Raw genomic sequence first — 72,089 nt, 5'->3', positions numbered from 1 at the left:
GATAATTCACCATATTCATTTTGTGAGTCAGAAGTTTCCTCAGCCTTGCACGTCCCCCACCCCCATCCCCTCCCTCTCCTATTTCTCTCACTATTCCTCTGTTTGCCTCCATCTCTCTCTCTCTCTCTCTCTCTCTCTCTCTGTCTCTCTCTCTCTCTTTCTCTCTTTCTTCTTCCCCTTCTCTGGTCCTGTGTCCAGCTGTCAGACGAGAAAGCACAGGACCCCCGTCTTTCATCACTCACGCTCTCAGAGAGACGGTGCCAGATCGCTGGATACGGTACGAGGAACTTGAGGGACTAGTGGCCCAGGAATGACACCAATTAGAGCAACACACACAACTCCATTTTTAGAGCACGCTCATTTGAAAAGCCCCCCCAAGCTGTGAAGTGAATGAATCACTATCTCGGCAGTCAAACGGATCCCTTGCAGTGCAGCTCAGAAGGCTTGTTTAGCACGGGCATGACCATGAATGGTTGTGTTGTGGAGGCTCAGAGATGCTCAGACTCAAGACTGAACGGAGGAGATGATTCAGTTAAAAAAAAAAAGACAAAAAGCTGCCTCACTTCCTGACCTTCGGGGGGGTAAGAGACGAGATCATCCGCCGGGGACGCATCCGCAGAAGATGCCTCCCGGCTAAGAAAAGCAGGAGAAGGGTTCCTTAAATGTGACTAATCCTCTTTAACTGCGCAACCCGCCAATTAGGCTAAATATATGTGGGATCATGTAATTACAACATAAACTCTAATTAATGGCAGACTGGTGACAGGCAGGGGCGCAGCTCTCATTTGGAATGTGGTCAGCCCCGGGGATGGCAAAATCCACACTGTGGTGGTGGGAGAGTTATTCAGGTGAATGCGCCGTCAAAGGGAAAACACGCACCCTCGCCTTTCACGTACGGGAAAACAGGGTTAGCTTGGGGCAGAATGTAATATTATATTACCCATCGTAAATCATGTTAATTTAAAAGCAAATCCCAGCTCTGTATTTCTGATGGTAATTATTAATGAATTTCACAGCCAATAAACACAAGACTGATCTATTAATACACCGATCTATTAACTGGTGGTAAGTAGAGAACAGACATGATACCATAACTCATACATGTCCAAGCACAACTGCCAGCATTCCTTGAGGAGGTGGTCAGGCCTGGCTGACCGCCACTGGATCATTCAGATCAGCTGACAACCCCTTCTGGGACACCAACAGTTGTTTTGTTTATTTGTGGGTCCTTACCCTCGCTTATCTAAAGTCAGTTCTCACCTTTCGTTCAACCTTTTCTCTAGGCAACTGTTTCCTGTAACATCAACTGCTTACTATCAGTTTTGTGGTCCCTCTAGTCATCACAGCTAAAACTGAGCTCAGCATATCTCCTGGCAGACTTTCTTGGTAGTGCTCGAACATCACTGAGTCAGAGCTGTGTTTGCCTTGGAAAGGCCCAGTGCCTCAGTGATATCAGCTACCATGCAGTGTTGGTGGTCTGAATGCAGCAGACACGTATTATTTCAGCACTCACCCCCATTCTGGGGGTTCTGGTGCGGCAGAGGTAGGTTGATAATAAGGAAACCCTGGAGTAAGGTATGGCTCATTCCTCAAGCAGTTGGAAACGCAGCAGCTGCCCCTATTAGATAAACACCAAAGCTGTCACGTTTTATTTACCTAATAAAGAAACGGGCAACTGTGCTATCACATTAAACAAGGCTAATGCATCTGACTTGATATGTTTATTTAAGCTGTTGTGGAACATTCTGCTCTGATCGCCACTCGGGGACATGAAAGACAGCAGAAAAAAATGGTCTTCTCAACACCACAGAGTTTAAGATCTCCTTGTTCAGCCCAAAGGGTAACATGGTACACAGATTTTAGAAGTCAAAACAGTGCAGGACCACAGGCCCCCTTTTTGCTAGTGATGTTCCAAAACAAGGTCGGGTGAGTATTGTCATGCAGATCATACAGCCATACAAAACCCCTCTTTTTCTTCCTCTCCCCAAGCCCCATTCCCATAACTGTCAACACTTTAGCTGAAACGTCTGATTACTCTCTAAAGTCAGGTATGAAATGGGCCATTTGCAGAGCAGTTGAAACATTAGCATTAGTGAGCAAACTGAAAAACAACAACATTCCAATGCACAAAAGCAGGAAGGGGAATTGTTTAGTCCGCTGTGCTTGCTAACACAATGGCCCAAAGCTACTTCGTCATGGCACTTTTTCTGTGTGATTATATGTACCTACGGTAAGATGTCATTAATTTCAAATGAGTGCCCGTCACAGATTAAAATCTTCACCGCCAAACTGATTAGGGTTTAACAGCATTTTAACCAAAGTGCCTTTTGAAGAATTTGCTAGCATAGGTTATCTTTGGGGAGGTGTTTGGGGCCTTACTTTGTTTTGATTATGAAAGCTACATACCTCTCTGTGTGTGTCTGTGGAGGTATGTGCTTTTGTATGCATGAACCTGTTGGCCCTTATAAAATGATAGTCTAACAAGAAAGAGTCCAGCAGGATATATTTCACCTACTTGAACAGACCTTTTGAATTAGCATTCTCACAACCAGCTGTATGTTCCAGCAAGCTGTGGCTGCTTTAGCATTCAGCAACCCAGAGATGCCCAAAGCTAAACCCCATGCTTTGAAAAGTGCTCTAAAGGTCTAAACCTGATTTCTTACGGGTCTTTTGCTTGACTCCTAAAAATGTAGTTTATCCTTCTGCTTATGATCATAGATTATGCATGACCTTCCATCGTTCACACGCATTTTAAAGAGCCCCTTTGAAAAAGCGTGTGAAGCACAAACCATCTTTTTGAGAAAGGCAGAGACATGCCCACACTGCCCACTCTCCAGTGTATGATAATGGAGGACAGTGAGAATCCCATGGATCTCACCAACAGGTGTCGATTCTGACTGAACCTCAGAGGGGAACAAAGTCCCCTACATTATTAGGGGGACGGATATATCCCATTACAAATGGGGCCATAACAGTGATCCTACCCCCGATCCTACCTCCACACCTCCGTTTTGCTTGTGAAAGCCTGTGAAAGGGCCAGGCATTTGGAAATCTCTCTCCCCCTCTATGGTCCGGTTGCTAAATGTATAAATATGACAAGAGCAATCTTCCCTTCCCTGGCTGTTTGAAAGACTTCTTGCGAGCCAGCATCATCTTCCAAAAAATTTCTGCGGAAGTGACTGATGTTAGTCTGACCTTCAAGCAACTGCCCATAAACCTCTCTGCTACCGTTAATGCCGTTATACCTCCATGGGTGACTATGCCATACTGTAATCTCAACCGGCGATGGCATCTATATAAGGTGCTCTGCCTCATGTCACTGTAAACGGTCTCAACGGCGTGAACGTCAACATGGTCTTATAAGGACGATGCTGTCATGATTGTGGGGATGAAATGAGTGCCTGGGGGCAGACTGGGGTTAGAGAGAGCCGTTTGAATGACTCAGCTATCGCCGAGCTGTGTTTCAGAGCGGGATCGGACACTATGGCGCTTTGGCAACGTTTGAGGAGTCCTGATATGAGCTGCAACGGTTTTCCCATCTAAACAGCCACTCAGCCAAGGCTAAACAAAGTCTGCACAGGACATGAAAGACAATGGCCAGGGATATGGAGCGATCGAGGCACGGCTGGGAGCTGGGGCGAAGCCAGAGGAGCCGTTCAGCATGTTTCAAATGTGTCAGTCCTGTCCTAAGGATCATTTGAATGATGTATGAGTTTGAACCAAAACTTTGCTTTATCGTCTCTACAGTTTTATTGATGTGGAATTTCCCTCCATAATAACGGCAGGGCATGTTCTCAATCTTGTTGAAATTACTTTGAAACGATATCAGTATAAATCCTTCTGGCCCATTTTTGAGAACTTCATGGGATTACAACACTTTGTAGAAATTATGTAGAAATGTTCTCAACACACAAAGTTCCGATTAGTGTTCTAACTTGAAAGGTCAAATACCTCAATGAGGGCGTGGTGGTACAGTGTTTAGCATGCTGGATTTGATGCCTGAATGCTGCAGTTTGTCTGTGTGTCGCTTTGGATAAAAGCATCTGCTAAACACCTGACCTTTACCTTTACTTGGACTGTTGCATTGGGCAAGCAGTAGAAGGCAGAGTTAATGACAGTGGTTAACATCACTGAGGCTCTCTGCACAGATCAGATTCATTGTTCAGTCAAAAACCATCTAAGTCTGTTGTGCTCATGGGTTTGATGAAAAGTTAATTTCCACCTAACTGAGCTGCCAAACAAATTGAGTAAACAGAAAAAATACAAATACGCTGAAAACACAGTGAAAACATGCTGTCACAGTTCCAGAACACTATTTACAACCCACTCATTTCCTTCTGTGAGAAAGAAATGGTCAGGGATTGTGATAAGTCTGTATACACGTGTGTCTGTGTATGAAGAAATGTGTGAATGTGAGTCATGTGTACTTGTGTGTGATAGGATGTGAGTGAGACTGTGTGTGTGTGTGTGTGTGTGTACTATATGTGAGAGAGTTAGTCCATGCTTATGTTCAGCCAGAGGCCAGTGCTTGAGTGGGTGTGGGAAAGCGCCGCCAGGGCTGGGGGTTGGTGGGTTGTTCGGTGAGACTGCGGCTCCGCCGGTCCCTTGTGGGTCTCTGTTGGTCCCTGATTCACTGCTTGCTCCATCTGCACCCTCCGAAGCCCCGCTTTTTTTTTTTACTGCCACATTCCTCCACTGCAGGGCCCCATGGCTGCCCCAAGGAGCGCCTGCACCAATAAGAAAACACAGGAGGGGGTCAAGGGTTGCACATTACTCTCGGAGACGAATAGACCATGCAAATAAAACATTACACGGTCAGTGGCAACTCCATGGAGGCCAATAGGGGAGGTTAGCCCAATAATGCCACTGCTGTGGTAGTTTTACATGCGGGCCGGGTCATCCGGCTGGCCTGCTTGGCTCACATGTGTGCTCTTCAGCGTAGCTATGTCTGACCTCATTCTTGCATTCATTGGTCGTTGTGAACAGTCTGATAGAGGGGTCACACAGGCGCCTTGGCTCTGTTTGTGTTTGTGTCTTTTAAATGAACTTCGGTGTCAGTCCCCTCCCCTGACCCTGTGGGTCTGTAGGTGGTGCAGAGGTCATTTACAAAGCACTTTTTACGCAGTCTGTCAGCGCGCTTTCCACGCCAGTGACACAACCATCCGACCCCTGCCAGACCTGTGAAAGCACGCCGTGCGTTTTTACACCCTCCTTAAACACACATGATGAGGCCAACAAGCCTGGAGCGAGGCCATGCTCTTCTACATGCCACACACACACACAGACACACACACATGCATAATGCTAATGTAAACAAAACCCACAGACACATGGTCATACACAAAGTATAAACACACACAACCTCAAGCACTCATCAGAATAAAACAACTCAAGCAATCACAAAAGGTTTTTTAAGTTGATTCAAGGTTTCTTCTTGTTAAAAGGTAGTTTTTCCATGCTACTGTTCCTACTTCCTATGTCTGTGAAGCGCCTATAGACAATGTTCACTGTAAATTGTGTTTTACTGATTGGTTATATAAATGAATAAGAATCAATTGATTGGAAAAGCTTGTTTTTCCTAGGCTAAGCTTACTTTAGACCAAAGATTCTACAGTGCTCTATAATCTTTTCTTGACAAAAAGCATTAGTAAAGACAATGCTAACGCAGAAACAACATTAAGAGTTCAGTTATAATGTCATTGTTTGTCTTCTCTTGTGCTTACCTGAAATACCCATAAAAGTAAACCACCTTGTAAACGAAAATGAAGCCGTGCTTGTTTCACTAAGGGTGAGAGTCATACAGTCTGGAACATGTAATTTACAGAGCACAAGCTTAATGACCTAAGTAAGTAGTAAAACTACAGCAGTGAGACACAAGCCGTTTACACCCATTTTAGCTCAGATTTCAGCACACAAGCACTGATCATGACCATCATCAAATACAGAACAAATGGGGGTAAACATTTAATATACTAAGATATATCTGTTCACTGACTCACACACGACTCACACACTGAAGGGAAATCCATGCACTGGTAGTTACAGTAGGTGCTTATTCCTGACTACGAGTATGACACCTGTCCATGGGTTGTAGTGGTGTGAGTGAGTTTTCCCAGCATTGCAGCTGCATCATGTGGAAATGACAAGCTGACAGAGATTAAAAATAGGCCACAGGCAGCTGTCAAGAAGTAGGTTACTTAGTCCTGATGCAGACTGTGGATAACACATCAAAATGCACAGTATTACATTCAATAACAAATAATTTGTTTATGGAACCGATATCATTTTTATCGGAGCTCTAAAAGTCACTAAAACAGGGCCACAGACTTCACAGGCTACACTCCTTCCTGAATGGTGTCTGCCTTTATGTGGATTACTGACTAACTTACCACATTTTCTCAGTATTACACTGATGCTCTGAAACAACAAAGTGACTCAGTGGCCTGCTCTGTGTCTGAAGGTCTGGTGAAACAATGGCGAGGAAAATCCCTTATAGGGACCCCCTCCATCCACCGGATCTGTTCAGTTCCATTCCTGATCGACAAACATGGAAGGTCTTTCTTTGTAATGTCACCAGCCCATCAAACTAATCAGTGAACACCCCCCCACCCTTCCTCTCTCCAAAGTGGGAAAGTAGGAAAGACGGAGAGAAGGAATGCGAGCATGTGGTGTGTTTTCGAGTATGTGTGAGAGTGAGAGAAAATCGGTAGTAGAAACAGGAAAGCACAGCCAGGTCTTTACATCTGAGGAATTTCCTGTCTGGTGAGATGCATATCGCTACAATGGAGGAAAGGGTGGGTTGAGTGTACTAGTGTGTTTTAAAGCTGATATGAAGGTTACCGAAGCTGAGGCCTGTAACAGTTAGTAGGACCCCCCCCACCCCCCCTTAATCAGACAAAAAAATCCTCTGTGCTTTTTTAATATCACACCGGAGCTCTGCATCTCACACATTATGATGTTAAGTTGTCTGTGCAGTTTATTAGAGGACAACACACACAGGCCAGATTACTCATTTCCAAACAACAGGCAATTTGACATATTTATAAGACAGATCAAACGTGCATGTGATTGAACGAAGACATGTCAGCTTGGCAAGCCCCACCCAGAGTGAGGCCAGCGCTATCTTCCCACTGCTTATTCCAGACTGGTGCCCACAGTCAGTCTCACCTGTAACAGTGTCCTTTCAGGATATCATTTAACTCAAATAACAACACGTTCATTAACTCTGACAGCACAACTTGTCTATGGTGTGTGTCTGTTGCCCAGCCACAAACTTAAACTGACCTAGCGTGCCCGTATTAGTCATTTGTGAACATTGCCCTTCTGGGCTGGCGTAGTCGGCTACATTGTTGTCCCATAAGGCCTTACACATGTGTACGCCCCTATCTCCTCTCCCTTTGCAAATATAAACAAAAGGTTTGGGCAAGGTTAGGGAGGCTGAAGGCTAAATGAATACATTTATATGATTGAAATATGTCTAGGCTACTACTAGTGTCTCCATCAACATCAATTGATATTTATGTTACATTAACTCGGTCAAGGCAAACAGACCCCTGTAGGTCTTCATATAAGCACTCGAACCTTTGCGCTGTTAACCCATGGGTTTGATACCGTGCTACTTGTTGACACAGGATAGCCATACTTACTTGGGCCAGTTCGTAAATTCAATCCGTCACTCTGAAAATGGATTGAGGTGCTGTAGTTCAAAAATCAAGCATTAAGTTTCTACTATATTATACACTATTATATTATATTATACAATATTAACACTTTAACTGTCATTTTAGCCTTTGATAGAAAAGGATTTTGGTGATTAAAAACACAATTCCTAACAGTGTGGGCTAATGCCCATGACAGCATCCTTCCTTTGCTTTGCTTTTTTTGATACAGTGACTCTTGTGGTACAAAGTGGTATTACTGTACAGGGGATGGAGCAGCTCTAGCTGGTTAGCATGCAAACTTTAGCAGATATCTGGGCAACACAGTGCAGTGTTCATTTTTTCAATGTTTTAAACTAAAATTCTTAAATACAGCACCTTTAAAGAGTACGCTCAACCTCAGGACACTATTTGAAAGAAAATCTTTTCCTTTATTAAGCCAAATTGGCCCTACTACCAAACCCTACTTTGGTTTGAAAAGCTTTTTTTAAGATGACAAGACCATTGCTTACACCGTAACTGCCAACAACATCCTTCCTCACTAAACTCGCTAGAATCTAACAAAGCAACTGGTCAAACAGCCGGATGGCAGGACAAGAGAAGGAACAAATAGACAACAAAAGCACACTTATGGCTTGCTTGTGTACACCCTGTCCTGCTGTGCTGTGTTTGTGGTCTAATGCTGAAAAGACTGAGCAGTGTTTACTTTTAAACTTAAAAGGACTTGGATGGGACTTAGCCTCTTCTGCTGGGATATGTGTGTGTGTGTATGTGTGTTTGTGTGATACTATTAATAGTGTATGTGTGTAATTTAAGTATGTAAATGTGTTCGGTGCGGTACATGTCAGATGCTGTCATGTATTTTTGTGGGTGTGCATTACATGAATTAATATATATGCGGTTGTGCAAGTTTTCACATGCTTACAATATTTGTTGGAGGTAGATCTATGTAAACATCTATTCCAATGCGAAATTAGATATGTGCAGGAAAGGAAAACTTTGTGGACCAGCAAGCGTTCCTGATTTCGTAACTAGAGGAAGCAAACGCCACACTGCGTCCATCGACTATGTCTTCACAATGAGGTATTCTGCAGGCTGAATGAGTCTTTTGTCCATTCTTTTAATCATGGGGTTATTTGGTAAATATCTTGGGATTCATTTTGTGGACTTATCAGTCAACCCATGGTTGGTGAATGTAGACTTTTTCCGGACTTATAAGACAAAACTGGACCAAAGTTTTCAACATTGCCCCCTTTGTCAGAACAGTTTCAGAGTATTACTGAGGATGTCTGTAGTGCTCCAGAACGTTCTCAGGATAGATTTATATGTAAAGTCTGAAGAGAAAAATCACCCTCTTCTAAAGGCACTGTTTTTAAAGCATGATGTGTGACAATGTGTGTATATCCTTGTCTTGAAGGAGTTGCAAGTTACCATCAGTCTCTATGTGTGATATTTATACACTCCTAGTTTATAAGCCCTAGTTGAAACACTGGGTGAAGTGCTCTCCCTTTGTTTTGTTGAGCTCATGACTGGTTGCTATGACACACTGTTTTATGTTGTCACAAAGGAGTCGCAGGAAACTCAGGATGAAAATCACTTGTGAAGATTTACAGAAAAGCAAGAGATATACTATAATTTAATTAGAAAAAGTTTGGAACACTTTCAATGTTTATGTGTGACTCACAGCCAATTCTCAGTTTGTTTGACGTGGATTTCATTTCTCAATGTAGCAGGATAACTTATAAAAAATGACAAACCGCATTACTGGTAAAAACATTTACAAGAAAGAAAACATGCCTCGTTTAGTATACAGACAGTAAATCCTAGCTGATGAACTCATCTGAGAAAAGGCTTCGTATTCCGAAGAAGTTTAAGAAGCATGTAAGGCACAGAAATGTAATTCCACATCATAACCCACTAATGCTAATGGACTGTGTTTTGTCATATGTTTTAATAGGAAGACGTCTCATGTCTCCTGAGTGTGCTGCTTTGTGTAAACAGAAATGTTCTAGTACATCTGTGTGAGTCAACTCTCGTGCTTTGGGATTACTAATCACATCTACCCTCGTTTACCCACCACCTCCCAGACAAACAGTTTATGTCTCTCCGGGTCTGGTAAAAAAAAAGGCAGGAGATGTTACTATAGATGGAAAGGATTTGCAGCGAGTGTGTCCCTTGTAGGTGTTTGAGTAGCGACAGCACTCAGAATAATGCGCATATGTAAAACACACACAGACATACATACAGACAGTAGAGAGGGGTAACACCTGGGCCCCTGAGGCGTTTGTGAACTGTGAGATGGCATGTTTTACTATGCTCTGAAGGAAGAGAGTATGAGTAGATTTGCAGGCACTCAATCTCGTCTTTGATATGGGTCACACATTTGGAGGTTCATGGATATCCTGTGGGTTAAGTGAATGAGGCCAGGCCTCTAGAACAGACAGCCCTTGAGACCAGGGCCTCTTCAAAGTGCCTGCTAAAGGATCACTCTTTTGAGGTGATAAACTGTACAGAGACGGGAGAAGAAAAGGAGGGGTAGGTGTGCAGACCCTGCTGGTGCAGTTGCAATCACACCTCCTCAAGGGACATGTTCTTGCCAGTCTCTTAACATGTGTTAATAGACTGTAAAGGCCTATTCCCCTCACCCCCAGAAGAAATGACAGCATCCCAATAATAAACTACAGATTAGATAGAGCGAAGAGGAGGGGGGCGGTGACTTGACCGTAATCCAACCACATTACCTAATCTTTTCCTGTTATTTTAAGCGAACATATACAACCCTTGAATTGTTCACTCTCAATCGCTGTTGGGCTGGTCTTTCACTGGAGGGCCATTTTCTGCTGGTTGAAGCACTAAAGATCTTATGATTTGCAGTGTGGACGCAGAACTCTGAGACCTTTTGGATAGACTGACCCCCTCTGTGCACCAGACATACAAACGCACAGTCGTCAGCAACGTGTGTGTGCGTGTGTGAGAGAGAGAGAGAAAGACAGAGAGAGAGAGAGAGAGAGAGAGAGAGAGAGGGAGAGGGAGAGAGTGTGGGTTGGGTGACACCACATATTGGAGTTTTGCGTCTGTGGTGTGTGTGTGTGTGCTCTTAGAAGTGAATTTATCGTCAGTCAGGTAATGGCTATGCTCTGGAGGTGCTCTATAGGGGAGGCTTAGTCATTCCGCCTGACCCAGACAGGAATGACCAACCATGTGCTCATGTTCCTGCTCTCTTATCTTCAGCCTGAGCATGTATCCTTGGGAGTGAACTTTTAACCACCTGTAGGTCAGTGCACCTCTGGATGCACCACGCTTCAATAATTGGTTTCCTCATCGACCAGGATGCCACGTACACACGAGATTAAAAAGGTCATAGGGTTTTTACAACAAAGTTTCATGCAGAAATGTGATGTTATACAAAGAGGAGGCTTTCCAGTTGCAACCCTATGTTTTTTCTTCCACTGTTATTATTTAACTGACCATTGGCCTAATGTAATAAATGTGTATTAATAGGCACTGGTGCTAGCACACCCCACCTCAAACAGCATCTAGTATAAGAGCGAACAGTAAAATAAACAGAAGTATATAACTATAAAGGTACAGTATTGAAAACCTCAGCCAGCAACTTGGAGACCATGACAGCTAAAAACAGCGCATAAAAGAAGAGTAGCGCGCGGCGCTGTGAACTGACACACAGCCCTGAACAGCTGCGACCATGCTCAGCTCCACCTCCGACACCCCACGGCTCTCCTCCTCGCCACTTTCCCAAATAGAATTCCCTTCGCTTCCAACTCGCATGGTGGGAAATACTTGTCCTATTTGAGTCCCTTCGCTCGCACAACCTCGGGTCCTCGACTGTGCCCGCAGTCGCGCAGCCAAATTTGGCATCCCCGTCCGTTTCCAAGGCTGAGGGCCGACGGTGAATCAGCTAAACCAATACACAGTAATTCCAGCGGCGTGTGTCTCTAATTTAAAATAGGTAATAGACGCACAGAGATCCTAGAGAGCAACCACTTTCCATTTGCGTGGATTTGTGTGACTCAGGGCGCAAAAGTAGCAGGCTATCACACAGTTCCATTGCGCGCTTCCAAAGTCGTGTTCTCAGCGATGAAATGCAAGTTACGTTGAAAACGTCATATGAATATTTCCTATTGCTGATCAATGTAGCTCGAACATGATGAAACAACATAGTACAAAAAACGTTTATCGGCACTGAGGCTGGGTGTTATCAGTGGACTCGTAAAGACCGTCTGAAAAAAATTGCAACAAAACAATTCCACTATTAAGTGAATTAATTATACAATTACACTTCAGTGGCAACTAATTATTTCAGTGACCCTTGGAAACTCCATCTCATAGATGCGTAGGGAATCCAAAGAGTGGGGATGAAGGTCCAACATTTCCATTCACCTAAAAACATTTTTTGGTCAAAATCGCCAGCATTTAATTGTGTTATCCATCTAAGCAAGACTGACAGGGATTCCTCCCTCTTTTGTGAATCAGTAGGCTAGCCCCACCTCCCCAAAAGTTTGTCACGAGTCAAGGAACTCCCTCCTTTCAATATCCCCTCAATTAAGCTGCGAGAGGGAGAGAGAGAGGCTGACGATCTAGTAAGGCTGAGAGAAGCCGACGGTGAATCAGAGATACGGACACTTTGTGTGGATGAGTTGCGACAAGAGACTTGGCTAGGACAGGAGTGAAGACACTGTAGCCCGTCGTATCCTTTCGCTTGATCAGATACCAGTAAACACACCGGTTGATTGAAACCAAATAGAGCACGAAAAGGATTTATAAGTTAGTATGGGTTCCAGAGGACATCGGTCGAAGACGGCATCAAAACTAACCAATCAAGGCGCTCGCCTCTGTTCGTTTGGACTTTCAGTCATACTAATACAACTGTGTGCCGCATTCAACTTGGACGTCGAGAATCCCACTGTCTATAGTGGACCAGAGGGGAGCTACTTTGGATATGCGGTGGACTTTTACTTGACCAATACCTCAAGGTAAATTTTGATCTTGTGTTGCAGCTGTAATGGAGATCTTAAACCATGCTGCCAATGTTTTCATTGGTACGAGGTGAAAAAGCAAAAGTATTTAATAATAAAGTTTCCCCCTTTTTTAATTTCTTTCACCCCTAGTTGTCAAAACAGCAGAGGTCCTTTTGAAATAAACAACATGAAATAGCCAAGCAGACAGTTGTTGTGAAATTCCAAACAAGTAAGAAAAGGTGTTTGACAAGACAAAATGTGTTCAATACCAGTCACTAAGCGTGTTAGATTGCACTTTTATATTTTTAACTGCTAAGCCTCTTCATACCTATTGTATCCCACCACCCCTTCACAAACCCCCTATGGGTACCTCAACGAACAGTTTACCCATATCTAATAATTTGATTCAAGATAGTGATGGGAAATATCTTATTGGAAGAAAGAAGTATTTCATTCATTTGTGATGTTAGCCGCTGGTACGGATCGGGACCAGGTGACGTTGTCTGTGCCATTGTTTGGGCTTTGCCTTTTGCGATGCCTTACCATGAGTGTCAACAGTTAAACTCTACCAACAGCTTCACTATCATAGGCTGCTTTTTGCAACTTCACCCAAGGTGTTGGAACAATGCAAAGAGACAATAGTTTGTTTGGCAAATAAACACATCTTAAGGGATGAAGGAGGTTCTAGTGTCTGTGAAAGTGTGTGTTTGTCTTTCTATGTATATCGTGAGTGAGGGAGTTTATCAAAACTCCCAAGTTGTGTGTTTTGGCAGGCAGACCACCATTCATCCAAGAGCATAGCCGAAACTATCTAAAAAAAAAAGAGCCTCCTCTATTAACTCACTGATTTGGCAACAGACTCTGTGGGAAAAGGATGTCCCAGAGTAACTTTCAGTATCAACTGTTAGCAGCTCTTGGTCAACAGAGGAATGGCCATCATGAGTGGATGTTTGTAAAGAAGTGTGTCTGTGATGGGTTTGGGGGTAGACAGTGATAGACGCTTTTCGTGTTGATTGATTAAGGTGTGTGTGTGTGTGTGTGTGTGTGTGTGTGTGTGTGTGTGTGTGTGTGTGTGTGTGTGTGTGTGTGTGTGTGTGTGTGTGTGTGTGTGTGTGTGTGTGTGTGTGTGTGTGCGTGCGTGCATTACTCTTTGTTGTGTGTGAAATGGCCATACTGTCTCCTCCAGTTTCTCACCTTCCCAGGAGTCTTCTCTCTCCACATTAACTCATTGGCCCCTAATGTCGTGCCGTGCGTATCAGATAATACCAGCTGGTCACAGAGCCATATTAAGTGAGTGAGCTAAGCGAGGAGGGACATTACTGACAGGAAAGCCTGAGTGATTCGGCGTACATGGCGGGAGGGAGCGAACACTTGCCCTGTAATCGTCTGTAATTACAGGTGCTTATGTCTGCTCTGCACACAGGCACACCACGGCTCCAGGCAACACTCTCAACCACGCGTGTCTGAGCTGTGCCATCACGGCAGATAACCTTTTAGGAAAGAATGGGGCCCTGTGCTCTGAAGTGCCTTACTGAAATGAATGGGACCTTGTGCTGCCACTGTGAATCACGGTGTCTGAGCTATTATGTGACCACTCGTCAGAAACTGTTTGGGGGTCTGAGTTTATCGGGTTGGGGTTGGGAAGTGTGTCCGTCAGACGCCACAAGCTGATGAGTTGGCGGTTAACGACGGCAACCCCAGGTGAATGAGGCAATGGTCTTTCTGAGTCACAAACATGCTTCATGAATCACCTTCATCCCTGTCTATTTGTATGTGTGTCTGCTCTGAGCCAGTCAGGGCTGGTGGCCTCCACTGACTCTGTCCCTTCCTCTGCCAAGAGTTCTTTAATGAACTGGTGCGATCCCAGGCAGCCTTAAGAGGGACTTACTGGGCAGCCTCTAGCTGTGTGTGTGTGTCCATGTCTGGACTGACTAGACAGTGAAGGGGCTTTGCATTGAGTGGGCCGACCATGGCTCCAGTTCCCCCCTGTTCTTCCTCCCCTGCTGTAGACAGTTTATGATACTCACTTACTCATACTCTTTCTCTGTCTGTCTGTCTGTCTGTCTGTCTGTCTGTCTGTCTGTCTGTCTGTCTGTCTCTCTCTCTCTCTCTCTGCATGTACCCCTGCTCACTCCCCTGTCTTTCTCTTTAAGAGTGCTCCACACCCCACTGCTTTGTGGATGCCTGTCTGGCAAAGGGGTTTACAGGGAAAAGCTGGATGATTTAAAGTGTGACGCCACCAATTTCTGAGTCAGTGAAGTGTGCATGTGTGTGCGCTCCAGTACTAATATTCCTCTGTGTGTGTGTCCCCTACACCTCTCCCACCCTGCATCAGTCTGCTGATGCAATTCAACATTGGTATGTACATCCCCCACCCTTTTACCCCCATAGCCCTCAACGTTGACCCCCCCCCCCCCCCCCCCTTCTCAGTTTCCGTCTGCTCTGGCCTCTTCAGAGGGATGAAGTCATGGCCAGCACCGCAGCCCTGTTGGCAATGACTTCATCTGAACTTTTAGCAGCTGCAACGTCACACAGCGAGGGGGTAAAGCTACATCAGAGAACCCCTCTCCCCAAAAACTTCATAAAATGCCCGGCTCTGTGTTTTCCACTGCAACAGTATGATGCAACGGCACTGACGTGCTTGCTAGATGGAGCCAAGATACGAAGCCGTTTTTGGCTCGCGAGCGCCAGGTGCAAAAACTTTTTCCACGTCATCATCTTTCTGTCCAAGTCTCAGAGGAGCCTGGTTAGTCTGCAAGCAGAGTTGATATATATACACGTTGACAAACATCTGGATGTTTGGGAGAGTGACATAGGTTGCCAAATCATGACATCGTTTGAAGTGCGATTCTGGAGCCATGTCATTGACTCTGTCTATGATTCATTAAAGCTAGACACAAGATTCACTTCCCTTTCAAGACCCATATGGACATATTGGCCCCTCGCTAGAATGCTCCTCTATTGGAGATGTTCTTTCTTAGGGGTCTCGTAAAAAAGAAAAAAAAACACACATTGTCTCCACCCATCTCTCTCTCTCTCTCTCATATGGACACACTGTCTATCTGTCTATCCTTCATTTATTTTCTCGCACACTGTTTCCTGTGTCACCCTCTGAACAGCCCTCTATCTAGTCACACAGATACCCTGATGGCCCCAGCTCTGGGAGTACATGCGTGTCTAAGTTGTGTGTGCCATGAGGCAGCCCTGCACTAATAGAATTAAGACCTGCTGGATGGACCACCGTGGAAGACCGCCTGAGGACAGGGTTCGTGAACCCTGAGTGAGGGCTCTTGTCAGTAGCACAGACAGCAACCGTTATTTATGATCCCCTGGCAACAGCGGAAGACATGGTAAAAGAGTGGAGGACATAGAGAGGTAGAGAGAGAGCTAGAGAGTGTGAAGGGGACTAAATCAGTGACAGGAAAGGGGCATTAGAAGATGGGTTTGGAAAGATAAAGGGTCAGAAAGTGTCAGGAATAAATACAAAACAGAGGGAGGAAATGGAAACATTAGTAGTTTTTTTTCCTGTTTGGGGCCTCATAAGGACAGGCAGCACACGCCTGTAGCTTTAGCGTTATCAGAGATGAGAGGAAGAGAGATGAACAGAGAGAGGGAGAGGGAGGGAGAGAGAGGGAGAGAGAGAGAGGTGAAGAATTCTCCCCATGAATATTCCCCACAATCCTGCCTCTTCATCTCTGTCTCCTGGCAAGGATAAAGGGATGAGCCGCTGTGCAGGGGGAGGTCAGAGGTTGTGTGGCTGGAGAGGAGAGAGTGTGTGTGTGTGTGTGTGTGTGTGTGTGTTGATCTGCAGATAACATTGATGGATCTGTCCATATGCACACTCTCCCAATGCTCGGTTGCTAAAGTGGGTTGAGCGAAACGTGCAACGTTCGAAGAAAGCTCTTCTTTTTAATTTAATGGAATTATGTGTGCCACCAGATTACAAAGCAAGCTCTGTGCAGCAGAAAAAGTAGGCAGCCCCTGTCCAAAATATTTTGTTGAGACGGCAGCCAGGGATGTGTCTCTATACAGGACAGAGCATGTGTTTTCTCAAGACCACTCTTTTGTATTACATCACAGATGGTTGAGTTCTGACATACCAGGATGAAGTCATCCTCGTTTGCGTTCCACTACACCCCTGCAGTTTGTCCACTTATAGAGGGTTACTGCTAAAACAATATTTACCCCAGACCTTGAGCTCTTTTTTTTTTTTTGCCATGTCCAAAATCAGTCACGTTTTGTCCCTGTCTGTGTTTTTACTTCCTTTCTGTACTTGGAGGAGAAAGCATTTATTGTTTTTAGTCGTGTTGTATGAGGTTGTTTATAAACCGTAGTCAAGGGCCCATCTGGAGATTGAGGCCGTGTTTCTTTCTTCCTCCTTCTCTCTCTCTTTCCTCCCTGTATGTGTGCAGCGCCTGCCAAGCTATTCTTCACCCAGGTTCTCTGCGTAGTCAGCCATGTTCCTGCTGTATACTTGGTGAACAATGGTGCTCTTTGTAACAACAGCAGAAACGATTAGCTGTGTTTTGGGAGGAGAACCTTTCCATGTGACTGTGTTCTTTATTTATTTACTCTCCTCCACCTCCACTTTTTGGGTCTGTTGCCCTCCCCCCATGTCTGGCTATGGTGGCTCGGATAAAGAACCCTGTAGAGTGTTGTTCAAAAGGTTAATAGGTACAAGCTTGGCCTGGTCTATAAGGCTATGCTGTTGTCTGTCTGTAACATTTAAGGCCTGTCTGGATTTACTGTCTGGTCTAATAATAAGAGACATAGGTGTGTGTGTGTGTGTGTGTGTGTGTGTGTGTGTGTGTGTGTGTGTGTGTGTGTGTGTGTGTGTGTGTGTGTGTGTGTGTGTGTGTGTGTGTGTGTGTGTGTGTGTGTGTGTGTGTGTGTGTGTGTGTGTGTGTGTGTGTGATCACTACAGGCTGAAAGTTTGGGAATTGGCTTAACACACCAGGCCGCCCTACTCTGGGCTCTATGACTTTGCCTGAAGGCCATATCACACAGGAGTGCAGCGGCCCATTGTCTAGGGCCTTCCTCAGGTAGATTTTAATCTCAATAATGGTTAGTGTTTGCCTGTCTGGGTTAGATAGGGCACACACTGGGCAGACAACGATAACGGTAATCTCCTAACCTCATTAAATGCGAATTTTGTTGGCTAGTGTCCTGCCAGTAGGATTTGAAAGACAAAGAAAGACAGTGATTGGGCAGAAGTTGCCATTCAGGCTAATGGCTAAGCTAATGGCCAAAAGATGCACATCTGAGCCATAGTGTCACTCTGTGGGTGTAAATACTATGGCACTCTCTAAGCCAGTTGTTTTGTGGGTGTAAATGGCCCATAGCACTCAACACTTTGTGGACAATGTTCTTGGGGTCTGTAAGGGTGTGAGTTACGACTGCCCAGGGCAAAGGGGGCTACAATTTGGCACAGGGCAATTTAAAGGTTGGAAACCACAGCTCATGTTTATATAGTTGGAATTAGGCGCTTTCAAATTGTTGTCTTGCCACTTGTGAAGGCCTTGCTGAGGCAAAATTACATGGTTGGTGGCTTTATAGAGAGCTAAACTTTTCCTCCATTGCTTAGACCATAATTGTCAACCATAATTTCCGTCAAGTCTGGGTTGTTCTACTTCAGACTCGTATGAATAGAATGGTGTAGTGAATTATGCTGATGAATTATAAACATGTCTTGATTTTAAACTATGCACCATTGCTGCAGTACTTGAATAAGCATTCTTGTTTTATGTTACTGTCATTTGGCCCATGTAACATTGCAGTGTTTAGCTTCCTCTGGAAGGAGAAGAGGTCTGATTTGAAACACATGGACACACAACACAAGGAGAAATGCACTTAGATATTCTTCCACCTACATATATGGGGATGGCAAGATAGTTCTGTAACCTGGCAACCACAAACCAGGAGGGATTGTCTTTCTCCTGTGTCATTCATGTGATCATGTTGTAATCCAAACAAAGTATTTCCAGTAGGTTAGAGCGCATCTGACACGGACAATCTCATGTTGTTTGCTACATGTGTGAAAGAGCCATTCTGGCAAAGCCCTCAGCCCTCAGCACCTGGTGCAGCAATTCTGATGTGCAGGCCTCCTACCCCAGAGGACGTATCCTCTGAGAGGAAATGTTTCTGTGGTGACATTAAAATCCGGTCATATGTGTGAACAAGGAAGGAGGTTGGGCAGCGGTGTTTATCATACCAACACATCAGGCTGTGCTTTTCTCAAAATGAAGTTGCCAAAGAAAAACAACACACCCTGATCTTTTGATTTATCCTCGTACTGAGCAGCAAACACCATTTTGACACCTAATTTCACAATGTTGGTTGTCCTCTTTCTTTCTCACGTGGTTACTCTCTACAGGAGAAATTAAGTTTTAACGTAAATCATCTTTGCAAACTTAAAAGCCCCTAAAGTGAAGGCACTCTGTGGTTTCACAGAAGAGGACCCCTCTTACCATGTGTTTTCAGAGACTGGCCCCTGGTCAGCTGTTTCCTTCAAGAGTCCTGTGCAGTCATTTACATTTACATTTACATTTAGTCATTTAGCAGATGCTTTTATCCAAAGCGACGTACAAGAGAGAGAACAATAAAGCTACGAGCAATAGAGACCTAGTGTAACAATTAATACTATTTTACATAAGAAATAGAAAGTGCAGGAATTTAACTGTGAGTGCAAGTTAAGTACTAGTAGAAGTGCAAGTTGGGAAGGGAGGTGCTCTGAAGAGTTGGGTCTTCAAGAGCTTCTTAAAGGTAGAAGAGCTTCTTAAAGGTAGAAGGTAGTCATCCCACAACAGTCCACTGCTTCAATCATCATCAGCCTACTCCCTGGGGAGTGATGAGCTGTAGCACAGCAGTACTATGCACGTGCAGAAGTACGCCGCAGACAGGGAACACCTGTGCATCAGCATCAGATAGCATTTCAGACCCAGTCAGTCAAGACTGCAGTAGCTCTGGTTAAGCCCATCAATGCAATATTGCTGCTGATTTAGATACATGCCAATCAGATGCTTTGTTCCTGGTGTCTGGTTTTTAAACAACTGGACAGCCCACCCAGAAACATTTGACAAGATTTTTCATTATGGGTGATGTGGATGATGTGGATATTGTTCTTTGATAAAGAGAAGATAAACAGCCAGAGCCACAGCAATAGCAATGATCCAGATGTTCCACTTGATTGTAGATGGCACTGCACCAACCTCCAACAAGGCAGGAGCTGTTACCTGATGTTTACCATCAGACAAACAATCACACACACACTGACCTTGAGCCAATTCCAACATGACCGTTGAGGAAGAAACTACTTCCTACTTTTGGATCCGTGACCAATCTGCTCTAGATTATCAGAGGTCAAGTTGTTTCCAGGTTCTGTTTAAATCACAGGGTCAACATTTAGGCTAATTCAATTTCTCTCTCACATACACTTTGGATGAGTGTGTCCTCAGTCTATGTATAGCCATTGTAATTATCTGTGGATAAACTGAATTATGGTCTATATGATTTAGTGTGTGATTTCTCTGGCCTGAATGCTGAAGGAGTTACAGTGAGGTCTGACCTACAGTACGTCATTTTAAACTTGAAGTGCCTCACTCTTTTCAATTGGACTGGATTTTGTGGCCATTGTGAATTAATCACAAGCGATGAACGACGAGAGCCGAAGTCACGCTATAATGAAATGCTGTTGGCTCACGTATCACCCGCTGCACTCACCGGGTGCTGATGGATGGTGTTGTTCGGGGACACTGAGGCTGAGTGAGTGGATCATGAGGTAATTGTGTTTCTATGAGGTCAATCGGAGTATTCAATCTTCATAGCTAAACTATTCCCACCAGCCCCCAAAACCCCCCAGTGTCCTTCAAATGACAGTGTCTTGGCTGTTTGGCCTGTTTTTTCTCTCCCCCTATTACAGATGAAAGCAGCAGTCGTCTGCTGGCGCATTGTGATGAAAATGTGATTGTAAAATTGTTCTTGCCATTTAGAGGCAAACCACAGTGGTTTATCGGCAGGCTTTTAGCAATTATAATAGTGTTCGAATGACATAAGCTTAGCAGCTGGGAGGAAGACAATTAAGTGTGGAACGACTGAAGGAATGTGTCTGGTCAGGGGTGGGGTGTGTGTGTGCGACGGGGGTGAACAAAGGCATTTGGCATTTCATTACCTCCTGCGTTAACCTCCATCACACACTCCACATGGATGGGCTGGTTCAGACCGTGCCACATCAGCACTTTTTTTTTTTTTAACCCCCACCACACATTTTGTCTCCAGGCTTGTTGTAAATAAGCAACGTTGTGGCCTACTCAGTCACTTTTATTGACGTAATTTCCCCTTCATTATCTAGCCCTCAAATGAGGGTGTTTTTTTGCTGAGCCCAAGCTCAATCTACCACTTGACTGCTCAGTGAGGAGTTAGCACAGGCTAAATTAATTAACTTAATCAACACCCCTATCGTGACAGTGGTCAGGAGGCTGTTAGTGGTGGGTGTTTGGCACGCTCTTCGGGGAAGCGGCAGTAGTCATTTTCTTGGGAGGCCATGTGAATTGGGTTTTCCACCACCAAACCCCTCCAGGAGAATTGCTCAAGTTCCCCCATTTGACACACAAACACCTCTCGCCAGCAAATGCCTTCAGAGATATTTGATTTAGGCCAGGCAGGGACAGTATTTCATCATGTAGAGTGCTGCTTGTCCTTGTGGCGGGAGGCTCTGTAATCTGCTGAGTATAACATGCTGTGGCTTTGAGGTCAGGTGACCCCATCCCTTTTGCAGCACCACGAGAATGTCGTTGCTCTCTCCTAGACCTCGGTCCCAGACAACAACCAAAACCCACTTCATCTACTTGCAGAGGTGTGCATCCAGTGAGGGAGAGAACCTCTTGGGTGGAGGCAGTCACCTCCAACCCTGCTGACTGAGGGAAAGACAACTGTGGCCCCAAAATCTGAGGAACATCTTTGGCTTCATAGTAGAGGAGTTGACAAACCAAATGTGTGATCAAAGTATTCTCGGAGATAAAGAAGCACAAACCAAGTGTTCCTAAATCGGACATTTCAGTTGCATTGCTATACTCGTCTTGCTTTAAAGCCCCCACTGCATGTCTTATGAGTGCTGATTGTACCTCATTGTGTTCAGCAGAGATAATGATCCAGCGGATGATGCACATTTCCTCATGATTCACCCACCTTTGGTAGTTGTCACCGTGGATTACCCTAAAAGGCTTTAGCCAGGCCTGGGAAACCTCCCACTGTCTTTCCTGTGTAGGAGAACAGAGAAAAACCTCCCTATCCAAAGCTGATGCAAAACTGAGCATTTGGGCCAACAACAATCAGACCCTTATCAAATGCTAATACTGGTCCCCTCATTTAGGCTCTTAGTGGGCAGAGGAGGCAGTTAAGAGTAGACTGATCCCTGCCTAGATAAAGACCCATTACATGCTAATTGTTCCTTATTTACAATTCCTGCAGATCCCTATCAAGGTGTGATGGCTGAGTGTATGCGAGTGTCTGCGTGAGGCAGGAGCCTCTGCACAGGCCTCATTATGCTGATGAAAGCAGTCCCCTTTGTGTTGTTGTTTCCTGTCTTCTCTTTCTTGTTTGCCTTTGGATGAAGCACCACTTTCCTCAAACATATGAGTTCCATTCCAAGTTTATCCATGAATGAATATCATAAAGGCCATAAAATACTATTTATAACTATTTACTGTTTAATCACTCAGTGCATACAAAGATTCTTCACTCACCAGTAGGTTTAGTAATGGACGCTTAGCTCAATTTGTTCTTCGGATGGCTTCTGCTAACTGTCTTTGCTTTCATAAGTAGGAAAACATGCTCAAAGGTAGGATTACCCTTGCTTGCATCCAGCCAGAGTAGAATTGTGTGTGTGTGTGTGTGTGTGTGTGTGTGTGTGTGAGTTTGTGAGTGAGAGTGTGTGTGTGTCTGTGTGTGTGAGATTGTGTGAGTGTGTGTGTGTGTAAGCGGGTGAAGCTTTCCAACAGTGTCAGTGGAGGGGTAGAGTGGAAGTGTGCTGAGTTTGGCTCTGGCTGCCCCACAGCTGCCTGACGCGTTCCCAGCTTCAGGTTAAACACTTAAGGTGTGAGCAGTCTCTGTCCAGCAGAAACGGCAGCGCTGATGTTGCAGATTTTTTTCCACACTGAAAGAAGCTGTGGTTCATGCAAAACAAATTTCACAACTTGGAACCTGAGTGTGTGAGATCGAGTGTGTTGTTAGGCTTAATGAAAAGGAAAAAATGACAGCAGATTTCTGTAAAATGTAAAAATCGTTGGACAAATAGTGTGGAATGAGTTGAACTTGCAAGGAACTGCGCTGTGAGGACGTCATGTGACTGCTGCCCCCCACCAGAGATGCATCGTGGGAACCTGTGCCGGGGGCGTTGCTCTGGGTTCTGCATTACTGGGCTGCTGGAGTGTAGCGGCACCTCTGGGATTGTCCTCGTGTCTGCACATATGCCGGAGAGCGGTATACTCTCTCTGGACCGGAAGAGCGCCTTGTTTTGCTTTCCCCCTCTAAAACAACACACAGTGTGCCTGGCCTCCTTCCCCCCTCTCTCTCTCTCCTGTTTTCTTTTTCTTTCTTTTTTAACACATTTGTCTTCTCTTCTTTCATAGCCTGGGCTTTGTTTACACACATGCCCACAGATAAACACACAGACACACACACCCCATACATACACACACAGACATTTGCATGTGTAGACGCTGAGGGAACCTGTCCCCTGGGGAGACAATGGAACTTGGTGACCCCCAGGACACCTCTTAAACCCTAATGACTCATAACCTGCTTCTCCCCCCGTCTTTGCTTCTCTCATTTTTATCCCTTCATCTCTGTCTCTCTTCCTGTCTGTCTTGGGGTTGGCTCTCTCTCTGTCCCTGTGGGAGTTCTTGGAGTCTTCCCTTTGATCCAGAGGGCTCATCCAAACGGTCGAGCTTCAAACCGCCCCACTGTGCCCATTTTACCTGTGTTTTTTTTTATACTGTACACAGAGACAGACTTCAGAAGAGTCTAGCACAGGTGCGTCTGCTCTGACTGTTTCACCATATTTGGAAAGAAATGAAAATGGTACCCAGTTCGCAATGGACTACTGATGTATGGATTCTGTCCCTATTATTAAAAAAATAATAATCTTGAAGTACGTTCTTGTATTTCCATACAAATTTAACTGAGGGAAGACCTAGCACTCAGCATCTCTGCTTCAGTGACAGCTGCAGGCATGTACGACCAGTAGATACGGGGGTACTATTTTTAAAAAGTAATTTTCGCTCCTCACTATGTGCTCTATTTAGTCAACGCGCAGCTGAAACGGGTCACTGCGAAGATTGGTCTGCCCGTAGAGAGGGTGAAGGGTGCCACATATAGCTGGCATAATGTAAACACAGCAGCTGACCCCAGGGGGCAGGAAAAGGGTGTGCTTTTCCTGTGACAGCCACACACACACACACACACACACACACACACACACACACCACTCTCCACATGTGCCCTCTCTGCCCTTACACACACACACACACACACACACACTGTCTCTCTTGATCTCTCCCCTTCTCTCTCCCTGAGCTTTAATGACAGGAAAGAGATGATAGTAATTTTACAGACAGTGAGGTCATGGCTGCGCTGTACCCATCCGTGCCGTCTCTTGGAAAATTAGACTCAGATTAGAAGTGCAGGGGCTGTGGGGGGAAAGAGGGAGCTGCTCACCAAACAACTGAGAAAGACAGACAGACGGCCGGGTTGGGGAGGGGGTAGGGAGTGAGTGAGTGAGTGGGTGAGAGAGTGAAAAAGAGAGACTGAGAGAGAAAGAGGAGTTTGATAGGATTAGAAGTGGAGGGTTGTGGCTGTGTTTCTGAGTTTCTGAGTTTAGGCCTACCAGAAGTACCAGCCTATGTGTTCACACTGTGCTCATGGGTGTCCATGCCGCAGTTACACTTATGTTAGAGAGCAAAGTATTATTTAGATAGTATAAGAGAGAGTGAGTGGTGTGTGTTTGTGTGTGTGACTCCTCTGGGACTTGCCCTCACAGCTGTGGAAACAGCAGTGACTCCACTTAGTCGGTCTGCTCCCTTGTTTTCCCATTGACTCAGTCCCGCAGGGGCTCCGCGCTTGTGTGTGTGCATGTGTGTATGCATTGGGAGTGTGCATCACGTGTTTGCCAGCAGGGAACCTAACAAGTACTCATGGCCACCCAGTGTTATGTAACCCATCCCTGTACAGAACATTATCATCTGAAGGAGTCTTGCTCAATTTGTCACAGTCAAGGGTGCTTAATAATTGATGTGCCATTTCTAAAACTTCTTATTTTGATTGCCTGTTTAGGTCATACGTTTAAATGCAATGAATATAACTGACTGTGTGATATTTTCCTGTGAGATTGCTTGTGGTTTGAACAAGCGTTATCACATTTTTAATTTGAGCCTCTAAGGTGTTTCATGATGCACTACATCCTGTGACATCTCCCTTATGAATTTTAAGCACCATCATCGACTCGATAGTTGATAGTTCAAGATTCAGTGCACTCTGACACATGGTTGGTGTAATGCTGGATGACATTTTGTATGTGTGTAAATGACGCTTGTTGTGTTTTGTGTGTGTCTGTTTCTCCCTCCTGCAGTGTCAGTGTAGTGGTGGGAGCACCCAAGGCCAACACCAGTCAGGTGAACATCACTCAGGGTGGCTCTGTCTTCTACTGCCCCTGGAGCACCGGCCAGTCAGACTGCAACAGCATAGAGTTTGATAATGAAGGTATGATACCCCCACCCCTTTTCTCATATTGTTTATTGTTCTGCCATACTGGTATGGGCCTTGGGTGTAGAGGCTGTCCTCCCATACCTCACTTCTTCTAACACTCTTTGTTGTTTCTCTCTTTAGAAAAAATGCTCTCTGACTTCTTTGCCTGCCCTTGGTTATCTTAACAAAAGTGATAAATAGTTGGTTTAAAAAAGGTTAGGTTAGTCTTGGCACACACGGACAGCATGGCAGCATGGGATTGACTCGAGATTGTCTTGAGGTTATCATGTGCACTCCTACACACTATACTGCCATTGTGCAAAGAGTACTTGGCAAAACTGACCATTGGATTGGTTAGCAGCTGAAGTTTGCGATTTGTCTGTTCAAATTCACATCCATTCACACAAACAATGTCTCAAATACACATATCGGTCTTACCACTATTATATATAAGCAGCAGTAGTTTGTGATGGTCAGGCTCCTAAATTGTCAGAAGCAATCCCCACACAGTCAACCTTCATCAGCCACAAATGATGTAAGGTATTGTTCTCGCTGAACAATCCCATGGTTAATGGGATACCCTGATCACTAAATGCCTCACTTGAAGGATTAGACCTGTTGCTTGCGCACCACATCCTCTACTTCCCCAAGTCAAACAGTTCCTTTGTTGACAGACACTCGTTCCTTTCCTCGAGCGACCCCGCCTTGGACTTCCTGTCATGTCGGTGTGCCCTCAGGGTCACCTCTCCTTACCTTTCATTGTCCCAAGAGCTGCCATGTGAAGTCTGATGGAAGAGGAGATTTCGAAGAGGAAACGGAGGGGGGAACCTTAAGTGCCAACGTGCCGTTCCTGTTTTTTAAGTGGTGTTCTTCATAGTGTCTGGAGCCGGTGAGGAGAGCTAGCGGTTCCTGTGCAGGGTGTTCTGCTCCACTGGCTCCTCGACTGCCTGTCGATGCCTCCACATGAAATGACCCTTTTGACTGCTCAGAGAGGGGGGACGTCTCTCAAATGCTGGAGGGGATACTTGGGACTAGAGTTTCTTTTAAACGAGGGTAAATTGAGCGTTTTCATAGGTTTACAGATGCTGTCTTTTAAAGTGGGTTTACTGGCCGTAGGAAGTGACTTAGTCCTGAGGGGCCAGTTGTTGAAACTGTAACTGAAAACTATAAATCGTCTTACGGCACAGAGACTCATTAGCCAGTGGACCTGCTTATGAGACGGACGTTCTGAGACCATCAAGTTAGAATTAGTCATCTGAAGGCTCCTCGCACTCTTGGTAATTACCAACTGTGCTGATACTGCAGGGCAGACAACCACACTGGTGCTTCTTGGCACTTTGCACCACAGAATACACTGTCCCTCCCATCACCATCCTGTTGCAAACTGCAATATAAACATTTATTTTGCTTGGCAAGACAGATATGTGGGGAGTCAATGAAACCTTCCCATTCTGGTCACCACCCTTTTGTGTGTAAAATGTCTGTCGATAAGGCGTGTCGCTTAATTCAGTTCAGCAGCAGCTTTGCTTTTAATTTGATACCCGATACCCTAAATGGAAAGTGTAACTTCATTAGACTAACACTAAATGACACTTGACATACTGTTGTGCCATACTAGTTGTCAAAGGTTAATGTTCAAATGTCAATAACTAGGAAAAGACCCATATATATCTCATCCGTTGAAGATGGTTACAGGACCAGTTGTTTTTAGGGAGTTGTGCTTCCCAGATTTTCCCAGATATGACTGCCTTACCGATTTGTTCATACTGGTTAAGGTGTATGAAAGACAGCCACACACATACATTAATATGCAGACACAAACTCAGTCATATATTCACACAGACACACACATACACATTCAGGAAGAGCTGAGGCTGCCTGTGAGGTCTTCCATGACTGCCCGTGACCACCATCAGCACTTCCATAAATTGGGTCACAACGGTCAGAGAGGAACCTCTTTGCTACATCCCAAAGCAATCTAGCCATTTCCCCCTCAATTGAGATAAGAGACAGGGAGAGATACAAATAACTAGAAAGAGAGCGAGGGAAAGACTTTAAATGGATGGAGGAAGAGTTGCGTAAACAAAGAATGCAACAAGACAGATGGGGAATAGAGATGGAGAGAGAAGAAGAAAGAGAGGGAGCAAGGGAGGAAGAAAGAGAGGGCGCAAGGGAGGAAGAAAGCGAGGAGGAAAGCCGACTCTCTTGTCTCTCCCATCTGACCTCCTTCCCCCTTCCTCTACAGCCAGCTTGTCCCTGGGGGCGTCTGATGTGATGACTGAATTTAGCCATTTGTCTTGGCCTTCCCCTCCATTCCTGCCCCAGTGTGCACACAACACCCATCTAGATCCCCCCCCCCCCCAGCTAATGGCTCTATTTCGGCCGCGGTTCAAAGCAGATGTAGGCACGCGCTCCAGACCCCTGCCCCCTTCCAGAGCCCTCCAACTCCCCAGAGAAGTGGGTTTAGAGGGGGAGGCCTGTCCTTAGGCCCAGCGTTTTTCCAGACATCACTCACATCGGATTATTGAAAAAAGAAGAGAGGGATATGGGGGTGGGGGGGCTGGCAGGCAGGCAGGCAGGCAGGCAATGTTTGTATTTTTTCTTTCTTGTTCAGTTTTATTATTTTACATTTTTAACATAGCACTCAAGTGAGCAGTCAGGCAGTCTGCATGACTGGAGCCACTGTCCTGAGAACAACTCCTGGCTGTGATGCTGGCCCCAAAAGCGCTTTTCATGACCACCAGTGTCATGCAGCGTCAATTAAAATGATGTGCGGTGGCGCCGCGTGGTGGCATAAGACCCTGAGGGAGTGCCAGCGTTGATGCCAGTCTGCCCCTCCTGTCATCCATCCAGTGAACTCCAGCAACAACGTGTCTGCCCGCTGTGGGACTGGCACACCACAATTGACTGATAAGCTGAACGAAGGCCAAAGTTTTATTGTTGTTCTTGAATACAAGCCTTGATTGAAAAAATTGAAAATCCCCAAAAAAGGCTTGATAAAAATGTCACAAAAATAGCACTCCCCAAGACCATTTCCTTTTGACATTCCCAGAGGTCATTCTGCCGTCTGAATGCACGCCACACTGAATAAGAGCCTTATCACAGACACTTCAATTGATTTTTACTCGCAGTGTTTTTAGACAGAGGACCTACTGCCAAAATCTTCACCGCCCCTACCTCAACCCAAAAGCTCCCCTCATCTTATCCCAACACCGGGGTGTAGCGAACGACGGCCAGGTCCGCATGGAAATAATAATCCAAACTTTTTTTGTCTCTCTCTTCATGTCAAGCACATCCATATTGGAGCCAGACTGCTGTTTGCCCACAAGACACACGGGCTTTCTTTTCTTTGGCACACAGGGAGAGAAGGAGAGAGTGAGAGGAGAAAAGAGGGAGAGGGGAGGAATGGAGGGAAAAGCCAGGAGGCGGCCATGGAGAAGCACATCCTCCGTAATGCTATTAGAGGGGCGTAATCCTCACTAAAGGATCAAAGAGAAAGAGAGAGCTAGGAAAGACAAATTTACAGATAGACCGTCAGTCTAGAAAAGTGATCGGCAAAAAGAAACTAAGAAATTACATTACTCTGTGTGAGTGTAAGAGAATGAATGGCCGGAATATAAACTGTTACATGAAAGACTTAGGAGAGAGTGTGAGATAATGAACACAGCGAGAAAGACAAAAGAAAGACAGAGTGGAGGACAGAAAGAGAGCCAATAAGTGAGTGTGTGTTTGTCTGTGAGTGAGAATGATCGACAGAAAGGAAGGGTGTGTGAGTGAGTGAGAGAGAGAGAGAGAGAGATCAAGAGTGTATGTGTATACTAGCTGTAGAGCTGATAGATGGCTGGCCGTTGCCAGCGGTGTGTTTTCCTTGGACGGGTCTCCCCCCTACTTTCTTTTTCTTTTTCTTTTTTTTTTTCTTTTCTCCCAGGCACCGACTGGATCTTCCCTCCCCACTACAGTACTGCTCTGGCTGGGTTGAGGGCCTGCGGACTGCCCTCTGATCCCTCTCCCTACCCCAGATCCCAGACCCCAGCCCCGCCACCACAGGCCTTGGTTGCATCATGCTTGTAATTGTGGTGCAACCTGAGATCTTGCAGTGATGAACCGTAGTCAGGAATCTATCAGGGCCTGTGTTTCAAATACAGGTTAAGGCAATAGATCTTGGTACAGAGAAAATGTACAAGTCAACACATAGGGACGTGTAGGAGAGCTCCTAAATGGAGTTGACATTCCAGGCCCAGATGTCTGTAGCGAGGCGTGGGACTCGTACTCTCCGGACTCCGGTCTCCGTCGGACAGACATTCCATGAAATGCTGATATTGCATTGTGGTGGCGTTGTTTTAGACCAGTTCGAAAACATTGTCGGTTTTGGTTTGGCGTCACAGATGTCACAGCTGAACGCGATAGCCATCTGTCTTTCTCATGCCTCTCAAATGTTGCGAATCTGAGAATCCTGTCAGCTGGCTGGACAAACATAGAGGTCAAGATGGACATCGCAAGAGGTCACGAAAGAGGGAGGTGCAGTCAGGTTGCCGAAGGTCACAACTTGACACCCTTGAACCTTCCAGAAAGTTCTTCCCTTTGTGGATCTTTGACTAACCTCATTTTTTGATTTCTCTATTTTTTTTTATTGGAATTCAATGTTCTGAGTTGAGGACTGCCTACTGTGTTGAGGCTTTCATGGAGATGAGAACCTGATACAGTAATATTTGAGAGTGTGTGTGTGTGCGCGTGTTAATTAATCCTACAAAATCTTGTATCTTCTTTCTTTTTGCCCTAGGCATTCGCACCATCTCCATCAAGGATGTAAACAGAAAAGGGGAATTCAAGTCACACCAGTGGTTTGGAGCAACCGTGCGTTCCCACGGCGACACGATCTTGGTAAGACCACACTGAGTGCACTGATGGGTAGGAGGTATTACATGCCGCTTGTCTAGACAGAGACGAAATTCCATTCAAGGTCTTGAACTGTGGTTGACTGTAGTTCAAGGTCAGCTGGCAGCACAGGCAAAAAAATATTGAATACAATCTTTTGGTCAGTTTTCACACAGGTGTATAAGCTCATTTGGTTCAAATGAGTCTGGATATGAGTGAGGTTTAGAAAAACAAGAATGTTTAAGTCCTGTAAAAGAAGCTGTTCCCTAAATTGACTTGCATGTTATGGGTTGTGTGTCAGGGCTTCTTTGAGTCATTAGTTGAAGGTCGAGTAGGTTGTTGGTGGTCTAACCTCTGGATAAGCCAAGCAGTCATGAGGGCCATGACATCAAAGCCCAGGTGTTGTGTTGTGGGTGGATTATGGAGGATGTGACCTGGATTTCTCTGTCATGGTTACTTTGCTCCAGATGTAATGATGACCTCTCCCAGGATCTCCACCCTGTTCACCTCAGCTGTATTTTCATTACTGTGAAGAAGCTGCTTCTTCTTCTTCTTCTTCTTCTTCTTCTTCTTCTTCTTCTTCTTCTTCTCTGTCCTCTTTCTCACTCTCTCCAGCTTTTCTTGTTTTTGTTCATGTTCTTCTAGATCTGAACCATTGCGTTGGCTCAACTCTCCTCCAACTGAGTGAGAGGAGCCCTTCGGCAGCAGATATTCTCTCCCTGAATTATTTAACACTCTCCTCACTCCCTCTCTCTCCACTCCAGGCCTGTGCCCCTCTCTACTCCTGGAGAACAAAGGAAGATGAACCTCGTGTTGATTCCACAGGAACCTGTTTCCTGTCTGTCAATAACTTCACCAAGTTTGTGGAGTATGCTCCATGTCGCACAGGTAGGCAGTGGACGGTCACACTCCTGACAGCTGAAAGATACTGACTTTTATGTACATTCCAATTGCATCGTGTCCAGGAATAATACACAATGAACATTTACTTTGCACCGAGCCTCTTCACATGTTTGTACGGTTATTGAAAGGCTGTAATGGTTCCCTGACTTTCGTTCCCTTAACCTTCACAACTGTTTTTGTTTTGTGTCTCTGACAGAATTGTTTGGACCGGCAGGCCAAGGGTACTGTCAGGGTGGCTTCAGTGCCGACTTCACCAAGGTATGGATTCTGCAATGAGATTTCAGAAATTCTGGAAGAGGTCTAATGATCTGGCATCTCATAGTACTCATTTCAATTCTTCAATATTTCAGGATGGGAAGGTGGTGTTGGGAGGACCTGGTAGCTACTATTGGCAAGGTACACCATATCTTAATATACTATTTACTATTGTGTAGTTTCAGGAGCAAGATGGTTGTAAGCATTCCAGTGTCATTTCCTCACATTCCAACCTTCTTCTCTTTTGTTTATATCAGGTCAGGTGATCGCAGCGGTCAAGGAGGAGATAATCAAGGCTTATTATCCAGGCTACTTCCTGTCCTCAGTGGAGGGAGAAATGCGGACCAAGCAACTCAAGCAGACAGTTTACCATGATGACACCTACATGGGTATGAGTCTCAAGAAGCAATCCTAATTATATATATATATATGTGTTTGTGTGTGTTTTATATATCCTCAATCAGACATCCTAATTATCATTATCAGATAGATCCCATGCAACTGGCCACTGCAGTGTCTGTGGTTGACAGATGCGGTGTGTGTTGACGTTCTGCATTTGCTTCTATTTGCAGGCTACTCAGTCACAGCGGGAGAGTTTACAGAAGATAATGTGGAAGGTGAGGCTTCTTTACTGGCACATGCAGTATGCATGAGCATGGGATGGCATGCACACACACACGCACACACGCACGCACACCCACCCACACGCACGCACGCACACCCACACAGTCCCACACAGTCCCCGAACACTGACACACCACACCATCATCTGCCACATTTCTTCCTACATCATTTCAAGGTGTAAACCCTGCCGCCACATACTCGCACAGTTGGATTGTGATTGTATAAATCAAACACAAGGCCAAAAACGAGCAGAGGTTCTGAATTCTGTAATTCTCAGTTACTGAGGATTCCAGACGTTTCCATGTTTCCACTCTTTAATGTATTTTCCATTTGATGGATCCCTTCTTTTTTTTTCCCCCCTCTGCTTTCTTTGCCTTCCAGATTTTGTGGCTGGCATCCCAAAAGGAGAATGGTTGCATGGTTTGGTAAGGAGCCTCTACTGACCATTTAATTCACTGTAGGACGGAGGAGCAGTGCTGTGAAGATGAAGTGATAAGTGCATGACATTGACTGATAGAACCGTCATTAAAAGATGTTTTGAAGAGGTAGTTTGTGCAAATGTGAACTGAGATCATTTGCCTCCATTGCTCCTCCATGCTGTCTTCAGTCTGCTATTCTGTCATTGTTGGCCCTTCAGTGTGATCAGCCTTCGTGAAATCGCAGATGCAATGAGAGCCTGTCTCGTTTCTCATATGTTTAGGTGTCTATACTGAACGGCACTGACCTGACTAAAGTGAAGACCTTCTCTGGTGAACAGGTTAGTCTTCCTCGGTCTTCTCTCACGATCTTCGTTGTGTCACAAGGGTGCGTGCGGTTTTTTGGTAGTTCTGTGTTTTGTCGCGGCCCAGCCCCTTATCCCACCAGCTTGTGCCCACAGCGCAGCGCACTGATGATATAAGCAAAACCATTTCCTTTACAAGCCTCTGCAAACTGCCACGGAGGCCTCTGTGGTTTGCAGTAAAGCACACTAATTGAAGCAAAAGTGCAGAGGCAATTTTCACAAATGAGCACCACAGCTTTTTTACCAATGTTTCTTTTTCCTTCTTCTCTTTTCATTTTTTTCCTCTTTTTCTTTTGTAACTTTTTTTTGTGTATCCTGATTGCCTCAGCTGAGTAAATATAATCAAAACCTCCTTGTTTGCTTACTAAAGGAGTCTGGAGAGGTTGTTTGGGTTCCCACTAAAATGCAACTGTCTGGGTAGAGGAACAGTGTATTGTGACATTTCCATAACAAAAGACTAGAAGCCTTGTCTGACCCAGCCAGAGTCAATACAAGAGTACAATACACTGTATGTTTTCATGACTGTAACCTGTGACCTTCTCAAATGTTTTACTGTTTCATAATAATGTGTATACATTTGATTGATATGAGAGAGTGTATGTATATGTGTGTGTGTATATATGTATGCTTACTACATTTGTTTATTATTTATGCAGATGGGGTCATATTATGGATATTCTGTGGCTACCACTGACATCAACAATGACGGGTGAGTAACTACCTAACAACTACCAGCCACCAGTTAGAGAGTGTTTGGGCATCTAGGTATTGACTTACTTTCTATGTTTAGTGGGATTTATGTTTGTTGTGTGTGTGTGTGTTGTACACTGACTTCCGCTGGTTTGTCATCAGGCGGATGGATCTGCTGGTGGGAGCGCCCATGTTTATGATATTGGACACAGACGGGCGTCTGGAGGAGAGGGGGCGTGTGTACGTGTACATGCAGAAAGGCCTGCTGGACCTGCAGCCCCAGCTGCCGCACCTCACCGGCACAGAGGTGTACGCTCGCTTCGGCAGCTCCATCGCACCGCTCGGAGACCTCAACCAGGACGGATTCAATGGTGAGGAGGGACGGGTTTCTTTTTTCATGTCAAGTCTTCTTTTCTTTTCTTTTCTTGATTCTTCTCCTCCTATGCTTTCATCTACTTTCACCTACCTCTTCTCCATCCATTTTCTAATTTGCTGTACTGTTTTTTTTTCAGATGTTGCCATTGGCTGCCCGTTTGGAGGGGAGGACAAACAGGGAGTAGTTAAAATCTACAATGGACACAGTGGAGGGCTACAGGACAAACCCTCTCAGGTGATTTCAGGCCAGTGGGCATCTACCACAATACCTGCTAGCTTTGGCTTCACCCTTCGTGGCAACAAAGACCTGGATATGAATGGCTACCCAGGTTAGTAGGGACATTTTAAGGCCCAACTTGTATTTTTACGCACTGTAAATGATTTAGTAGTGTGGATGTGATAGCAGTGCCTTTCTAATTGATTTTATTTCTTCCCAACAGATCTCATTGTGGGAGCATTTGGAGCTGACCAGGCAGTAGTGTACAGGTATGCTACATCACTGTAGTTCATACATCTCTTCTGACATTCATCTTGCAGCACAAGATCGGCATTAACAAACTATTGCATTTCTCACAAACTGAAGACGTGTTTATATTTCTGATTGCTGTCCCTTGTGCTCTCTCACCCATGTCCAGAGGTCGCCCCATTGTCAACACCAGCGTGTCCCTGCTGGTCCACCCAGCCATGATTAACCCAGAGGAAAAGCACTGCGTCATCACCCGTGGCAACGATAGCATTGCAGTCTCCTGGTGAGTGCCGAACTATACCCCCCTCATCACACCCCACCCCCTCTGTCATCAGGAAAACCCCATCAGCACCGTCTGTTATGTCTGGCCTCTACGCTCTTTGTTTTGGTTTGGCGATGCAGAGTGTTGACACTCACAGGGCAGGGCACTGCCGGACAGGAAATTAAAACTCATAAAATGGCAACAGCGATGACAACAAACAAGGAATGCTGAGCAGCAGTTGAGTTGAGTTGCGACCGTGAGGGTGTGGTAAACTCCTCGCCCTCTCATTAACACAGCAGTCCAATCAGGGACCCGATGCTCCCTCTTGTCCCACTGTGTGTAAGCGAGAGAGAGAGAGGGAGAGAGAGGGAGACAGAGAGAAAGAAAGAGAGAGAGGGAGAGGGAGATAGAGAGAGAGAAAGAAAGAGAGAGAGGGAGAGGGAGATAGAGATGCGATGCTGGCCTAGCCCAGCCCAGTCTCAACGCTTTTCTCAGAGCTTTTGTTGGGAGGGCGCTGAGTGGAACGGACATGCTAAGACGCTGTGGCCTGTTAGAGCGTGAAATGTAGCCTTTCCACCGTCATGCCATGTTTTTGAAATGTGTGTCCTAAGGAATTCCTTCTCCTGGGAGGAGTGGGGGAGGAAGAAAGGAAGGGAGCTGCGGCGAGGCCATGAGGCCGCCCCTCTCATGTCCGCACTCTTACTGTCAAAGGAAACTCCTGTGTATACATGTGTCTTGATTATGCTGCGTTGCCTGGCAATGGGAGATTGGATAGTTTGGTAGGAGAGAGAGAGAGAGGGAGGGGGAGAGATAGAGAGAGAGAGAGAGAGAGAAGGGGTGAGGAGAACTTGCCATGGCTTTGAATGAAATATTGTTAAGCGGTGGAACACAGCTGGGAAACATCAGCAGACGTCGGGTTGTGCATGTACAAACACTTTTATCCATGTGAAAGGAGTGTACGTTCAATCACTCTAGGGAACCTCCTGAACAATTTGGTCTTTCCTTCTTTTATTCTTGGTTGTTCTGTATGCAGTTCTCTCTTTCTCTGACTGCTCCCTCTCTTCTGATCAGGTCCTTAATTAATATCGTTGATCTGATCTTTATAATTCCCGTCCACCTTAGTTTTGGTCTTTGGTTCTTCTGTGTTGCTCTCTTCTGTTCTTCTCATATTTTCACGGCTTGTGGTTATTTGACATGGCTGTAGTCGTGGCTATATGCAGGGGAGAGAGATTACACGGCTGGCTGTGGTGCTGCGCTGATGTCATGGGAGTCAGGGGAACACAGCCGCCTCTCCCAGAACCCACATTCATCAGCCTGCTGAGAAACATGAGAGTCTTCTCACTTTCACTCTCTCCGTGAGAGAGAAAGGGGGGGGGGTGAAGGAGAAATTAAAGAGGGAGAGAGATAGGGAGAAGCGAGAGAGAGAGGGGGGGAGAGAGAGAAGTGTGAGAGGAGAGATTGAGCTGCTTAATTCTCTTGGCAGGCAGCAGCAGTCCTCAGATGCCATTGCCCAGCATTATCAATTATTCTATAATATGCCGTGATGCTATCCCAGGCCTATCTCATATTCACACCATGTAACAGAAGAGAGTGAAGAGGCAAGTGCTGACTTGGGCCACTGGACAGGCTGTGTGTGTGTGTGTGTGTGTGTGTGTGTGTGTGTGTGTGTGTGTGTGTGTGTGTGTGTGTGTGTGTGTGTGTGTGTGTGTGTGTGTGTGTGTGTGTGTGTGTGTGTGTGTGTGTGTGTGTGTGTGTGTGTGTGTGTGTGTGTGTTAGTTTCAAGCCTGTGTCCTTCACTGTCCAGAGTTTGTTTGCGTGTCTCATCTTGTCTTTATCTCCTTCCCAACAGTGTCAACCTCAGCTTCTGCCTGCTAGCCAATGGAAAGCACCTCCCAGACAAACTAGGTGAGCCAGAAGACAAGCGAACATCTGCTCCCAATTTCGCTCCTTTTGTCAGGCCTCTCCACTCGCTGTCACATAAACTCATCAGAGCACCTCAGTAAATCTCCATGCAGTCAGTCGCACAGTGCTACCACATTCACAGCAAATGCTCTTACAGCAAAATCTAACTGTAGAGCAAAAATAAAGACGTGAATGGAGGCGAGGTGAGCTCCCCGTAATGAGTCCCCATTGTGAGCCCATCCGTCCTTATCCCTCTTTTATTAGCTTTTGTCCTCCTCGGCTGGGTCTCCCTTTGTTCCTCCGGAGCTCTGTAATGTAATTAGGCTGTAATGACTCGGCCCCGACAGCCCAGCTGTGGCCACGTGTTTGACCCTTGTGACCAAGCGGAGCTGAGCTGAGTCGAGCAGCAACCAGTAAACACGTACAGTGCCGTACACACATAGTCTCACGTACACACAAGAGTGTCTGTCGCTCATTACTTGTACCTGGCACCGTTTCAGGGCGTGCCTGTGAAAACTGCAAACGTGTAAATGCCAGAGGTTCTCATTATGAGCACGGGTTGTTGTAAGAAATGACTCAACAGATGTTGCTTAACAGTGTTTTGTATGTCTTTCTTTGCATGAATGTATGTGGTTGTTTGAATATGTGTGTGTGTGTGTGTGTTTGTGCCCTGCAGTGTTCCGTGTGGAGGTGCAGCTGGACCGTCAGAAGCAGAAGGGCGCCGTGCGGAGAGCTCTTTTCGTGGATTCCCAGCAGCCCTCTCTCATCCGGAGCCTGACTGTGCCCAATGGGGCCCGCCACTGTCACGAAACCAAGATCTACCTGCGGGTCAGTAGCACTCCCCCCTCCCTCTTTCTCTCAGCACACATCTCTGTAGCGCACCATCTCTTCTGAGCCTCAGAACAAACTGTGCATCCAGAGCACAGAGCCAGGAGGCTCAGAGTACAAGCCTCCAAGACAAACCCCCACAGGTGCAGAGAAACCGTTTCCAATGACGTGCAAAATGAGGACAGAAATGTTGGATGTGTAATCTAGCTCTTACATTCTACCCATAGAGACTTCCCTGTACAGTAAACAGACACATTCATTTTGTGTGCGTGCTTCCATGGAACCGAACCCATTGACTTTGGCTCTGCTGTTACTCAGCACCGCTCCAGCTGAACAACAGGAATCCTTCTGCAGCAGAAACAACAGTTCTGTTCTTCCTGATTGAGGAGCATACTATGTCTCCCCTATTTCCTGTGTCTTTGCTTCTATCTCCTCCACTGTATTCCTTTACACACTCACTTACTCACTCTCTCTCTCTCTCTCTCTCTCTCTCTCTCTCTCTCTCTCTCTCTCTCTCTCTCTCTCTCTCTCTCTCTCTCTCTCTCTCTCTCTCTCTCTCTCTCTCTGGACTGGTGTGCAGGATGAGAAGGAGTTCCGGGACAAGCTATCGGCCATCTATGTGGCGCTGAACTTCAGTCTAGACCCACAGGCGGCAAGCGACAAACACGGCCTCAGACCCATCCTCAACTACCAGACCACGGAGCTGATCGAGCAGAAGGTACATGTCACCATGCCCATCACTGATCACAGATCAGAAAAATCATCTGAGCCAGTCATGTTAATGTTCACACAGCTCACGCCCTTGTTATTGCCACTAAACACTAAAACAAAACCCTGCTCACATGGACTTGTTTGTTTGTTTGTTTGTTGGAAAGAAAACTTGTCCTAATTCAGCCCAGTTGAGGATATTGGTATAACCACTGGATGCTGTGACTGGCCCATAGCTCCATGATTTTACACAGACCCCCACATCCCCGCTCTGAGGCTGAGGTGGCCTTCCTTCCACCTCCTAAAACACACATCTGGGCCGTCCTCCAGAGGGTCTGGAAAGCAGTTTGAACCTGGACTATGCTAAGCATGTATGGTGGAGAGCTTTTCATAGTCCCACTAGGAATTGTGCTCGGAGCAGTGAAGTGCGGTTCACGAGACTGCACGTGTGTAGAGTGCTCACACTCAAATGCTTTGTCTCTCTACTTTACCCCCCCCCCCCCCCCTACACACACACACACACACACACACACACACACACTCACATTCATGGTCACACAAATGTCATTCATGCACATATGCGTGTGGAAGCACACAGACACATGCATATGAACACAGAAATAACAGTAGTTATTTTGGGTGGGGCCCTGTGCCATCTGTTTGGGATTTGTTGGGATTTTGCCCCATCTTCTTCCCCCCTGGAGCAGCCTACAGACCGGGTGCAGCGTCTGGGCTGCGCTTAACTGTTCTACCACACCACATATGTCTGAGTGTGTGTGTGCTTGTGTGTGTGTGTGTGTTTGTGGTTTTTTTTTGTGTTTGTGTGTGTGTGTGTGTGTTTGTGTTTTTTTTTGTGTGTGTGTGTGTGTGTGTGTGTGTGTGTGCTGGAGCGACAGGCAGAAACCTCCACACTGAAACTTTTTCTGGCACAATAACACCGGGGGGAGTCCCTGCGCGTAGCTCCGACCCGTCATAATCCCCCTGGAGCCCGATGAGAACCCTCTCATTGGCTTCCTCTCACCGCTCCCCTCAGAGCACAGATGTGGTGGACTGCTGCTGCTGCTGCTGCTGCTGCTCTCACTGCCGCTGCCAACCCCATGGGATACGTGGCCCCCCCAGAGGGGTCCTGTGTAGGCCCTGGAAAAGCGCTCCAGGAAACCATCTGCTGAGGCTGGGGGTGGTGTTGGGGCTTGATTCTGGTTCTGTGGGCTTGCTGTGTGCTGGAGCCATAATCCACCTGGCCTTCACGGGTCATGGTAAAGAGGAACCCGGTGTACATGCGGAGAAGGAAATGGTGGAGCCATAACAGGGGCCTTTGTGTGGCACCTGTTGGTGTTGCCCACCTGTTGGTGTTGCCCACACGGGACGGGGGTTAGGGTGGGGGGGGGGGTGCCATGTGGCGAGGCTCAGGTCTGGCTCACGCTCCGAGGAGGACTGGCAACAGCAGACTGCGTCACCCTCTGGGACGAGACACACAGCTGGAGCTGACTTTAGTTTTACACAGAGAGTGTGGCTTAACAATGTATTTAGACGCTTTCCTTATAGCTCTCCAAAAAATGCAAATACATAAGTCAGAAAACAGAAACTTGCCACACTTTTGATTTGCAGTTTTAGTGTGAGACAGAAGTATATGTTAAAGCAGCAGTTAGGAGTTTTGGTCAAAAACTGGCAATAACTACCGAGAAGGCAAAATCCTTATAAACACCAACAACGGCACAGTTTGCACTGATAAAAGGCTTGCTAGCATGTGATCTCATGTATTTTGGTGATCTAGTTGGCGATGTCGTGCTGTGAAAGCGTTTTTTACATTTTCAGGGTGATCCGACCTGAATCACAGAACTGCATAGTGCATAGCCTCCGTGGCTAGTTGGAATGACAGGAAGCGTTATACCATGACATTTTATTCGAAGATGATACCAGTACTTGTTGCCTATAGAAATCATGCTTTAAAAAGTGGCAAATTGTTGCATACTTTCTCTTTAAATATCAAAACATTATTCACTTGGGGAAACCACCCTTGAAAACACTGGTGGGCAATTACTAATTTAGCCCCTAGATGACTGCACTCATCTCTCGTCAGTCAGGTCCAGTGATCGCTCCTTGATGTCGTTGCCCTCCAGGACAATGTGTTTACCAACCACCCATCTTTTGTGGGTTAGTCATTGCAAAGGGTCAGGTCCAATACATGATTCAACAAGCACTTTCTCAGTACCATGTTCTACTGTACAGTAGTTTGCAGTCAAAACAGTTGTTAGTTGCTAGAGCTAATGTTAGTTGCTGTGTGTACAGTATGGCTCACTGTGAGCACCGCCGGGGTCACCAGTTGTTGTTGATGTTGTTGTTTAGTGGCAGGGATGAGCCTAAATAAGGCTCGCTCTCAACCCGAGGTTGCAGGCAGGGCAGGAGGCAGCCCCCACGGCCCGCGTCTCCCCGCTGGCTAATTAGAGCCCCTGGGCTCCTTAATGACAGGGTAGAGCTGGGTGCTCTTTCTAATCTCCCACTTGCTATTTCTTATCCTCACCGTCATCCCGCGTCGCCGGCCCCACTGCACTGGAATTACACGCGGAAGCAATTTGGGATTGCATGGTGAGGCTTTGCCAGTGTTTCCCATTTTTGTTTTTTTCCTAAGTTGCGATATTTGATTTTGCTCTCTATGTTATTGGTTGACATTCTACAATTTGGCTTCTGTTTTGTCCGATCTTCAGAACCCTGTAGTCAGCACCATCTCTCTTGCTCTCAGACACGGAACAGGAAACAACAATTCCTCACTTACTCTTGCTGTCCATTCCTGTCACTCAGTTGGCTGTATCTAGTTTCTTTTTCAGAATCTCTCTCTCTTTCTCTTTCTCTCTCTCTCTCTCTCTCTCTCTCTCTCTGCCCTGTGAGTGATTTGATGTGTGGTGTGTTGGGTGGCGTCGCGTGCGGTGAGTGTGTGGTGAGGGAGCGGTGGGCCACAGGCCTGCTGTGATGTGGATGCTCCCGGCCGCCTCTGGTGGCTCTGTGGACGCGATGGCAGGTTCCTCTCTCTCATTTTCTTGCTAAGTAACTCGCTCTCTCTCTCTCTCTCCCTCTCTCACATATACCAATACACACACACACACTCCACTGCAGGGAGGAATCAATGTTGAAATGCCTGCATTGAGTTTCGACTTGGTGGCCACACTCCTTTCTCTACATGAACATGAGAGAGATGGAGTCCATTAGTAAATTCATGACATGTTCCTCAGTTTTGTTTTGGCGGTTTCACTCAATAGCTGAATTCTTTCAGGATCTGTCAACTGGAGGGAGAGGGAGAAGGAGAAGAAAACCTATTTCCCTCTTAAATCTCTTTATCCTCAGATCCTGCAGATGGACCTCTCTTAGTGGTGTGGGCCTCCCTATGTCTCAGCTGCCAGCATCACTCTTCTTACTGCTCTTCTCTTTCTCTCTTACTCTCACTCCCTCCCCCTCTCTCTCTTACACACACACACACTCTCTCTGAAACGCTACTCACCTGTTCTTCCTCTTTTTCAGGCTCAGATTCTGCTGGACTGTGGGGAGGACAACATCTGCGTCCCTGACCTGAAGCTGACAGTGGTGGGGTAAGTTCGCTAGGCTAAGCTGCTGCCCTCTCTCATCTCCCACAGGGCCATGGGGAAGTGCAGGGATGTTTTAAGTAGTGCTCATTAAGGGAGTGAGGGCAAGCAATTGTCAGCCTTGACAGGCGCGTGGGTGAGAGCGTAGCCTCGGGTTACAGGGGAGATTGGGGAGGCCCTGCCAATGCTTGGTTAGATAAATAAACACATTACAACCTTCTGGTTTGGTGGAAGAACAAAGTGGCCTGTCAGGGGCCAAAATGGCCCCAGGTGAACACACACACACACACACACACACACACACACACACACACTGAGGGAGGGAGAGTTTGTCCAGCCATACGCACAGATGCACATAAACACTTATACAGCTGTGTATGCAAATGCATACACACACACACACACACACACACACACACACACACACACACACAAACATATACCGACAGGGTAGCCTAGCGCACTTGGAGTGGGAACATCCTCTTCCACATGGGAGAAAACAGGAAGGGGGGCCGTGCCGCAGGTGCTGGGATTGGCCGTCTGGGCTCTGTGGAAAATAAGACAGGGTGAGTGGGCGGGGTGGAGATGAAAGACATCAGTTTGGAAAATTCAGCTGCTTGTCTGTGCCAGTGCCTTCTCGGCCCGCCTCTTCCCCCGAAGCCCTCCCAGTGCCCCAAACACACTTTCATTTCAGAGATTTGTGGGTATTTTACACAAAAATAACAGCTTGTACTCTCTCCTGCTCTCTGCCCTCTCATTAGGTTGCAGATATTTATTTGCGTTTTTTGGACTCCGTAATCATTTCAGTCATATTAGAGCTTCAGTATCGTTTCGTGGCCCTGAACCTGATGGGTAGAGGGACCATGAAATGCTGAAAAAATAGGCTATCCACTGAATGGGTAGGCCTGGTGTTTGCAAGTCCTATCACACTGAAAATGTGAGTGTTATTGTAGTAGCATGAGAAAATGATCAGCCCCCATATGTCCCCTGCGTATTTGCAATCATCATTCCACCCTCATTGCACCATCACACATACACACACACAGATCTCATGGCTGCCAAGACACACATCATGGGTTGCACAAGTGGCCCGGGGGGGCGTGTGGCCTGAGCTTCTCTCTGCACTGTTTGCTTTCGCTGCGATTCGGAACGTGCGATGACCATAGGAGTGTGTGCCGCCTCGGCCTGTGTTCGGAGCACGGGCCCGCACTGCGCCGCTGCCTCCCTGGTGCACCGGTGCTTTACGAGGCCAGGGTGTAATTGGAAGCGTCTGTGTGGCCCTCGTATGGAATTTCACATTGTGTTCGAGGGGTCGGTAGAAAGCCAAAGGGAGGGAAAGAGAGAAGGGGAGGGCAGGAGTGGGAGAAGGAGAAAGAGGAAAAAGCGAGTGAGTGGGAGTGGGAAAGGTGGAGAAAAGAGGAGGTGCCCTGGTCGCTGCTCCACTCCATGTATGACTTTACCGCTACATTGGAAAAGAACGTTTTTTTTTTTGTCCTCCCTTTTTGGAGTGGGACAGGGAGAAAGGGGACGTAGGGAGTGGGGAAGGGGGGACAGGGGGGCGGCTGTTTCCTGAGATGAATCTCCCGGTTGCCATTTGGGTCACATCCCAGCTCTAAATCTGCCTGATATGTAGAGCACGTAGTTCTGCCTCGGAGAACACACTCCTCTGGAGTTTAGGCCAAGGGTAATGCAAAGCGAAGCGAATCATAGAGACGCTCATTAAAAACAAACGTGAAAGTTGGCACATTTTTGAAGTCATTATTTTAAATAAGCGCAGTGCTTCGCAATAGCACATGATGAATGGCTCCCCATAGGTTAACAACAGGAGGGAGGCCGGGTGATAATTGCTATGAAAAAATCCCCAAAAACTCCATGAGTGCTTTCCAAAAAAGCAGAGGTCTTCTCTCAGCACCTCACTTGACTGTGTTAATTTAGTCAAACAAATTGACCGTTGACCCTGTTGGCAATCAGTTACTTCCTTGTGAGACTGACCTACATCTTTTTTTTCTTTCCTCATGGTGTGCGTGGGTGTGGGTCCACAGGGACAGGAAGGAAGTCTACCTGGGTGATGAAAACTCGCTGACCCTGACTTTCAACGCCAAGAATGATGGAGGAGGAGCTTATGAGGCTGAACTCCACGTGGTCCTGCCCCCTGAAGCCGACTACAGCGGAATTGCCCGGAATAATGAGGTGAGATTTGAATGCTGTCCCTATTCTCCCCTCCGCTGATGACGTTCTGTGGAGAGCTTCAATCAAGCTCAGCCTCCCTAGCTCAACACTTGAACGGAGTACAACCGATTCTTGTTCTAGACATTAGACGAAAATCATATGAGCAGCACAGAGAGGAATAACATTGAGGCTTTATAGTGTTTCTGTGGCTGTGTTTTTGGGCTGGGCAAAAAGACTTGGCCTGAGAAGATGAAAGCATCAAAAGGAATGAACGACTGCTGTCATGCTGCCATGTGCAGTTATGACCTGTACAGTTATGATCTGTTTCAAAAGATTTCCAAAATAATGAACTCCTCCTAATCTGTGCTTCTCATTAAAATGATCAAGTTGCGCCGCCACAGGAATGAGACGAGAAAAAGCCTAGTCAGCAGAAATGAAGACCCACACCCCCCCACAACATGATTAACTAGTTGTTGAACTCATCACCAGCAGAAATGAAGACCCACACCCCCCCACAACATGATTAACTAGTTGTTGAACTCATGACCAGCTGGTGCTTCATCTTGGCTGTTGCTCTCAACCGGAGCTCTCTCTTTCCCTCAGAGCCTGACCCAGCTGACCTGCAGCTACGAGACAGAGAACCAGACCCGCTACCTCAGCTGTGACCTGGGCAACCCCATGAAGTCCGGCACTAATGTGAGTATTTGCCGTGCTGGAGCTGTATACAGCGTAGTCAGGCTGCTGTTGCTGTTGGCCTGATGAAAAAGCGATTCATGAAGCCTCCTAGAAGCTATGGTCACAAATGTTTTTAAGAGGCTGCAACAATGAGGTCAATGAGGGACCAAACCCAGTTGAGACACCAGTTAGAAATGGGAGTAAAGGAGAAACTATTTTTTTAAGCGGCTGTAACAAGTAGGCACTCATTTTTTTCCCCTGTTGTAACCACACACACACAACAAGTATTTGTCAGTGCCGTCTGGTTTTATGGATGGAGGCAGGAATCCATGCAGGAAATCGACTTGATACGGCACAGAGGAGTTAGCTCGGGAACAGGCTCCCGTTGTCGCGGTGCCCTGATTGTGGGCTGTCGGAGGAACTCGCTAAGAGCCAGGGCAGGAAGCCCGAGCCTCTTTCCATATGTGGGCCGAGATTCGGTGACGGACAGGAAGTCCCCATCTGGGCAAGAGGAAGTGGCTGTCCGCTTCGGTTTTGCTCCCCTGCTGTTGGGTTTCGTGTGTGAGAGTTGAGTGTGAATAGCATGTGTGTGTATGTGGGAGTGGGAGTGTGTGGGTGGGTGTGTGTTTTTTAGGGGGTCTCCCCAACATAATGGCTCACAGTGGAGATGTAGAGGGCTGCGGTTTTTAAATGCGTCTGCGGAGGAAGGCTGTAAATTGGGTTGAGGTGGGTGGCTAGTGCAGGCTGCTCCAGCTGAACAGTAGCTCCCAGACAAGGCTCCCTGGAACCTGAACCTGACGCTGAGCTCACGGCCAGAGTACTGAAAACTCCAACTTCTTTGGCAACCCCTCCCCCCTCTTGGCCAACATGGAGACAAAACCCTGCCGTTAGTTTACTGGCCTATCAGACTGCTTTACTGGGAGACATGGAATAATAAATGGGCGAGCATTATGGATAATGTTAGTCAGCATGAGAAAGAACCCAATTTGTTTATTAGCGGCCTTTTTTTTATTAAGGAGTGTGCTCACACACACACACACACACAATTAAAATGTAAGTGGAGCCATTTGCATCCTGAGTGCCATTATGGGGGTTGTGTGTGTGTGTGTGTGGTTTTGGAGGGATATTTACCAGGCAGAGGTTTGAAAACAGGGACTAGGCGAACAGACAGAAACACTCAGACAGTCGTGCCTTTTCCCAGGTGTAGCACAGCTGTGAGACAGGGCCAAGGGTGGGAGCCGACTATTTACTTGGGCTGAAGAGAACCGCCACTGGCTTCAGATCAGTTGACGATGAATGAAGCATTGCTTTACCTCTTAACACCGCAGCTAGTGGTGCCAGGACTGATCTCTGATGTTCTTCTTCTCTTTCTCTATAGCTGTGGGCTGGTCTGCGCTTCACTGTGCCCAGGCTCAAGGACACACGCAAGGTGGTGCAATTTGACCTCCAGATCCGCAGGTAGGAGCTGTGAGCCACACACACACACACACACACACACACAAACACAAGCAAGCACAGTAGATTTTAGATTATAAAACAGTAATTACTTAGTATCCATGTGGACACTTGAAAAACATTGATGCATTGGATTCCATTACTAACATGATGTGTCATTCTGTCTTTTTCCCTCACCATACGTCCCACCGCAGTAAAAATGAGAACAACTCCCAGAGTGAGATGGTGCCATATAAGCTGGAGGTGGTGGTTCAGGCTGATGTGATCCTGCAGGGGTGAGTTCACTGGGAGGAACTCACGGGTGTTCCCCACAAGGACGTGACTGTTCTGGAACTTTCTTCCGGAAAATTCTTCTCATTTGCCCTGCACCCCCCCCCCCCCCCTTCATGGTGACTCATTTGTTCTGTTCCTCTCTTCCACTTCGCCCAATCCACTCTCTCGCTCTCTCATTTCTGCTGTCCTCTATCCCTGCCTTGTTTACCTCACTCCCCCCTCAACCCTCTCCGGTTCATTTTATTTCAGGGTCTCCCGACCTGACAAGGTCTTCTTCCCACCGCCAAACTGGAAGGTCACCAAGAGGCTGGAGGTGGAGGGGGATGTGGGCCCAGAGGTCAGCCATATCTATGAGGTAACTTGAGCAGCCTGGAGCCTTCAATGGGGGGGGGCCCATCACCCGCAGGGAGAGCTCCTTATTATTTATTATCATTAACAGTGTCTCCCAGGGATATGAACCCTGTGTACCTCTCAGAACCCACATGGAGCATTACCTCAAGGCCCCGGGCTTTAAATAGCATGGTGGGGTGAGTCACCCCTGTGCGCTGTAGGTGGGAGGGGTTTCTTATGTGGATAGATTTCAGTCTTAAAATTTAGGATGGTTTGCCGTTGGTGAGGGGAGGCATAAGGGTGGGGTTCAGCTGGGTATATAAGATGGAGAGAGTGTCCGTGTCATTGTGTTTATTCATACTGGTCCAGGAAATGTCTACAGTATACCCTCATGTGTGGTTACATTCTTCTGTTCAATGGAGAATATCCTTTTGGGTTAAGCAACACATCCTCACCTTCCTCTCTCTGTTTCTCTCTACCTCCCCCCTTAGTTGGTGAATAACGGACCTAGTCGGATCAGCCACACCCTGCTGCAGCTGCGCTGCCCCATGCGTGGCCGTCTGAGTGGCCATCAGTTCATGTACCCGCTGGAGGTCACCACCCAGGGCCCGCTCAACTGCTCCACCAACCGCACTGTCAACCCACACCATCTCAAGGTGAGACAGAGGGCGAAGTACAGAGAGAGCGAAAGGAGGGGGGAGACAGATGTGTTTTGTTTTCATCTTGTTTAGATGTTAAATAAGACCACTGGTTTAAATATGTTACTTCAGTCAGGTTAAAATAAGTCTGCGAAGTTGGTATGTGCTGTTGTCAAGCCATATTGATTTTGTAATTATTAGGTTTGTCCACACATATCATTCCTCTTGTATTTTTGTAACTTTAGTGTTTTTAACCTCTCAAGTACTTATACAGTGCACATGCTGACATGTGCAATAACATAAACGCATTCTTCAATACGACCACACTTAAACAGAAACAGTTGTCTCCGCCCATACCAAAACATATGTGCCCATAAGCATAGACATCTTTGCATTCTCTCTCTCGCACAGACACACTCGCATACGAATACACATGTTTACACTAACACACACATGCACAAGTGCACAGCACAAGGTCATATCAGGAGAGCTTGGAGGTCTGGACTGACACACTTCAGAGAAACCACTCTATATGCTCTACTTTACTTAGTGATTAACAGACTCCTTTACCTCAGATGCACACACACACACACACACACACACACACACACACACACACACACACACACACAACAGCAGTCCACCCATCTGTTGGTCTTCTCCGCAACCCCACCCTACTCACACATAACCCATCCCATGGTACTCTCACCCTGGCAGAGGGTCATCCCTTATGTACCACTGCAGTCTACATCAACACAACCTTCCTGCCAATGAGCACTTATACTCCCATCCACTCACTCCTGACCTCAGCTTCTAAACACGCCCAAGCATAGCTGTTGCGTGTGGGCATGTAGCTTGGATGGTGCTACAGCATCTGCTCCAAGGCTGAGCTGCGCTCAGCAGTTGTCGTGCCTGGAGCTGCTCTGTGTTTGGGCTTGGTCGGTGTTTGTCTGTTTGTCCGGGAGTCAAAGTCAAAGTGTTTATTGTCGCATGCACCAAATTGCTTCAGCACAGCGAAATTCTTAAGACTTGGCAGCTAACATCTACGCAGTAGACGGCATACAGATAACAAAATAACATATACCAAAAATAACATATAACACTATAACATATAACATATAACAAGTAACAACAATTTGAAATACAAGGGCTAGCAGCAGTTTCCAGGATGGAGAATATTAAATTAAATTAAAAATGAGTGTCTTGAGCACTGGTGGCAAGGGACAGATGACACCAGACTGGGCATTTCACATAGGGGTGTGGTGTTCTGCTGCCAGTAAAGGCTTTATTAGTTCTGCTGATTTTAATGGGTTTGAAGTTCACAAGGTCAGCGTCTGTCTTGACAGAATAGGTGGTGATGTTTTTCCTCTTGTCGTCTTCTTTTTATCATCTGTGTTTTTAAGATTTTTTTTTTGGCAACTTCTTCTCACAGCCTTCAAAGTGTTCAAATTGGGTCAAACATTTGCAAAATGTACATGAATATCGATTGACTGATCTGTTTCCTAACCTTTCCCCTTTCTTTGTTGCAGCTCCAACAGTCGTCCACAGAACAGCCCCCTCTACTGGAGAAACAGGTGCACCACATCGAGAAGAGAGAGGCCCACAAAGGCCAGCTGGCGGAGATGAGCAACCTGGTGAGGCCCCACTGCAGGACGAAAAAAGGGAGGAAGGGAGGGAGACAGATAGAAAGGGTGCGAGGGAAGGCAGAATGAACACGAACATTAATGTCAAAACCTCCAAACCCTGGGACCATCCTCACCACAGGCGACATGTCACTCAATAAGCTGTGGTGATTAAGGAGTCTGTCTTGGCCAGACACTCTGGCCCTGAAGGTCATAGGGGTAGGAGGATTCCGTGAGAGCAGACAGACACAAGCAACGGCGCTGTGGGGAGGCAGAGTGTGCTGACGCCCACGCGTTTGTGCCCCGTTCCCCGTAGAAGCATTCAATTACATCGTTTAGTGCACCTAGTGCAGAAATGATCACGCAATGTCAGGAAATGAGGACTTGAGATGTGTATGTGCTGATAGAGGTCGTAAACACAGACATGCCTATGGGAGATTATGTGGACAAGTCTATGCCAATAGAGAGCTTTCTGAGGAAGCATTACCACATGTATGGAAGCAGTTACCTCTATGTCAACCCTCTCTGTGATTTAAGTGATGATATCATTAATAGAAGAAAGAAAAGTGGGGTCACTTAAGTCCTTTGAAAAGAGTGAAGAGGTGGGCTAAAGAGGGCCGTTTGTGGAATAGGTATGCGTGTGTGTGTGTCTTACATCAGTGTGTGTGTGTGTGTACAACACAACGTCAGTAATGAGGCCCCTTGAAAGAGATGTGCGCAATCCCTATAATTTTCCCCTACCCATATGGCAAGCCACTACCTCCTCCATCCCTGCACACCCTTTAGGAGACAGTGCCCCATTGATCCCTACAGCTGCAGGTAGAAGGACCATTCTCTGTGTGTGTGTGTGTGTGTGGAGGGGGAGTACCTGCCTCAGTGAAAGAAGCCTTTGTCTTGGAGTCGGTTATGCTCAGTCACTCTCGTTTATCATCCTTCGCTCGGCGACACATTTGCAGAAAGGCCTTTGTTCACAGTTCTCTGTAAGTGAGGGAGTACAATGAGGACTTCATCTGAAAAAGTCCACAGTTGGAGACAAGGCTGGGTGTAGCTGTGCCAGGCATTTGTAAAGAAACTCAGCCTTACGGTTGGCATTTGCCTTGGCTGAGGTAGAATATCTAGGCCCAGGTTTAAGGGAGGTCTTCCATTTGCCAAATCCAACGAATAGAGTTTGTTTTAGGGAATGTCACTCAGACTGCTGCTCACTTTTTGGCTGCCCTGTGTAGTGAGTACATTTCTTGCCTCTTGCTTGTTTTTCCTAAAAGTAGGCCTGGGTCTGTTTCTCCGCTTCTCACTGACCCTTTCATAACAGGTTGAGAAAAACTCAGTGAACAGCTGTAATTAGGAGCGGTATGGGAATAAACTGATCCCAGGTCAGTTGTCATTGTATGACAAGAAACAGAGCTGACCCCCACCTCCCTCCTTGACCTTCAACCCTTTGGTCCCCCGCACGGAGATGTTTGGGGGAGCTCGGGATGCAGTCTGACTAACTTCCATATAGTTTCCCATGCCTCTTCATACCAGTGTGACCTGGTCCCTGCGCTCTGCTGTGGCCCCGTCCTTCCCCTTGTTTGCTTTCCAGGGCCTCTCCACAGCCATGGTCGTTAGTCTGATAAAGGGAGATGTGCACATAGTCCCCCTATGTGTCCTCATCCACTCAGTCGGTGTGAGTGATGTGGGCCTCTCCTATTCAATTCACCACTACACAGTTGTCTTCTCTCTTTACATTTTTCTGCCTTCCTCTCTCCTCCCTCTCCCACCTCCCCTAAATAAAAGGGGGGATGAGAAAAGGAAGGAGGGAGGGATAATAAGGGAGCACGGACTGCTCTCACGCCTCTGGGCCTGTTGAGGCAGTTGAGTCCCGTGGAGAGGAAGCCGTGTGACTGTTCCCAGTCCCTCTCCGCCCTCTTCCCTCTAATGCCGCCTCCGCACCCCCGAGGGGAGCGGGCGGAGAAGCTCACTTCCTACCGTGATCTCACTGGCCACGGGCCCCGAAACTAAACTGGCTCCCGCAGTTACCCTCAGTAACCCTACCAGTTCAGGGTGGTCCATCCCCAGTCAAGACGAGGGCTACCAAGGCATAGATTTTTTATTTTTTTTTGCCAAGGGCCTCTAATGAATCAAAGCTGGTGGTATTACGAGGATGAAGAATGTAGATTCCAAAAAGGCTCGTAAACAGAGAGGGAAAGGAAAGAGAAGAGGGGGAGAGGAGAGAGAAAAGAGGATAGGGGGAAGAGAGAGTGTATAGGGGGTGTGGGGGGGCGGGCCTCAGTGGCAGGCACATGATTTGGATGGGAGAGGCAGCAACAGCGGCGGTGGCGGCTGCATGCAGTATTTCTTGCAGTCCCATGACTCTGCATTGAGTTGCCGCTCTAATTCGAAGCAGCCCTGGATGGGGATCGCAACACTGGTGTCTTTGTCACCGCCACTGGCCTGCAACGGCAACATGGCGCAACTGCCGTGCTCCCCGCCTGTCTCCATCCTTGTCATGCTCCTACTGCAGGTTTTAATTATTGCTTTTTTTTTTCTTTCCTCAGAAAAAAATTAGTGTAGGGATAGCGTCAGCTAAGTAAAAACAGTTGCAGATTTTTTGGCATATGTAGTTTGCTATACCCACTAGAGTGTGTGCTGCTCATCCTCGTCCATGCACAGTTGTCTTCCATGCTATTTATATCACACTGGGCCTTGAGTAGTTTAATGAATAATTGGGTTATTTGAGAATGGGACATTTTCAGCTGGAAGCATGTTTTCTGTTGGGGGGGAAATTATTAATAGTGAGAAGCATGAAATCACTAGCATTCTAACAGTCCTTTCTCTCCTTCTCCTTCTCCCATTCCTTGTCCCGCTCTTCCTGTTCCCATCCACAGTCCTGTTCCAGTGTAGACTGCTGGACCTTGTCCTGTAATGTGGGCCTGTTGGAGAGAGGAACAAGTGCCATTCTGACGGTGCGATCACGGATCTGGGCTGAGACGTTCATGGAGGTAAGCAGCGACGTGCCCTTCACTGATGTCTGTTCTTTAGTCCAGGCTAACGGTTCTCCCAGTTGAAACCCTTTCCATTCGTAGCCCATGTGAAAGTCATTCATTCCTCGACAGGAAGGCCAACCATTTAAGCCTAGAGTCCCAGACATCCAACCTCAAATGAAGGGCTGTAAAATGCCAATGACCACTCCAGTTTTACCCACATGGTTCTATTGACTGAGTCTGGGTTAATATGGAGTCTCACACTGTTGCATCAGTATGTGCTGAGGCACAGGGAGAGACCAGCAGTCAGACATACTGAATTATGCATTTTGTTTTTTTATTTCATTTCATGAAACGACTACCTTTGTGTGGTTTTGATTAGTGTGTGTGTGTGTAAGTGTGCGTCTGTCCCTTTCCGTCCAAGGGTATGTCTGCACAGGAGCTTTTTAGAGAGAGTTTTACATGCTCTTTCTGCTCCAGCCAATACAAGGCTTATGTGTGACTGCATTGAAAATTCATTAGCTTGCAGTCCTGACTTCTCATAGGATTGGAATGTCATAGGGATTTTGTGAGAACCAAGGCCAGCCAAACATGTAACACAGCTTCTCTCTCAATGAGACACATGCGCCCTCTGTTGGTCTTTGGCTATATTGCATTTGTTGACATTTGCCTAAAATGACAGAAGCAGGGCACCATTATAGCAAACACAATGCTATCCTTCATTTATACTCATAATATCATGTTTTTGTATTGTAGTTCTCCTACAAAAATTACGTGCTTGAGTGTCAAGCCACGTATGACGTGCAGAAGATGCCCTATTCCATCTTGCCAAAGGAATCTCCAAGTGGTGCTAAAAAGGTAGGCGTTTTTTGCACTTCTATCACAAGCGACCCATTTAGTAAAAAGTTATTGTCCATCAACAAATTGTAACATTCTATAGAACATAGCATCCATACGTTGCTGCTTACTGGTTAGTCTGACTTGCTGTCATTCTGTTTCTCTGCAGGTGGTCACTCCAGTGGTGTGGAACAAACCAGAGAGCCAGTATGCTGTGCCTCTGTGGATCATCATCTTGGCCATTTTGGCTGGGCTCCTTCTACTGGCGCTGCTCATATACGTCCTCTACAAAGTAAGTGGTCGCCGTGGGGATTTTGTGGTGTTGTGTGGAATGCATGCTGGGAGACACGGTGTCTTTAATAATGATGCACCGGTGGTCATGTTTTCAAAATGGGTGCAAATTAAGGCATACTTGATTGGAATGGATGTGGCGTCTCAGTCATGGGAGCGAACGGCGCTCATTTTGATCTTGACATTTTTGGTGTCTGACACCATGGGTGTGTAAAAGCAGCCATGTCATTCCTTTGGTGGCGTAATGGTTTGAGGCTGCTCCCAGGGCAAGAAGACTGTATTTAAATGCATTTGAGAGATACATTTCAGGGTGTTTCCCAGGGTACCCTCCTGTAGCCTTTAACATGTCTGTCTTCTTGTTTCCTGTAGCTGGGCTTCTTCAAGCGAACAGAGTATGGCACGGCCATGGAGAAGGCTCAGCTCAAGCCCCAGGCTGCATCTGAGGCCTAGAGAGTCTCACCCGAGCTATCAGCAGATTTTAAAACCCCAAGAATACTTTCCCACAAGATTGCAAGTAACACAAGAAGACATTAGTGTGGGTAGCTGTCTAATGACCAGACAGGTTTTGGAGGGAAGACCACTGAAACTCCACTGCACTGCACTAGAAGACAAAACTGACAAATCAAAACCAAATGAATGTTTTTATTTAATCTTTTTTTTTGCTCTGGATTTGCCATTATTATATCAGGAACGTCTTTGACAAGTCCGCTCCATGACATTGTCGAGGAACCAAAAAAAAAAAAACCTGTAGCGGTCGAGGAGACCTCGTGAGAACTTGGCTGTCGGAACTCATGGTTAAACCCACACAAGTGTTTAGTCTTTCACATACTCAACTCGCTCACTAAAGAGACTGATTCTTTCCCTCTTTTATTTCGGTGCTAAAGACAGTGAACGTCCATTTCCAGATGCGATGGCTGTTGTTTTTTTTTCATATTATACGGGGTGAGATTAAGCCACAGTCATTGATTTTTTTTGCCTGTTTGTAGTTTGCCTGTTTTTTTTTTGGTTTTTTTTCATATAACTGCGAGCGACCTGGAAACAGGCTGTTTTTGTTACAGACCATCAGGGGCCATGCTGATACAGGCCAAAGCCTCGATATTAGGTTGTTTCACTGGGTCTTATTTTTGTTTGTGCTCACATACTTTTAAAGGTTACAGTTTTACAGCATGAGATGGTTTTATTGAAGGGGCGCAGGAGAACTGGATTGGCTGTCACCTTTGCACTCTTCAAAACAATACGGCCTCTGTCTCAGGTGATCAATTGGAAATGCAGACCCTGGATCTGGAGTCCAGAGACAGGAACTTGACATAGAAACAGACAAAGAAAGAAAGAAAAAAAAAACAGGATCGTCCCATCATGGCGGACGTCGTCTCTCTCCTACTGATCTTTGTTCTCTATCCTGTTCAGCTGTCTGACTTTTTTTGTCATTTTCGCAAGAGATTTGCATTGCCTCAAGTAAGTCATCTGGGACATGACTGGATCCACACAGAAAAACAAACCCAAGCCTGTGAAACCTCACTGATGCCTTGAAGCAGAGCTGTGCTTTGCCACTAGAGAGAACACACACTATGACCCACAGTGCCTCTCCCGTACCCAGGAACCACGGGTATCCTGTGTACTTGCTTGTGCTGGGGCAGGCCAATCTTCATAGGCAGTAGGAACCACTGCAGGACCCTGGGTATATGTGGGTCTGTGCACCTTCCAGAAGAAGTCAAATCATTGTTCAAGCAATGGACAATGTTATTAGAGTGCCATTAGGAAGCCACTGTTGAGTTGGAGAAGAATAGCTTCACTGTTGGTTGGTCACAGCACAAGACATGGGAGAGTTGTGGGGTAGTCAGGAATCGCCTCCTCCTAGTATCGCTGTTCTCAGTTATAGTGCACTGTGAGTCTGTAGAGTCTAATGATTCAGTAGTCAAATTCTGTTAGGCTCTGTGCATGTGCTTGTGAGGTTGTAGCTCACCAGTGGCCCCTAGAGGTCACAGGTGGACGTGCACTGACAGAGAGGAACTCAAAGACTGCAGCCTCAATCCAGGGACGATTACACGCATTTGCTTGGTTTTAATGTAAATACTGTATGTGTGTGTGGATGAAAGAGAGTATGAATGTATTTGTGAGTTATGGACACAGAAGTGAATGGATGAATGAATGAATGCCTCGTTCAGTTTTTTCCCAATAGCTCAGTATGGCCTTTATCCTTGAACACAGGGATTTACACCAGCACAGATGATGCTTCCTTATGGTGTTAAATAAGGAGAGTCGCAATTTGAGTGGTCATTTCACCACAGACAGACTGTAGTTTGCTGCCAACCATTCAGTATCTGTCCACTGGGGCCACTTCTAAAGGGACAACCGAGTATTGGAGAGAACAGACAGATGTGTTTGTAAGTGCAATACAGAAATTACCATTTTTCAAGTTTGTTGAAGTGTATTGAGTTTTTTTTTTTTCTCTCACTGTGTGTAAGTTATATATATATATATATATAATGATGCTTTATGGCAAGGAAGAGGGTGCTCTTAGTAGCTGTACCTGGGTCAGAATTCAAATGCCTTCTTCTGATGAGAAAATACATTTGGAACGCCACTGACTCCAGATCTGTTTCCAAGGTCACACTCTCTTGTCAACTTGGTCATGTGTACTGAACACAGAGGTAAAAGACAACACCCAAAACATGGGTGGAATATTGGCCACAAGAAGGAAAGACAAATCATTTAATGGTGAAAGAGTCTTTGAGACTGAAACTAGAATGTTTAGGGCTGTATTCTCAGTAATGGTTAAGTACCTAAATTATGTAGCTTTTTGACTACTCTGTAGTGTGGTAAAATCTCCAATGAGATTTTAGACACTAAATATTTTGTTCATTGATATTCATGCATAAGTGAATTGTAAGATTGGGTTGAATTTTGAATTTGGTGGGTTGGAACGGTATATCCAAACATTTCATGTCTGGACTGCTATTATTTTTAAATGTCTTATTTACCTTTTGCTTGTTGGATACCCTATATAAGTTTCTTTTTCTCAAGACACAAGGATTTCCCCAAATACTCAGTGATTTTTGTATGTACAAAAAAAATCTGCAGTGTACAGTAGCCTATCAACCAACTATTTATAACGCCCCTAATTGCTTTAAAAGGATTGAACATGAGAAAGCACTGGGTTTGTCCTAATTTTGTTAAATGCCTTGGTCCCATTTTTTTTCTCATCCATTGTCTGAGATGTACATATATTTCTAGCAAAGAGAGTATTTTTGAATTCCGTTGAAAACCTTTGCCTTGTGAATTTCCCTCCCCATATTGGGGAGACTGAACGGGATGTTATGGTGTTGAAGTAATTATTTGTATGATATTTTACAGTTGGCTTTTTAAATAAATTTTTCAATTTGTACTAAATTGTTTTGTGTTATTGTGTCATTTGTTTTTCTGACCTATATTATTTATTTTTACAATGTAATCATAATGAACCAGGTTAAATGTGATGACCCCTAAGCAGTCCCTATATTAGCTGTATCTGTAAACCAACCAGAATCCATTAAAACAAGAAAAATACAGTTACCAACTGACTATAGCAGGCACGTTCCTTAACCTAATATGTACTCACCCCTCTATCCTCATAAATAAACTAGTACCCTTATAGCAACAATTGCACTTAAATGCAATTAAAATATTCTCTCTGTTAACTGACAAAAAAGAACATACCTAGACATACGTTAGTATACTAGATGTACTTGGAATTTTGCAGAACATACGTGTCACAAGTCATGAACACCCAAAAAGGAATTTCTCATTCTTTTGAACACAGCAAATGTATCTATCTATCTACTCGGTTCACAAAGAATGTTAATGGCATGCAAGAAGATTTTCCCATTGTTTCTCAACAAGTTTCAAATACAGTTTTATACAACCACTTTAACATTTGTGTTAAATTTACTGACATGGACATCAGCTTATACAGAATAGTATTCAGTTAGTTGGAGACAAATGATAATGTTCAGTCATTGTGAGACCAAGAGATGTGTGAAAATAAAAATTTGCAAAGAAGGATTTCACTCACTGTTGCATTGACAACATGACTAAGCATTTTGTCTGCCTGGTTTGTAAACAATGACACAATAATTAATTCTGGTGACACTGACATATTCATTGATATTAATATTTGGAGTGTATGCATCTCTCCCTTATAAGACGATCTAGATACATGGGCTCTAATATGATTCAGGGACGATACATTTTAATATGAAACGACTCTGTGCAATGCGATACAGTTCCTTTTGCATTATAAATTAAACTGCCAATTCTATAAAAGTGGCACTCAAATAGATACAGTTCATTGAAGCCCAGGGAATCTGAGGTACAGTATCTTTGTTACTTACACTGTATGGCAGAAAATAAGAATGGAAGACAAATGAAGCCCATCATTTCAGAATTACATGTCATTGTGTTTATTGCTTTTCCGACAGACAAAAATACTTACTGTATGAACAAACATTTTGACATTATGAATATAAACTTTAGTAAGCCTAAAGCCAATGAAAACAGTCCATTCTTAAGCGTATCCGTAGCCTCTGCTGCGTGTGCACACTACCCCTGAAGAACTTTTGAAGAGTTCACAGAGTGGATGAAAGGTATCCATGATCTCCTATGCGTACAGGGGTTGGTCTGGAAGGGTGTACGTCATGGCTCTTACCTTCATAAACAAGTAAGCTACTAACTCACATTGTGAGAACTCCATGTGGCCTGTGAGTTTCTGTCACATCAACAATGAGTGGTTTGTAATATTAGCCTGTGTCTCCAGTTAACAGAGACTGACTGAAGCCCAGTCTTCATCCCAATATACTGCAATAAACACGTTTAACACACACACACGTTGAGTCCATGTTTGTGTTGACCAGCACACATCAGTTTTTGACAAGTCGAGATCAGTATTGTAATTCAAACTGTGGATTCATCCTGTTTATGCACATTACGCATTTTCTTATATAATTTTGGTGCATTTTTCTTTATTGGGTCAGCAGTCTGCTCAGCATCCTAATTTATGACACTTAACTAGAACACTCACTTGCTGCTGCCTGGTGTTAAGTCTTGAGAGGCTGCGCCTGCCCAGAGCTCCTCTTCGACGAGCACAGCGTTTCACATTTTAGTGATACAGTCAGTATGGGAAGACAAGCAGAGGTAAACCGAATCTGACCCAAACAAATTTACTAATAAACACATAATAAATGTACATTTTATATTTAATGTACAACTGCATGACTAAATCCGTTTGTTAACCAGAGTAATCCCAAATACACAAGCTCTGAGCCACTCATAAACATATATTGTATCAAGCCCATGTTGCTTTCGCTTTAGTAATTCAGAACCATGTCTCTATTAGAGATTTACCTTAATGATGCTCACAATTCAGGCATCTTGTACAGTACATACATACAGGATAAGATATTACCCATATGATTTTATATCAGTAAATATACCTGGAACTTTGCAGGATAAAAAGAACAACAGAATATTTTAAGATTCAGGTGATGAAAATAGCTGACTGTGTAGAGTGATCTTTTTTGTATTTTGTCATGAGTTTCATTCAATTCAATTCTACTTTCTTATATAGTGCAACTAATAACTAACATGGTCACAAAAGCGCTTTACAGAGCTCAAGGCCTAAACCCCCTAAAGCAGAGGTGTAAAACTCCTAAACTTAGAAAAGCTGCTTATGCAAACAAATGCAATTGAATTGAATATGAAAAGCAGGAGTGGAGCTTTCAACTAGAACCAAGCATACAGCACACATTTCCCCAGCACTAATATTTTGACAATGATTTTACGAGTAGAAATGTTAATACATTAGTTTCCCAATCAAATATCTGTTAATCCCCTTTCTTGGGTATTATCAATGTTATGTCAACGGATTTCTTTCTCTTTCCACATGATTCTTTCATCTGCACAGTTGCATGACCTACTGCTCCTTGAAAACATCAAGCAGCAGGTCAAACAACTTGCAGCTACTGTCAATTTGCTGTTGACAAAAGTTGCTTCAGTCCTCCACCCCTCAACATGACATGCCATGACATGCAAACAAGATTTTCAATCCCCCCTCGACAGTGAGGAGGAATTAGAGCAGTTCAAAGAGTGGCTCGACAACCCTGTCAGTAAGGCAGAAAAAAGCACAATCTTGTGTGTATTTTCTTGGGACATGTTTTCATATGCTCTCTCAACTTCAAACACACCTAACGTTTGATCTTGGTCTACTCTGACACTGACAGCCAATTTAAAGAAAAAAAATATCAACTAAATATTAACATGGTTTCACTTTGAGGATATTGCAGTAATGTTGCAGTATTTACCATTTGGATTATTTTCAACCTAGCATTTGTTTAAGTGTGCATAGTGAAGAACTGAAGAACTGTCCAGGGTCCTGAATTAAATGTTCAGCTTTGCCACAGTGTTGGACAAACAGTTATCTTGGTAAGGGTCCTCAACCACTCGTAAACTTTTCCCTTAGCTAAGAGAAGAGCAAAAATAACAAAACATTGCTGAATCCCAGAAATCAATGGGTTCTAACAAAATAAGAACAAATCGTGGATACAAACAAAAACGTATCACTTATTGTATCACTTCCTTTATGTGGCCCAAGAAGGTCACAGCTATACATCTGATGTGTGCAAATAGCAGCAATCCTGTTGACTTCAGATGATTTGTTGTCTTGCTACACTCGCCTATGTACATGCTTAAAACGATAATTGTATGAAGGTAAAGTAAGGAGCATTCAGATGAGATAGAAAAGCAACAAAGGAACAGACAACAGTGTTTAAATGGAAATTCAGGTATCCTGCTACCACCATGTTGGTCTTTGCAGGGACAGTGTGTAGTTTTTTAGTGTAGTGGCATCTAGTGGTGAGGTTGTTGAATTGCAACCAGCTGAATACCCTTACCTTTACAAGCATGTGCAAGTACCTACCGTGTCCGTCAAATGTCATAACAACGCAAAATGCCCTCTCAAACCAGTGTTTTGGGTTTGTCCATTCTGGGCTACTGTAGACACATGACGGACTCCATGGAAGAGGACCCCCACCCTATGTAGATATGAAGGTCTCATTCCATGCTAACAAAAACACAACGATTCATAGCTCCAGGTAATCATATAATCATATAATTCTGTGCATCCCCATAGTAGACTACATGCACACAGACAACTGAAACGTCACTGGATATACAGTATACAACAGCGCATATACAATTACATAGTATACAAGTAAGTATGCCCCTGTTCAGTATCACATAAACGTCAAATGATTAAAAATTGCATCACCTTATATGAATTGGATTACTCCCAATAAATGTGCTGTTATGTAAAATTTAAAACTAACACTTTAGATTTACTGTATTAACAATACAGGCCCCACAGTAGGAACTCAATGCAATAAAAGTCTTAAATGAAGACCTACCGGGGTCACCATGTGCCTCTGGTTTATGAAACATAAATATCAATCGATGTTGATGGAGACACCAATGGTCACCTAGATATCTTTTAATCATATAAATGTTTAAATGTCTTCCATCATCGATGGCAAGTCGTCCTGGCCCAGATGCAGAAAAACAGGCCCAAACCATGCTACTACCACCACCATGTTTCACAGATGGGATAAGGCTCTTATGCTGGAATGCAGTGTTCCTGATAGCAAAAGGCCAGTGGCACTCCACTGGTAAGTTACAGAATAATGGCCGACCGATTTGTCCCTCAAAACAATTTTTCCTTTACTCATTGATACGTTCTCAGTTATTTTCGACAACCCTTAACATTTGTATAGAGTCAGAGACCAGACCTAGAAACCTGTAGTCATTTTCTACAGTTTCTTCACAGTTATTGATGTTAACAGATGCAGGTGTAACTCTGTAGAGAGCCTTTTGATGATGTCAGACCCTTATAATATCATTTATGAGCCTGTAAGTGGTTAACTTTGACGCAGATGCCTGCCTCATAGGATTCCATTTTATAGCCATTTTGCAGATGCTGGTTTTAGCGTTTTTTGAGCAGTCATTCATTTTGCAGCGGTCAATATGAAGAAATATTTGACCTTCGAACATTGGAGTGGCCCATTCAAATCAATTGAACTTTTTGCAACATTCTGAGGAGCCGTATAATAAATGTAACTATCTTTTGTAAACCACAAAATGGTGATGACTTTCAGGGGGGTTGAATAATTTTGAAAGCCACTTTCCTATTCAATTGATATCAACAATGCCTTAGCTTTAAATTTGGTTGTACATAACACCTTACACACAAAAAAAGAACTTAGCATTCTAAGACACAAGAGATCTGGTCACCCGGTCCCCTCTGTCAGTCAGTCTGACTTGTCTCTGTGGCCTAAAGTTCTACTTTGGCAAAATGGAACTCTTGACATGTGTTGTCCTACTATGATGTAGATTCCAATGTAGCCTTGTCATAATCAATCCTATCTCCATGGTTTCTACTACAAGGATGGGTTCAAAAAAGAAGTAGATTGCGCCTGAAGAATACCAGGAAAACAGGGGGTGGAAGTTAGGGAGGGAAGATGTTACATAACTGAAGGACAGTTCTGGGTAAATGGTTGAAGGGGTGCAATGGTTAAACAAAAGGGAGGAGAAGAGAAGGAATGTGTGGAAGAAATGCAAACAGAAAAGACAGTAGAAGGACAGAATGAAAAGGGAAAAGGTGAATAAAGAGCAGGTGATAAAAGACAAGAAGGAAAGGGGAAGGACTAGTGGATGAATAAGAAAAGGGAAAGAGTCAGAGCAAGATGGAGACAGACCGAATGAAAGGGAGAACAGATGAAAATGACAAATAGCAAGAGAAGGGATAGAACAAAAAGGACAAACATCATTAGAAAACAAAGTAGAAAGACTTAGAGGAAGAGGAGAAACACAGAAAGGGATACAAATAAGAGGTTTGAAGGACTAGACTCATAAGGAAAGTAAAGAGGAGATGGAGAGATTAAGAAGCGGATGAGATGATGAGAGAGGAGACAGTGAGTAGAGATGAAAGAGGACAAGTAAGGATAAGGAGTAAGATTAAATACAAAAGTATAGGGATTAAACATGAGGACACATAAAAGAGAAATAGTAGGGCAGGGGAGTGAAAAGGGGAGAGGAGAGAAAGATGAAAAAGAAAGATAAAAAGCAGGAGGAGAATATGTAATTGGGTATTTAAATAGGTACAAATAGGTGAGAATTCCACTGCCCTATCTTGGCTGTGCCTTGGAATGTGTGCCTACAAACGAGCTCAAAAGAGCTGATCTGTAGTGCGCTTCAAACTGCCCACTGCTCCTGGGGGGTCCTGGAGGAGGGACGTTCCAGGATGGGAAAAGGCAGAAAATAAATTCACCGCGACCTCAGGCCTGCGTGTGCGTGTGCGTGTGCGTGTGCGTGTGTGTGTGTGTGTGTCCTGTGTCGCCTACATATATTCACGTGTGTGTTCCAGTGTGTCGTGTGTGCCAATCAAAACCTGACAAATTATTATTAGATAAGCCAAGATGTTCACCAAATTCCTTATCATTTTCTATCAATGTCTACAACACCTTGGTTTTAAACTTAGTTCTACCTCAAAAAATAGAAAAATTAAAACTTACCATTTTAAGACAAAACACAAGAAATATGGTCACCCAGTCCCCAATCACTGTCAGTCAGTCTGACTGATATGTGTGGCCTTCTGTTCTACTTCTGCAAAATGGAACTCTTGACATGTGTTGTCTCATTATGATGTAGATTCCAATGGAGCCTTGTCATAATCAATTATGTCTCCATGGTTTCAGACTAGGATCTTAATCTATGACTATCCTTTACCCAACATAGTAAATGTGGGTCATCTTGATGGCTTTACATCATTAGCATGCTAAAATAGGCTATAAGTTCTACATTTCGTTATAGCAGCAAAGCCCTTCATTGTTCTGCTCAAAGACCTAAATTAATGGAGGATAAGAAGGTGTGGAGAAAGAATATGAAAGATGGTGTGCAAGAAAAGAAAAAAGGGGAAGAGAAGCTGGATGACAAAAGACGCTAAAAATGGATGGAAATTGGGAATACAAATAAGTACACAGAACAAACAACATCTAATATGAAAATTAAAGATTAAGAGAATAGAGTGGGTGTGTAGAAACTGAAAATAATATTGGAGAAAAAGAGCAAAGAACAGGAGAACAAAAGGGAAGAGAGAGAAGAGATAAAGGTATGGAAAGGTGGAGAGAGTAGAACCCATAAGAAAAGAAAATGTTAAGAGAGAAACTTCTCAGATTTCTATATGGAACGGATTCCTCCTGTGGTGTCAAAGGAAAGATCTCAACAGTCACAAATCATGCTCAGTTTTTACTAAATGTTAAGACATCTCAATATTACGACCTGTCTTTCTCTGTCAAGACCACCTTGGTGTTTCAGGATGAAGCACATATTTTCACAATATGTTAGATTTTTACAAAACAATTCAGTGCCTCGTCTCATTTCTGTGTCAGACTGTTTCAGTCAGACTTTGATCCATATTTCAGAACTAAAAATGTTCCCATGGGAAGACCCATGGGTAAGGAGAAGACAGAGGACAAGAGCGATGGATAAGGAGGAAGAGTGAGAGATGAGGATGAAAAAGAGGAGAAAAGCTGAAGGAGGTGAATACGAGGGGAAAAGGTGAAGGAGGTGAATAAGAAGATGGAGAAAATGAGAAGGTGACAGGGAGAATAAAGTAGAAAATGAAGGAAAGGCTAGATGATGAGGAAATACAAGAATAGATGTACAGAGACACAATAAAAGAAAAAGAGGAAAACAAAGAGGACACAAAGCACTGCAAGAAGTGAAATAAAGAACAAAAAAGAAAGAGGAAGCAAAAAAATGTAAGGGATGGAGAGACAGACCGAAGAACTCAGATGTGCCTTATTTTTCTATCATTTTCATCTAAATGTAGTGAGTGCCTTCAAAACAGAAACATGTCACGTGTACCGTGTAATGTGTTATTGTGATGAAAACATGGTGAAAGCTTGACAAAAGTAATACAAATATAACAATTCAGTAACATTACAGACAGTGTATTTTTCAGTGTATTTTTTAGCCAAAACTGACTTTATTACTCTGTAAAAAATAGACAGAAGTAGGGGGGAGAGAAACACATGGAGAGAATGAGAATGGGATGCAGAAGAGAGGAGCATGTGAGTAGAGGGGAGATGAAAAAGTACAGATAAGAACAAGAAGAGAAATAAAAAGAAAATCAAGACAAGGACATACAAGAGAAGGAGGGGGAAAGACTAGACAATAGAAGGATGTGGTGATGAATAGAGAGGAAAATAATAAATATATGCAAGAATAAATTGAAATTACACGAAAGGAAATTGAAAAAGGAAAGGAAAACAAAAGAGAATACGAGAATGGGAGAATGAGAGAATGAGAATACGAAAAAAGTTAAATAAATATTATGCAAAGAAAAGGATTAGGAGAAGGAGATGGAGAAGAAAGTGAAAGAGGAAGAGCTGCATAAAGGGGAGATGAACAAAATAACGTACCATTGAGAAATCTGGCCCCCTGGTCATCAACCGCTCTGTCTGACTTTGTCTGACTGGTCTATGAGGCCTAAAGTTCTACTTCTGCAAAATGGAACTCATGAAATGTGTTGTCCTACTATGATGTAGATTCCAATGGAGCCTTGTCATAATCCATTCAATCTCCATGGTTTCAGACTATGATCTTGATCTATGACTATTATTACATACCAACACATAAAATCATTGATGTACTTTGAATAGCAAGCTAATCAAAGTAGAAAAAAATCAAGCAAGTAAGTAAAAGGAGGAGAAAACTAGAGGGTGTGAAGAAAGAGGAGATTAACTAAGGTGTGCAAAACAAGAGGAATAAGAAAAATGAGTGAGAGGAAGATGGGCGGCATCGAGAACAATGGAACGATGGGAAGGATAAAAGAAAAAGACAAAAAAAGAAAAGAAGGAGGATGACAAGCAGGATAAAATTGATAATAAGAACTACAGAAAAAGTGTCATGCGGGAAATGAAAGGCTTCAGACTATGTTTTTGATCTATTACTTCATTCTTTACCTTACGAATACATTCAAATGTGGGTCATCTTTAACTCTTTAGAACATTTGCATTCTAAATAGACCAAATAGGCTAAATAGGAGGAGTAGACTTATGATACATCTCAAAGGCGAAGGGGAGGAAGCAGAAAAATAAAATGAAGTGAAAGGGAGGGTGTATAAGAAAGAGGAAGATAAGAAGGAGGAATCAGACCTGGCATCCCCTGTTGGTACTGAGTGGCACTGTGGCTTCTATCTTGTTCCTCCTTCTTCTCCTTGTTGTGGTCCCTGTAGAATTGATATCAATATTATTAATTTCTGAATGTTTGGACTTATGTTGACTTATGTAAAAGTGTCATTTGATACACTTTGAGTGCACAACAGTTCTTAAGAATGTACTGTAAATGAGAATAACAAATGTTGCTTAATTCTTAACATTACAATTGTTTTGTAAAACTACAGGACCTGGTGGTTTTGTAACCACTTTTTCAGTCTCAATCATTTTTCCACAACGTGGCTAAAAGGGCTTCTGTACGAATGCTGGAGTCACAAACTATCTCTCAAAAGAAAGCTCGCAAGTATAAAAAAGTATATTATTAATACTTTTATTATTATATTCTTATGCACCAACACATAAACCTGAGCAAGTCCTGGGACGTAGATGAACTCACATCCTCAGCACTTTCAGTTTTATACACTTTGGGGCTCCTCCTGCTGGGCCGGGCTTCTGCTTCATCTTATTTTTTTTTAATGATTGCTCATTTCAGGCACATAAATAATAGTGTTGTCATCCTGGAAAGCTGAAGCTATTTTCAGTGCTTTATTATCAGTGGTTTAACAGACTACCATAGAGGTTACACAAGAGTATGATCCATTACCTTATTTTCATTATTGTTCTATCACTTATATTCCACTACACACTATTTATCAAAAACAGCATGAGGCCTGTTATAAACACTAGTCAAACAGTAGCTGCAAATAGATGGAACTACAACATAACATAGCAGTACTTTTTGCAAAATAGCAGTCGTGGAAGAAGTATTCAGATATTTTATGAAGTAAAAGTACTAGTAGTCCACTGTGAAAATACTCCACTACAAGTAAAACTCCGGCTTTGTATGAAAAGTATGTAAAGTCTGGATGTCGTTGATTGTCGCCTTGTGAGTGACTCAAAAGATACTTTGAAATCCAATTTGAGTGGCTAGAGCATCCAGACTGAGACACATCTGTAGAAATCTGATTGGAATCACACTTCAGACCACCTCCAAATGTGGTTTGGATCCGATCTACAAAAATCGGACTCCAGGTGTTTTTTTTTGCTGTCCAGACTTTCGAAAATCAATCTAGATATAATCTGGATATGCCAAAAATCGGATTTTGGTTGGCAGTCTGAATAAGACCATGGTCTCTCCCTGTGTGACTGACGTCTTATCCTCTCCACAAAGAACATCACCTGTGCTATCGCATAGTCAGCCCTCTGCTTGGCCATGGAAAAAAACTGGTAGCGCTGTTACACTGTTTTGGATGACAAAAGAAGTCAAAGTGCTGTTGAAGGAGAGGAGCGGCGCCTTCAGGTCTGGGGATGAGGCACAGTACAGGACTGCCAGAGCCAACCTGAGGAGGGGCATCAGGGAGGCCAAGACAGCATACAAGAGGAGGATTGAGGACCACTTCAGCAGCAACAACATACGGCAGGTGTGGCAAGGGGTCCAACACATCACCAACTACAGGTCCAGCAACCTAACTGCAGCCGACGGTGATGACTCGCTGGCTGAGGGGCTAAACTGCTTCTTCACACGCTTTGAAGTTGATACACCGGATGTGACCACGCCACTTCCACTAGACCCCTGTAGCCACACCCTCACAGTGCAGGCACAGGAGGTAAGGCGTGTTCTGCGGGCAGTGAACCCAAGAAAAGCTGCTGGACCAGACGGTGTGACTGGGAGGGTGCTGAGGGACTGTGCAGACCAACTGGCTGGTGTGTTCACCAACATATTCAACCAGTCCCTATCCCAGTGCTTGATTCCACCCTGCCTGAAGTCCTCCACAATCATTCCTCTACCAAAAAAGACCACTGCCAGCACCCCTAACGACTACCGACCAGTGGCACTGACACCTATCATCATGAAGTGTTTTGAGAAACTGGTCCGGAGTCACATCACAACAAGCCTGCCACCCACTTTTGACTCCCACCAGTTTGCATACAGAGCAAACAGGGCTACAGAAGATGCTATTGCCACGGCTCTCCACACCACACTTACACACGTGGAACAGAGAGGGAATTACGCCAGGCTGCTCTTCATAGACTTCAGCTCTGCTTTCAACACGATCATACCAAGCAGACTGGTCACCAAACTGATGGACTTAGGGCTCTCACAGCAAATCTGCTACTGGATCAGAAATTTCCTGACAGACCGCTCCCAGAGGGTTAGAGTAGGATCCCATCTCTCCTCAGCTCTCAGCATCAGCATCGGCTCACCGCAGGGCTGCGTGTTGAGCCCCCTACTCTACACCATCTATACCCATGACTGCACTCCCACCCACCCGAGCAATGCCATCATTAAGTTTGCAGATGATACAACCGTGGTGGGGCTCATCTCAGGAGGAGATGAGACTGCATACAGGGAGGAGGTGCAAAGGCTGTCGACATGGTGCACCTTGAACAATCTTGTCCTCAACACCTCCAAGACAAAAGAGCTGATAGTCGACTATAGGAGGAAAAAATCGGACATGCAGCCTATTGCCATCAATGGGGAGAGAGTGGAGAGGGTATCAGACTTCAGCTTCCTGGGCACTCACATCGAGGAGGACCTTTCCTGGACCAGAAACACCATTGCACTGCTGAAAAAGGCACAACAGAGGCTGTATTTCCTGAGGTTACTCAGGAAGAACAAATTAAAAAAGAAACTGTTAGTGTCCTTTTACCGCTGCTCTGTGGAGTCAGTGCTAAGCTATGGCATCTCGCTGTGGTTTGCCAGCTGCACGGCAGCAGAAAGAAAGGTACTCCAGAGGGTCATTAACACAGCGCAAAAAGTAATTGGCTGCTCTCTTCCACCTCTTGAGGACATTTATAAAACACGCTGCCTCAGAAAAGCCCACAGTATCCTCAGAGACTCAACACACCCTGGTTACCACCTATTTGAACTGTTGCCCTCAGGGAGACGCTTTAGGACCATCATAGCAAAAACAGACAGGCTGAGAAACAGCTTCTATCCCAGAGCCATCATAGCACTTAACAATGCACAAAACTGACCTGTATTTGTCTCTCTGTTGTGTTATATGTCTTGTGTTTTTATAGTGTAAATATGTATATATATATGTTCAATCTATATTTGTATTGTTTTTGTGTCTGAGAGCTGCTACCTCAATTTCGTTGTACTTGTGCAATGACAAATAAATATATTCTATTCTATTCTATTCTATTCTACACTGCATCACACTGGCACAGGACTTCTTCTCAAACATGGTTCTTAAACTCTCTAGAGCCTTCTGTTCACTACTGTCAAATACTCTGTTGCTCACTGACAACAGGAATGCCAGATTCGGATGTTACATGTTGCACTATCTAAGCTGTGAAGATCCATAAAACTCCAAAGCTCTGGCAAAGGGGTTTCTGCTCAGAAGATCAGCAGGGAGGTTCTGTGTTAGAGGGATGTATTTCAAGTCAAAATGAAAAGGTGCTAGCTTAGGCTACATTTACACAGAGCCTGGATTGTCTGAATCCGGAAACATTTTTGGATCTGATTCCTTTTTTTATCGTGTTCACAAAGAGCCCGAGTCAAGAAAAATCTGTGTTCACACTGAAACGCTGGTGCAGAGCGGAGTGGTTGAATCTGCTGTAAAGACGTCATGGAGCATGCGCATAAAGTGACAGAAGACAGAAGTCGAGATCCAACTAGCAATCTTCCGATTGCTGAACACCTTCTTTACCACCTGAAATCACTGTTACCACAGCACTCAAACAGGACTAGTAAGAATTGCTCACTTCGCCATAACCCTCGTTTGTGTTAAGTTACCGTTTTGAAACTTCCGTCTATAATACAAATCTTTTCACGTACGATTTACTCATATAGGCTATTGCTGACACTTTTAAAAAAGTGTAAACGCTTTTTTGGTCTAATGCGTCATCGGGTTAGAAAGTGTGCGGATCGGGCGTTTACACAAACACGGATCTGCTGGCGGGTTTCGTAACCTACCCACTCTGGAGACCGGATACAAAAGGTTGCGGATTCAGTGACCCAATCTGCCGAGTTCGTGTGAACGAGAGGCCGATCCGACAAAATTTCTTTCTGGATTTAGGCAATCCAGGCTCCGTGTAAACGGGCCCTTAGACACCCACCTTTCAGACATCCATCTTGGCTTTAGTTAGAATATAAGTCAGAGGGTTGTCAGTCAACACTGCATCGAGTGTGCTGAATACTTTGCTCAAGACAACACCAAGTCCCTCCACTGATGCATCAGTTAATAAAATGAAGGGTCTTGGTGGGCAAGGACAGTAGTTTGAGATGGAGACCGTTTGATCTTTTCCACAGCCAAATCACACTCTTCAGTCCAATCTTCAGGTTTTAAGCGTTTAAGCGTGGAATAAGATTTCTCTTTTCCTGTTTTTCCTTTCATCTTTTGTTCTGCTGTCAGCTTTAATAATATTTTGCTTGAGCTGATAGACCCTCAAAGAAGTGAGAGTAGTAGTTCGCCATTCCAAAAAAGGACCAACTTTGTTGGTTTTTCCATCTCACTCCACCAGATCGACAGACAGGATCTCACTAATGGCTGACACTTTTGCCGGATCTGTTGCAACACCTTCTTCGGTGACAATATGACCTAGGAATTTAACAGTTTTCCTTCTTTTGGACCAGTTTCAAGTTTCTTGAGCTGAGAAAATAATCTCAAGATTGTCTAGGGCCTCTGCTTCAGTACAAACACGAAAATTGTTTGAACTCTAAAATTGTTCGTGAAAACCTGATTATGTCTCCATGTGTAGCAACACTGGGACAAGCTAGTTTTACAACCTGTTTTAATGAGCCAACACCCAGACAAAAGTTGTAGCTTTGGTCTTCACCCAGTGACTGAGTTGGGAGGACATTATAAGTGGCTCCAACAATAAATGTAATGTGGTTAGCAGCCCACAATTCTCTCAAGCTGATCTTCCTCTTCTCAACATTATGCTAGTTTGTCCATTGCTGCCCAAAGACATCCCTGTGCTGTTATGCACCTTGTGCATGTTGAACCGCTTCCTACGGATTCCTGTTCCCTGTTTTCACCTTTGGAGCATTGTTCTTGACCGCTGAATCCTTAGACTGTGATAAAATGATATCCAGGCTGGTCCTAGAACATTTGAACTCCTCTATCAAGTTGATCATTGGTAACTCCAAAATTCCTTGTTCCATACAATTCTACAGGCCTTAAAAAACACGGCACCCCAAGTCATTTTCTAACTGCCTTATTCATGATTCTTAAATTTCTCTACTTCTGAAATATCGACTTTATACAGTGAAAGGCCACCTGAAAGTAACTGATGACTGCCTTCCACAACAGACTGTGTAGTTGTGACAGGCCGAGCCTCGGTTGCCGTCAAAATGTGTGGGTTTGGCCCGAAAAGCTCAGAGACAGAGTGAGGGTTCAAATATAAAGGTTTATTCCGCATCCATTATTCTGGAGAACTGCTAAGCCTCTCAATAGGCAGAGGACAAAAAGCAGCAGTCTCCAGAAATATCACCTGCTCAGCCTCTAAATGGGGTAGAGGACAACATGCAGCAGTACAATCTCTATGAAAAATACCTGCTAAGTCTCTAAATGGGATAGAGGACAAAAATCACCAGTCAAAAATAAGGGTCCACATAAATGCACATACCTGACAAGACTTGACTAACTGAACAAGACAGAACAATGAACATATACACCTGGCGGCCAGCACCATTTTTACACACGGGGGGTAGAAAGAAACACTAAACAATACACAATGACAAGACAGACCCCGAGACACGAACATTTCTTCAAATTATAACTATGTAATAAAATAATGTCTGAAAGGTTTGTAAAACCAAACACTTTATCCAGGTGGTCTGGCCCAGATAATTTTTCATGACCCCTCTGCCAGTCTAGGCAATTAGCGGTCTCCATGAGGTGAATCCAATTGTAATCAGTGGTATGAGTGTTTGTGTGTGCGTGTGTGTGTGTGCAAACCATGTCTGTTTGGGTGCGCTAGTGGTTGCAAATATGGGGCAGGAGTGTGCGGTTCATGTGCGGTCGCACCACGACCGTCACAGTGGTGCTGATCCAAAGGCATTAGTGAGGTCCAAAAATACCACATGGACATCTTTGCCTTCTGCTCTTACAGCATGGATATGAGGCCAAATCATGCTGTTGCAAACATCCAGAAATTCCTGGGAATCCTGTTTTCTGCACAGATATATCTATCAAACTTTTTGCCATCAAATAGGAGACCAACCTCCTTGCTACCACGCTAAAGAATATCTCTCCTTCCACATTAAAAAGACTTCAAATGGGCCTATAGTCATGGCATTCTTCTCCTTTGGAATGAAAATACCACCTGCCCGACACCACATCCTCTCTAGCTTTCTGACAAATTCCATATATTTCCATGCCATTATTAAAGATGATCTCGCCCAGGCAATTCAGGCTGACTCTATGGGTCTTCTGTTAGTTTGTTCTTCTGTAGCTTACTTGGGTGCATCTACCTGGCTTTATTGCAACAGATGTGGCTGTTACAGGTTGCTAGCCCCAAGCAGCCCAAGTGGGATCTATTTCCTCTTGCCAGCTGTCTTCCAAGCCATCACATGGTCTATCCCTTGTTGTTAGATGCCCTATTCACAGCAGTCACTAGGTGCTCTACACGGTAATTTTAGCTACACAAGAACTATCCTGCAGTAACTGTAGTAACTAATAGCATTTAAGTAATGCTGCTCAGCTTCACTATCCTTAATCTCATCAGGTTCTTACAAGTCTAGAAGATGAAGTGGATAATATGTTGTGCAGGCAATATAGGCTGCCAAGCAATCCGTGTCATGTGACCATTTAAGGCCAGGGAGAAACACTGGGCAAATGCTATTCTGTACTTTTCCTATTAAAAAAATCAATGGTGTCACTTTATTTGGATGGTGGGGTTGGTTAAAGTGTTCAGTGAACAATTTGAAAGACAAACCATCTGGAAAGTCTCTGTAGGTGGACTATGCTC

At 44.9% G+C, this 72,089-nt stretch overlaps 1 protein-coding gene across 1 annotated transcript; it reads left to right on the top strand.

The window, feature by feature from the left end:
- The first annotated feature begins 12,223 nt into the window (after window positions 1-12,223).
- On the top strand, window positions 12,224-56,256 carry LOC105906789 (integrin alpha-5-like). The gene is made up of 30 exons (XM_012834984.2): window positions 12,224-12,649; window positions 25,257-25,387; window positions 30,153-30,253; window positions 31,012-31,135; window positions 31,347-31,408; window positions 31,501-31,546; window positions 31,663-31,794; window positions 31,978-32,022; window positions 32,411-32,454; window positions 32,730-32,786; window positions 33,467-33,519; window positions 33,663-33,871; window positions 34,013-34,204; window positions 34,316-34,361; window positions 34,511-34,624; window positions 36,453-36,508; window positions 37,182-37,333; window positions 37,914-38,051; window positions 41,555-41,622; window positions 43,659-43,806; window positions 44,389-44,481; window positions 45,839-45,918; window positions 46,110-46,190; window positions 46,438-46,543; window positions 47,010-47,174; window positions 48,686-48,790; window positions 51,643-51,756; window positions 52,495-52,596; window positions 52,745-52,867; window positions 53,236-56,256. The coding sequence occupies exons 1-30, from the start codon at window positions 12,447-12,449 to the stop codon at window positions 53,314-53,316; spliced, it is 3,171 nt and encodes a 1,056-aa protein (XP_012690438.1). The 5' UTR covers window positions 12,224-12,446; the 3' UTR covers window positions 53,317-56,256.
- The last annotated feature ends 15,833 nt before the right edge of the window (window positions 56,257-72,089 follow it).

The sequence above is a fragment of the Clupea harengus genome, chromosome 4 (assembly GCF_900700415.2).
Source record: "Clupea harengus chromosome 4, Ch_v2.0.2, whole genome shotgun sequence".
NCBI classification, from domain to species: domain Eukaryota; kingdom Metazoa; phylum Chordata; class Actinopteri; order Clupeiformes; family Clupeidae; genus Clupea; species Clupea harengus.
Note: the sequence above shows the minus strand (reverse complement) of the source record. Positions and strands in the feature narration are given on the sequence as shown.

Bases quoted from the DNA above. Each gene is read 5' to 3' on its own strand.
- LOC105906789 (XM_012834984.2), top strand. From the start codon at position 12,447: ATGGGTTCCAGAGGACATCGGTCGAAGACGGCATCAAAACTAACCAAT. The intron at 32,023-32,410 runs GTGAGGCTTCTT...TTTGCCTTCCAG, and splicing joins TACAGAAGATAATGTGGAAG to ATTTTGTGGCTGGCATCCCA. The intron at 45,919-46,109 runs GTAGGAGCTGTG...GTCCCACCGCAG, and splicing joins TTTGACCTCCAGATCCGCAG to TAAAAATGAGAACAACTCCC.